Raw genomic sequence first — 72,089 nt, 5'->3', positions numbered from 1 at the left:
AATTCGAAGTACTTGTGTCTTTGTGATCCTACTCATTGCCCTACCCACCCCTCCCTCTTGCCCTTCATTCATCTCTAGGGCTGCGCCCTTGCTGTCCACACTGCCTGCAACACTCCCCCTACATACGCCCGCCTGTATCACTCCCTCCCTCGCTGCCTCCAGATCTCTGTTCAAAAGTTACCTACCTGTGAGGCCTTCTCTGGTCCCAGCCCCCCACGTAAAATAGCACCCACCCTATGATTCTCCAGGCCTTGGCCCTCTTTCTCTTCCGTAGCATTTACCATATCCTGACATATTATCACACCGGCTGACTGTCTATCTCCCCTACTAGAGTAAGCCCCACAAGAGCAAGGACTCAACCCTCACTGACCGTGCTCTGAGGTCTAAACAGCGCCTGGCATGGAGCAATCATTCCTCGTTGAACGAGTGAATCAAACCTTCCCACCATGCTTTCCCTACTGTTCTTCCCCTAAGAAAGGAGAAATCCTTTAATATCAAAAAGATCTCTCTCAGAGATGTACCCACCCTGCCACAAAACAGTATTTTTCCTTAAAAATTAATAATAAGAAGAATAGAATATTTTGCTTCTCTGTTTCATCATTCACACCCCATGCTGAGTATTACCCACAAGAACATTCAGTGGATATTTGTCCTACATTTCTGTGACTAAAGAACCTCCAAACAAATAACCATTTTTCCAGGGTGACTTCTGTCTTTAACATCAGTGACTGGTAGGAACTTAAATCTGCTAGCAACTTTTAAAAACTGCAAAATCCCTACAATATTTTTGTTCTGCTTCGCTGATCGCCCTTCTACGTGTATATTTATTTATTTACATAATCAGGATTACACAGCATGATGACATATATAGTCTGGTATCCTGCTTTTCTCATTTAACATTACAGAGTAAGTATTTTTCCATGTCATTAATAATTCTTGGAAAATATAATTATTAATGGCTATGGAATATAATATCATATGGATGTACCATAGTTTATTTAGCCAGGCTCTTCCTATGGACTATTCAGGTTGTTTCCTTTTTTTAATTTCAATTATAAATAATGAATGTCATTGCGTATGAGTGCCTGAATTTCTGAGTATTTCCTAGAGGCAGAGTCCTAGCCCCAAAGGATGTGAAGGAGTTTTTTAAAGGTTTTTAATACCTAGTCCCTACTTGTTTTCTAGAAAAGAGATAGCAATTTAAATTACCAATAATAGAATATGAGAATTCTGTGTTGCTTCATCCTTGCTGCCACTGGGCTTTACCATTTCTTAACTCTTTGCTCATTTGGTAGATAAAAATGCTCTTTTGCCTTAATTTGTATTTCTTTAATAACTAGCAAAGTGGAACATCTCACTTCATTGACCATTTGTATTTCATCTTATGTAAACTGTTTATAGTATTTTCCCATTTCATAATTGGACTATTAGAGTTATCTTGAGGAATTGTCAGAGGCCTCAGTACATAATAGGGATATTAACTCTTTTAATAACTTTTCATGCTTGTTGGAAACCTTTGTTTTTCAGTTAACCTGCCTTTCATTGTATTTGTTGCTTCTTGGAGTATATAGATCTTTAACTTCCTTACTGTGGTTGATGTTGTTGCTTTTCTTGTTAAGTAGCCCTAAGTTGATGATCATTGTAGTTGGAAATTTCTCTACTTTTGTAGAGATCATGTGAGCTGGTTGACACCTCAGGGGGCGAAAGGGCAATCATTTCTGGACCCATTTCCTGTGACATGCATGGCCCTAGGAGACTTGTGTCATCCCACTGAGCCTTACAAGCACCTTTAGAAGGAAATATAGTCCCATATTACAGATGAGGACATTGAGATTCAAGTGGATTATCCAAGGTCGCATAACTGGGAAGTACACTAGAGGATCTGACACCAGGTCATCCTGACCCAAGTGCCATGTTCCTTCCACTGGGCCATCGATGCCTTTGGAGGCAGGAAATTAAATAGAAGATAAGATGGGCTTCTTTGTAGAGCTTGGCTAACCCTCAGGCTCCTCCCAGGCACAGTCCTAGGGAAAAGGCTCAGATTAGATTAGGCCTGGGTGACTCAGTTGGACGCTTGATTTTGGCTCAGGTCATGATCTCAAGATCATGAGATTAAGCCTGGTATCGGGCTCTGTGCTCAGCAGGGAGTCTGCTTATTCCTCTCCCTCCCCCACTCTCACACACACACACAAGTAAGCAAATAAAATCTTTTTTAAAAAATTAATCTGTTTAAAATAAGAAATGTATACAGCATGGTAACTGTAGTTAATCATACTGTTTTGCATATTTGAAAGTTGCTAAGAGAATAGATCTTAAAAGTCCTCAACACTAGAAAACAAATTATAACCATGTGTGATGATGGAAGTTAGCTAGACTACTATGATGATCATTTTGCAATATATGCTAAATCATTACGTTGCACTTCTGAAACTTAATATAATGTTATATATCAATTAGACTTCAATAAAAACACAAAAGGAAGAATGGAACACTTCTGGTACAGCTGACTTTATGTACAAGGTTCAGGCCTGGTACTCATTCACTTCCTCTGTCATTATTTTGGCAGTCAGTGTTAAGCACAAACAGTCACCAGACCCTGCACTAGGACTGGCACTTACTGAAAAATAAAAGGATGGACAAGTTAAAAGAGTCCAACACCACCAATACCATCAGGATCACCACACCCAACATTGTGTCCTGGACCTCGCATCACAGGGGCTTAGCCAAGAGCCTTATTACGAACACAGCACTTTGATTCATGTGCCCAGAGTATCAGTCAACTATTGCTATGATAATGCTGCATAACAAGCAGCCCACACATTTTAGTGGCTTATAACAGGAACCATTTCTTCCTCCCCCGTGTCTGCAGATCAATTTCTCTAGCTATTACCCCACCTCCTATGCCAAAGGTTCTCAACTTTTCATCTTCTCAAATATATTAAAAAATTCACCTGTATACTAAAGTCTCACAGGCACAATCCAAATTTTGATGAGACCAAAAAAATGTTTTCAAGACACTGAAGCATTATGCGAGTTTAGCCTTGTTATCCGTACTTCAGTGGCTGTTATTTCTGAAAAGCTAAGGTAGATATGAGGCTGGAGACACGATTCCCATTTTCCTTGTTGCTATTCCTCTGTCTCTTTCACTCATAAGCCATGTTGAAATTTGATAAGGTAAGAGGACTACCATGATGGTGAGGACCCTGAATCTCCTCTGATTTATTTTTTAAAAAAATTATTTATTTATTTATTTATTTATTTATTTATTTATTTATTTATTTATTCATGACAGACACACAGAGAGAGAGGCAGAGACAAAGGCAGAGGGAGACGGAGAAGCAGGCTCCATGCAGGGAGCCTGACATGGGACTCGATCCTGGGTCCCCAGGATCATACCCTGGGCTAAAGACGGCACCAAACCGCTGGGCCACCGGGGCTGCCCTCTTTTTGTTGTTGTTGTTTAATAAATGACTCCCAGCCATGGTACTTTACTTTCACCACAAGTCACTCATGATACGTTTTACCACAGAGAAGTGCTGGATTACACAGCGGTGGGGAAGCATGGTCAGTCATTTAGCTATCAAGACATATATTAGTTGAGCATCTACTACGCACTGCCAGACACCAAGAAGATCCTGCTCCCATAGAGCCACATTCTAGGTGGCAGAGGAGGGAGGGTAAGAAAGGCGATAAATAAATATATTTGTTAAAGATCATTTCAATAGATAATAAATGCAGTACATTTGAGGGAAATAAAGCATGATAGGGGGATGGAGTGGGAGGGGGAACAGCAGAGTAGACTTCTTGGAGGAGATTGATTGGATTTGAAGCTTGAATGGTGAGGAGTCAGCTATGTATGTCTGAGGAAGAACATTCCAGGCAGAGGGACCTGCATGGGCAAAATCCGAAACAAGAGCAGAAAGAACCCTCACTGGTTAGAGCAGAGTAAACAAGGGGAGGTGGTCAGTGAGGAGGAGAGATAGAAAGGGACAGCTCCCGCAATTCCCTGAAGGCCTGGAAAAGATATTGGGAGCTGCCTCTAAGGACACTGGAAGGCCCTGGAGCGCTCCTTGGGGTCTGGCACGATCTGATGTCTCTCTGATGGCCGCAGGGACTGCCCGGTGGAGTTGGCTCATCTGGCTGGCTGGATGTGGGCCTCTCCTTCCCATTTTCCGTGGCCCCTCTCCCAAATCACACCTCCTCCAAAGAAGAGGAGGAGAGCCTGTGGTGCAGAAGAACCAGCAGCCATGCCTCCCTGCCTGAATTTCTGGGCTTCCATGCACGACCAAAGCCACCAAACTTTTCCTTCCAAGCAGCACTGGCCTTCAGCACACATGAGCTAAATCCACATGAGTGACTCAAAGGGTGAGAGCCCCAGGCACTGGGGCACTAGCCTGTGTGTGTCGGCCACCTCTAGGCCATGACCAGGCCCTGCTGAGTCTCCTGGACACTGTGGTTCTCCAGCAAGTGAATTCACCTGGTGCATCGCTACCACTTTCCAGTTCCTGAAGAGCTGCACCCCACCTGAGTTCCGGGAGGCAGTCAGGGCAAGGCTGCCAATCCCCATTCACTGAGGCACAGAGAAATGAAGTTTGAGGCCAGAGGCACAGAGGCCCAAATGACAGAAACAGACGCCTAGGGACGCTAAATGATTTGCTCAAGGTCACACAGAGCTAGAAAGTCGCAGGCCCAAGATTTGAACCAGGCACCCTTTACCACCATGCTGTGCTGCCTGTGGTGCTCGTTTGTGGGAGCAAGGAAGGCAGAGGTGTATGAACACGGTGCGCCATGTGCATATTTGCGTACACGGCTGTGTGTAGATGCGTACGTGTGGTGCACCAGTGTGTGTATACACACGTGGGTGTGTGTGTAGATCTGCTTTTGCATGTGGCTCTTGCTGAGTGCCAATGCACCTGCTTTTTGTGTATGTCTGCATTCATGAGCATCCAGCTGTGGGTGTGGGTATGTCTCTCACACACACAGGCACCGGTTTTGTATACTAACATGTGCCTGTGCAGCCAGGTAGGTTTGTCAATGTGGCCGTGCCTGCCCACACATGTGTGTCGGGGATTCGGGGATGTTTTCTCAGTGTGTGTGTGTGACAATGCAGGTGTGTGTGACCTTGAGCATTTGCTCTTGCAGATGATGTGGTTTGGAAAGCCACAACACCAGTGCACTTACACACTGGTGTCTGCAGCTGTGATGGTATGCCCCAGAGTGTGCTTCCCCCTGGGGTCTGTCCTGCGCAGCCCAGCACCGGGCAGGGTCTCACATGGGAGACACAGGCAGCCCTCGAGTTAGCCCAGCTTCCTTGCAGAGTCAAAATTCAGCACCAGCATCACCAGAAACTCAGTAGAAAAGCAGTTTTGAAAGTGGAAAAATCAATATGTGTTTGTTCCCTAAACCCTGAGTTACTCCTCCCTTTGCTTTCGTGCTTTGGGAAATTGCCTGCAGCACCTTGGGGGATGCTGTGCACAACCCCTGCAGCCTGCATGTGATCCAGTGCCAAAGGACAGGGGAAGGTCACTTCCTGGGGAGCTCTGCAGAGCATGCCCTCACCAGAAGGCTCAAGAAGTATTGGCTGCCTCCCTCCCTGCCTCTGCCTTGCCCCTGCCTGGCCTGCACCCACCTCTGCCAGCAGTTTCCAGGGCAAGGGGAGGGGACCACAGAGTGGGAGCCTGGGGAGAGGCAAGGGAGGGCTCAGCCAGTACTGCACAGCCAGGGCTGAGCCTGACACAGGGCACTGAACCCTACCCCTCCGCTTCAGTGGCTCCGGTTCATCATTCCACCCTCAAATTGAGTGTGGAATGCTCCACACACGAAAACCAGGATCGCACTCTCCTCTGAATAGGCAGCTGGTTAAACCCTGTCCCAGTGGTTGTCCTGCCTCAGCTTGCATAATAAACCCAGGGATGGGGAACTCACTGCCTCCTGAAACTACCAGTTCCCCGAACAGCTTTAGGACGTGAGGGTATTCAGCATTCCCTGACCTACTGTGTGCTCAGCACACTCCAGGTCCTGGGGCACAGAGGGGAGTCAGGTAAGACAGCAACATCCTCTTCCTCTCTCAATTCAAGGGTGGAAATGATAGACCTTTTACAGATCCTCAAAAGTTGGGCCTGTCTAGAGCTCTGTCTCCCTTCCCTCACCACATCCCAGGCCTGCCCCCACCTGCCATTTCCTCTCTATCCCTTGCTTCCCAAGAGAGAGCCCTGAAGAGGAAGCCTTCACCCCCGGGCTTGGCAAAGCTATGAGATCCAGACAGTTCTCAGGCTCCAGAGGCAAGGTGCTGACATGAGAGGAAGAAGAGGAATCTCTAGATGGCTTCTCTGCATTAGGTCATAGTCCGTGGGCAGGCTGGGCTTCTCCCACTCAGGAAATCCCTGATGACCTGCCAAAGACCAGATGTGAGGTTCTCTGACAACACCAAAGGCCACAATTTATAACAATTACAGCACTAAGTGTCTGGCTAAAAGGGTGATGGCGGGGGATCAGAGAAAAGACAGAAGATTCATAGGAAGAGAGAGGCACCAACAGAAGTAAAACTGGAGAAAATATGCCCAAAACAGAGAGAGGTGGAGAGAGAGATACAGAAGCAGAAAGATAGAAACAGAGCCTCACAGAGACAAAGATGAGAGATGCAGACAGGAACATAAGAAGACAGTCCTAGAGACAGAGATGGAGTGGCCAGACACAGAGCAGGAAGACAGGAAGACCAGGATGACCATGGAACACCATGCCTCTCCTGCTTAATTCAAAAGAAAGAAAGAAAAGAAAAGAAAAGAAAAGGAAAGGAAAGGGAAAGGAAAGGAAAGGAAAAGAAAAGAAAAGGAAAAGAGAAAGAAAGGAAGGAAGGAAGGAAGGAAGGAAGGAAGGAAGGAAGGAAGGAAGGAAGGAAAAGAAAGAAGAAGAAAGAAAGAAAGAAAGAAAGAAAGAAAGAAAGAAAGAAAGAAAGAAAGAGATTTGAGGTAACTTGCAATAAAGATCCGTGTGTAATAAGGCATACACATAGAAGTAAAAATTCAAAGCCAAACTATTATGGAAGAAGGAACAAATAATGATGCCAAAGACCGGGAGTCGTAGACTGTGACTTGAGTGGTCTGCGATGAACCACTGAGTTTTCATGCTCTTGGGTACCCACCTCCTCCCGATTCCGGGCTGGCCCGGGCGTGTTGCAACCAGTAGAATGCCACAGAAGCAATGCCATTCTAATCCCAAGCCTAGTCCTTAAGAAGTCCTGGCGGGCGGCGGCTTCCATCCTTCTATGCTCTGCAGGGAAAGCCAGCCACTATGTAGCCAGCCTGACTCTCCTGAGGCCATCTTGCTGCTGTGAGGATGCCCGAGTTAAGTACCTGGAAAATCCACTTGGAGAACAGAGGAACTCAGATGACGAGAACCAAGACCCCAGACGTTGGGACCCGAATCAAGCTGGGCCAGCCAGCCCTCTGCTGCAGCCACATGGAGCCCTGCCAAGCCCTGCCCAAACTACAAAGTCAAAAGCAACGAATAAAATGGTTGCATCATAAGTCATCAAGGTGTGGGGTCGTGGGCTTCGCAGCAACGGGTAACTGAAAGACTGGATTGATAGAGTAAGTAAATCCAACGGAAGCCATCATTTCCTTCGGCTGATGGACAACACGGGGCACAGAGTATCTCTTTTCAGTTAAGAATCACCAACGACACTCAGCAACTTCGTGGGAAAATCGGCCAAGGTCCAGCAACAGCACCCTTGGAAGAGTTAGTCACCTGCACGCTTGCCTGGTGAAGGATGGTAAGGGTGATGCCACTGCTGAGTGTGTCACAGAGATGGTAAAGGTGGGGGGGTTGTTGGGGCACTTACCATAGGCCAGTCCATCCCCTTAGAGAGGTTGAGAGGCTGACACTCAGGGAGGTGAATGGCTGCCTGAGCCCTCATAGTCAGGACTCGTCAGAGCCAGGATTGGAGCCCAGACCCCATATGCAACTAAAATAAGGGTGCAACTAAAATAAGCAGCATAGGACAGCCCGGGTGGCTCAGTAGTAGTGCCGCCTTCAGCCCAGGGCGTGATCCTGGAGACCAGGGATCGAGTCCCACGTCGGGCTCCCTGCATGGAGCCTGCTCCTCCCTCTGCCTGTCTCTCTCTCTCTCCCTCTCTCTCTCTCTGTGTCTCTGCCTTTCTCTCTCTGTCTCTCATGAATAAATAAATAAAATCCTTAAAAAAATAAAATAAAATAAAATAAGCAGCATAAACAAACACCTGTCCAGGAACCCTGAATTCAGAGCCACCTCTGTGTCTCAGAGACAGGAGCCTCCGTGCTCCCTCAAGCCTTCACATCCAGGGAAAGGGGGAAGGACAGGTGGTGCTCCCACCCTCTCAGGGTGAGCTGACTCCCCTTTATCCAGACCAGGCCCCCCCAGGGGATGAAGTCCTGACAAGGCTCCATATCAGGGTCCGCCCAGCCCTGGCCCTGGCCCCAGCCCTGGCTGGACCAGGCTAGAGCATTTGTCAGGCAGCCAGGGCCCTACACCTGCTGGCTTCATTGCCAGGCCCGCAGGAATCGCTTGACTCTGAAATTGGTTCCAGGAACACTTTTGCTCCCATTATTACACTGCCTTCCCTGACACTCCCTCCCCCAGCACTTTTTTTTTTATACTAAACTTTCTCTGAATTCACCTGATTTTTCCCATCTCCTTTACATTCTTTATGGCAATGGAGAAATAATCACCGCTTCTCCGGCAGGGTGATGGGAGTGTGCAATATTAACTGTAAATCAGGCAGAAATTGGTGGAAGGGGAAGGGTTTGATGAGGTGCAGAGACATTATATCATTTTAAAGCACTTTTCTGGTCTCCAGTAATCCCCATGTAAATGAAAAGGAGTTGACGACGTGCCTCTCTCTCTGTGCCTCTCTCTCCGAGGTTGCCTTTAGGAATGCAGAGAAAATGCTCCTGGAAGGAGGACGCAGGGCGGAGGAAGGTTGACTGGGGCCTGACAGGGGAGGCAGAAATGTCCAGGGCTGCGCCCTCAACCCCTGCAAATCAAGGCTGGGCACACACCCCAAACTGGAATCATCCTGGCAGTGCTGTGGCTTCTTGGAAGATGAGGAGCCAGCTAGGGTGGGGACGGGTGGGGGCAGCGCTGCATCAAACTGTTCGTTGCCCTACAGCCCAATGGACTCGTCAGGAATGGTGCTGCTCCCAAGGGGACGTCTGCAACATATGGGGACTCTGGAGGTTTTATCTGCTGCCATCACGACTGGGGGGCAGGACAGAACATGGTAGAAAGGAAGGACCCAAAACATCCTGCAATGCATAGAGCGCTCCCACGTAACTGTCCCTCCGCTAATGCCACTGGCTTCCCCTCTGCGTGCTCTCCATTCGAGGAAGTGATTGTCCTGAAAATGACCATCCAGCAAGACCCACCACTGACAGGGGCCATCTCACCAGGGGGACGGTTCGTGACCTCCTGGTTGCCTTTAAATATAAGTTCATTAGCCTAGGCTAACAGACCACTAGTTTAACTGAACTCAGCTACCTGCATTTCGCCCCACCTGGGATGCCACTGATCGTAAAGGGAACCATCGTTTATTTACTATGAGGGAAGGAAATGACGCTGTGACCCAGAGCTTACGCATCACTGAGATTTTTACTTTGTAATCACTGAAAATGTTCTTTAATATTTATTTAATTGTTGTTATAGATCATGTAATATTATAAGGGCAAAGAATTTTTTTTAAGATTTTATTTATTCATGAGGGGGAGAGTGCGTGTGGGCGAGAGAGCATGCGAGCAGGGCAGGGGCAGAGGGAGAGGGGGAGAGAATCTCAAGCAGACTCCCTGCTGAGCGTGGAACCCAACAACGTGGGGCTCTATCTCACAAGACTGAAATCGTGACTGGGGTCCAAACCAAGAGTCCAATGCTTGGCTGACGTGACCGACCAAGTTGACCTTGGGTGACCTGAGCCACCCAGGTGCCCCACAAAGAATATTTTAAATGTGATGAATTGCTTAGGGTATTCCTAACCTATTCAGGGTTCACACCTGCAGGTGCCAGGGTCCACCTCTTCTGGATCACGTTTCAACTCAGAGTCACCCACGTCCATGTTTCCTGCACAGCGTCATCCTCTGAGAAACCAAGTGTAAGTGACATCACTGCCTTTCTTCCAAGAGCACTCCACCAGCATCCCTGGATTTACTTCCAAATGACTTCTACTCATTTTGCATTTGTGACACTGGTTCTTCCTTGATCTTTCCAGAGGTGTCAATGGAAAGTTTTTGGATAATGAACGAGGCTTATTCCCTTCTTCAATTGGTCTTAGAGCATTCTGTGGTCTGACCCATCGAGGCATTGGCTGTTGGGGCCTGGTCAGGCCTCCCAGCATCACCACCAAGATTACACATGTTCAGTGAGTGGTGGCTACACCCCCATCACTGCCAGAGGAGCAACAATTTTAAGATCCCAAGATGGGTCCTGATTATAGAGATGCTAAAATAGGAAGAAGTGGATCTCTTGAATCTATGAAATATAACATTAGAAAATTAGTTGGGAGACGCCGGGTGGCTCAGCAGTTAAGTGTCTGCCTTTAACTCAGGGCAGGATCCTGGAGTCCCTGGATCGAGTCCCATATCAAGCTCCCTGCATGGAGCCTGCTTCTCCCTCTGTCTGTGTCTCTGCCTCTCTCTCATGAATGAATAAATAAAATCTTTAAAAAAAAAAAAAGAAAATTAGTTGGTCCACGTGGGTACACGCCCAGAGCTGGTGTGGACAGATACAGCCTAGGAAGCTGTCTCAGAGCCCCTGCCTACTGATGTGCCTGGGACCCCTGCCTCAGGAGGGTGCGTATAGTTGTCCCAGTGCTATAGAACTGGCAGATTTAGCAAATAAAAATACAGGACACCTAGTTAAATCTGAATTTCAGATTAAAATTAAAATTATAATAATAATTTTTAGTTTAAAGAAGTCCCAAATATTTCACGAAACATTCTTATACTAAGAAAAAAAATGGCTAATCTGAGATCTGAATTCCACTGAGCATTCTGTATTTTATCTGGCAATCTCATTGTGGTGCTTAACATAAAGCTAACACATGCAGACATGGCCAGGATACCAGGCCCAGGCTTGGGTTCCTGTAGGACTCCGGCTGTCCTGCTGGCCCTCCCCTCATGAGTAGGAGCTCAGGGTGTGGCGGATGCAGGAACGAGGTGGCCCAGTCTAAGCCTCCTGGTGCATTTGTAACCAGCTGACACTCAGCCTTAGTTTGGCTCGTTTACCACTCATCCTGCACTAGTGACTGATGAGGTTGGGATAATGGGGAGGAGGCTAGGCCTGGGGCCCTGGGGTCGCAGCTCACTTTGAAGACAGACCTTGACCAGGCAGGGTCAGGCTCTAACACAGAGACACCCAACAGTGAAGCAGTGACTGCCTGACGAGCTCAGGAAGCTTTTTCAGACTGGGAGGGAGGTATTTTGGATAAGCAGAGAAGTGGAAAAAGGTTGCCAGGGAGGGGGGAATGATTTGCCCAATGCAACACGAATATAAAGGTGCCAGAGGGGTCTGAGGAAGACGTGCTAGAAGTCCCACGTGCCCAGGTCATGAGTGCACTGGGAACTGGGTTGGACTTCCCACGGGTAACTTCCTACCTGTGTGATCTTGGGCAGCTAACTCAGTTCCTGAACATCAAACAGACAAGGACACAGCCTTAGAAGCCCCGGGCACTAAGCAATGCTGTTTGAAACCCACTTCCGAGGGCTTCTGGAAAGGACTTCAGGCCAGAGATGCACACGACCAGATGTTTCAACAATCATCACAACCACAGCAGTCCACCGCTGATGGAGGATTTGCTACACGCTAAGCACTTCACCCTTATTAATAGTGATAATAGGAACGCCCGGGCGGCTCAGTGGTTGAATGCCTGCCTTCGGCTCAGGGTGTGACCCTGGGGTCCTAGGATCGAGTCCTGTGTCGGGCTCCCCGCATGGAGCCTGCTTCTCCCTCTGCCTGTGTCTCTGCCTCTCTGTATCTCTCATGAATAAATAAAATCTTTAAAAGAGAGAGAGAGAAGAGTGATAATAGAAGCTACTGGGCTGGTCCCACGTACCACAACCATGGCATTAGGTGCCAGACAGGGTGATAAGCGTTTACTGGCATTATCTCATTTGGTCTTCACAACACCCCCTCTGAGGCTGGTTTTTATTCTCCCCAAATTGTGAAGGATGAAAGTGACACTCAACACAATGACCAGACTTGCCCAAAGTCGCACAGAGGTGATAGCAGAGCCAGGACCAGAGCCCGGATTGCTGACAGTGAGGCCGAGTGGCCAACTCGCCCAGCATAAGTGAAACTCCTGGAAAGCCACACAGGTGCACTCAAGTGGCACGTTCTGCAGCCTTCCCTGGGAAAAGGCAAACGCCAGGTCTCTCCAAGCACAAAGAAAGTCTAGAATCAGAATTCCATGAGCATCCTAATTTCTGTGCACATTTGAAAGGACAGATCAGGCTGCAATTAGAAAGCCCCTAACCAAAATTCCAGCCACACGCTAACAGGCTGCGGTCAACATCCGCAGGGGGTCGGAAGCCGAGTCTCAGCAGGAGGGTCTCTGAACCTGGGGTCCCCAAGGGTATGCTGCCTAAGGGACTGGAGGCAGGCACCTGATTTCTCTGCCAAGTGCCTGCAATTATAGCAATTCTCTCAGTGCCGCAGACTCCCGGGAAAGAGTCATCTGGCGTTCAGTTAAACTGATTAGGAATCACTTTCTGTTTCAGCATCATCCCTGAATCTCAAAAATGAGTAGGGTTGCTGCCCAGGCTTTCCAATCGGCATGGATCCTAACTGCTCCAGGGTTGTCCCAGACGCCCTTGGCAGTTCTGCGGATCTTGTTTCTGCCTCTTCCCCTCGCCAGGTTTGTTCGTGGCTTACTACTTGGGTAACAGTAGCCCCCACTCCTTTCTGTCCTCTCGGTGGGGGAGGTTCCAAAAATAAAGTTCAGGATCTTTTCCTCAATCCCATTCAGAAGCCCAGGGTCTCTCTGGAGCTTGGTTTAGTCTGGGCAGTGCCAGAAAGTGGCCCAGGGGTGCCCAGTCTTGGCCTATGGTGACACGGGTATCCTGCTCCCTGGCCTTAATGGTATCATAGCACCATTCTCTATGGCACCCAGTTCCAGACACCTGCAAGGTGCTGTTCCCCAGGCCTTCTTGGGCAGTTTCTCACCTTTGTGGGTATATTAGTTATTTGTCACAAAACAACTTAAAAATCCCAATGGTTTACCACAACACACATTTGTTTTCAAGTTCATAGGTCTACAGGTCTGATCTAAGTTTGGCTGCTCGAGACTGAGTTCGTGTGGCCCAGTGGCTCTGAGATGGGTTCAGGCCTCCTGGGCATGTCATAATCTGGGGCCTAGGCTTAAGGGGTGGTGGCAGCCTGGAGCGTGCTCTTTCCATAGCAGATCACAAGGGCACAAGGGTCTGTGGAGAAATGGGGATGGATCTGAGGGTCTCGGCTCCAAATTAGCACACGGTCACTACTCTTCACATCCCAATGGCCAAAGCAAGTCATCTGACCCAGTTCACGACCATCATACATACCACCCACTTGGTTGCACAGAATGCAAAGTCACGTGCTAAAGGGCATGGATGTGTAACTCTAACACATGGATAGAGTGGAAAATCAGAGCAACGGGGACATTATCATTTGAATTCTCATGGGCGACTCTGTTCCTAATATCTGTGGCATCAGGACCTGGCACATTGTAATTGAGCCCTGAGGCTGGACACCAAGCTGTGCACGTGTGCACACATCTGCAGCTGCCACAGGAATGGGTGTGGGGCCATGGCTCCCTCCAGAGAGTACATGTGACCATGCTGTAACCCTGCGACCTCCCTGGAATCACTGAAACAACAGAACAACTTGAGCATCTGGGTTCCCAGGACCGGGATCTGTTCCCCAAGCACCTTGACTTGTGCTGGGGAGCCCAGCCTTCTAGGAGGCAGGCTCGTCCCTCATCATCCAGTGCCAGAGCTTGATTTGGCTCAAAAAGGCCTCACACGGCTCAGGGTCCCAAGATGCTCACACCCCGCCCTCACCACAGGGATCTCTCAGACACCCCAGGGTCTTGGTACAGAGACTCTCCACACTGGGACAGGAAGGGTACATGCAGGGCATCTCACTGGACCACCCCCCCACCTGCACCCCGTGTGCAGATAGGGAAACAGAGGCCCAAGAACAAAGAGATACCAGAAACAGACAGTGGCAAGGCTCCCTGTCTCCCACCTTATCCACCTGGCCCCTAGGCCCTCATATCATCCCCCACTGACCTTGCCTCTGTCCTGTCCTGGGCTCCTCAAGAATCCTGGCACAAGCTGCAGGCCAGCTCATCTGTTTCTACTTGAAAGGCATGGCATTTTCCCAAGGAGGATGAGGTGCTAGAACCAGGGACAGGAGCTGGGTCCGGAAAGCCAGGGCCTGGACCAGGCCGGGCTGGGCTGATAGAGAGGCGATGGGCCTTCAGCAACCAATTAGCACCCTCTGTTCTTGGAGCTGCTGGCTGAGAGGGCTGCTGAGCAGCTGGAAGGGAGCAGGCTGGCCGGTCAGCTGGTGAATGAGCAGTAATTGGGTGTCAAGCACGCCAGGGCCCACCAGCTCCCCTCACTTCCCCACTAAAGTCCCAGAGACCACCGCAGAGAGCTGAGGGGCGGAAGGCAGCTAATTGGTCCGGCCTGCCCGGCAATCCCTCTCTCCACATTCTGATGCCCTGTCACTCAGCCTCCTTTGTCTTCCATTTCAAGGGCTTGGGGAAAATTGCCCACATCTGCTGAGAAGTTTCCTGTAAACCTCAGGGTGGGAGGGGAGCTTATTTTAAAAGAGGCTCTAAGCAGGGACATTTTGGCACATTTCCCACAAGTGGCCCCAGTTGTCCTAACTGTAGAGAACTGTGGGGACAGCCCTCCTACACACTCCTTCACACTCCTGCTTGTCCGTATTTTTAGAGGAGAGTTTCCAAGTCACCCGAAAGCTAATGAAATGCTTTTTTGTTGCCTTTTGCCTGGCAGCATCACTGTTCATTTGGGGGTGGGGGGGGAACTATTAATACTACTTCATGTTTTCCACACTTGAACTAGAAGAAACCCTACCTACCTTAGAGGGGGCAGGTGTGGATGTGAACCAGTGTGCAGGCACCACACACAGGTGTCTGGTGACCCTTGGTGTAAGTACACCGGACACGCAAAATGCTGAACTTCGAGGAGTAGTGAGAGAAGGCTGGAATTGCTGTGACAGGTGTGGCTGAGATGATATTTTGAGATATGAATCTCTCCAATCTGTGCTTTTTGCTCCCCTGTGTTTTGCCTGTTCACTCCCACCGCCAAGCCTTGGGAGAGAGGCAACAGGGCAAAAACCAGAAATAGCCTGCAAATCTCTCTGGCTTTGGGGTTCCACGGGGCAGGGGGGACCTTCTTGGGCCTGGGAAGTATCCAGAAGCAGGGGGAGAGCTGGGGTTCACTTTCCATCCCCTCCTCAGGTAGAAGTTCCACCCCCGCTCCCGCCCCAGCCCACCCACCACCATCCATCTCCACCACCCCCACCCCCACCCCCACCATCCCCGGGACGGGGAGGAGAGAGACCTAAAGATGACCAGGAGAGAACCCATTCTCATCGCCCCCTGGGATGGTCACTCAGGTAGACAGACCGTGTGCATCTAAGTGAGCAGATACATGCAGGAGCATTGTATCATTCCCCCACCTCAAGCAGGACATAGCAGCAACAGAAGGTCACCAGGCCCTGTAGGGCACTGTGGGGACCAACGACTCGGGGCAAGAGGTCTATTCCCTGACTCTCCCTCCCAGTGCTTTGGCTCTGCCTAAGAGCCCAGAACTCCAACTCTGCCCGGGAGTGGGGATCCCTGAGGAAGACTGAGGATGATTCCTACCCCTCAAGCTCTATGACATGAGGGTTCAAAGTCCAAAAATCGATTTAGCAATAGAAAAAAAACCATTTAAGGTAAAATGCCTTACACACATGAATGGGTAGACACACAGTCTGTGGCCTCAAGATATTTTTGTGTCACCTTCCTTCACTTTATCTGAAACAGCCTGCCTGCTCTCCATAGCATTCGCCACGGCCTGACGTTGCAGTCAGCATCTAAGTGGTGGTTTAGCTATTGTCCTTACTCTGAGGGCAGGGGTGTTGTTTGGATGCCTGGCTGAGGGCCTAGCACAGAGCAGCCTCAAGGAACAGATGTAGGACGACTAGGCAGCATGTGTGCTCAGTGGTGACACCTATGGGCAGAAGGGATATTGCAACCCAACTCTACTAAACATCCACACTGCTGAGCCGAAAGGAGGGAGGACCTTTCCAGGTACTGCAAGTGATAGGACTGGGGAACTCCAGGGAAAGGAGAAATCGGTCTGGACCTAAGATAAAGACTTAAAAGAGGGAGCCGGAAGGGGTGAGAGTGAAGCAAGAAAAGGGAAGATAAGCCGTCTGACGCACACAGGGTAGCCACCCACCAAGCCTCACGTTCTGCAGAGCTGTCACCTTCTTTCAGTTTAGTCCTATTCTCCCACTTTTATCTCAAGTCACTTCTCTCAAATTTTTATTGAATTTAAGCATCAGGTGAGGAGAGGACACAGTTGCTAGAGAGCTTAAAACCAAGCTAAGGAGATAGCACAGAGTGAGTTTGTCTTGACCTCGAACATCTACAGAGTACTTTGAGGCCTGCCGAGCACTTTCCCATGCATTTCCTTATTGGATCTTCCTATGACCTATCCTGGTGGGCAGGAGAGTCACACATTCTGTTTTAGGGATAAGGACACTTGAATTCGATGAAGAAAGTAATTTGTCCAAAGCCCCCCCCCCCCAAAGAATCTTGGCAGGGCCAAGTCATCTCTGATTTTATACTTCCTAATGTTTTTGTTTTGGGATCTCAGCCAATAGGTAGTAAAATGGGAGATGGGGGCTGCAGCCAGGAAACAAACAGTAGACCCCAGCAGAGCACTGAATTTGCAGGACTCGGGGAGTCCAGGGGTAGAAGAGCCAACCTCACCCTCTGTAAGAGTTTTTTCTACAGTTACCCTCCCAGGAACAATAGCACATTAGGGCTGGGGCTTGAATAAAGTGGGAACCTTGAGGTTCTCCAGCAGCAGTCAGAAAGCCAGGTCCTCCCCATTGGGGCGTCCACATTCTGGTCTTTGTAAGAGGAGACCACTGACTGCACCCCTGGGAATATTTGCCCTAATTCATTATCAAACTGCTTGCAATTATCAAACTGTGCTCCCTCAAGTTGACCTTTAGCTGGGGAACAGCTATATTTAGAGAAAACCAGCCCTTTGTAATTACCCCCACTCAGATTACTTAAAGGTCGGCTGCAGATGTGACAGTTTGATCCGTGGGAAGGGCTGTTTCCAGGATCCCTAGATAATTATTCAAACCAGACGATAATTAGCAAATGTTTTCTACAAATGAATCTGTCCCTGTTGTTCGGCCCCAGAAGGGAGCCCAGAGGCTTACCAGGCCAAAGTTGCCCCCCCGTAGATACAGTAACAACAATCCCTTCACGCACCTCCATCCCTTCACAGTTTACAAAGAGCTGCAAATCTCCCCTGGCTTACTCCTCACATGGGCCTTACATACAGGAGACACATGTTGGTGCTTTACAGGTCCAGAGAGAGCGAGTGGACTTGCTCACCCCCCATGGTTGAACCAAGACTTAACTCCAGGTCTTCCGACTCCAAATCTCTTGCTCTTCCCTAGGAAAATATCTTCGTCAGCAAATATTTATGGAGTGCCACTTGGAGCCTGGCCTTTCAGCGGGCTGCAGAAAAGATAGAGGACCCCAGCATTGGCTCCTGTGTGCAAAAACTCAGGGTGGGGTTGGGAGATGTGACACATTGAAACACCAGAGGTAAAAGCATCTCTAGGGAGTGTCCATAAATTCCCTACAAGAACAACTTTGGGTATCAGAAGTGAAGAGTCCATCTACCTAAGGAGATTAAGGAAGGGTGTTGGTGCAAATCAACCAAAGACAATGGATTAAGGTTCCAGATTGGAAGGAAGGCAAAGCATTAAAATGGAGTCAACTGATATCCTCACTTAACACACTTATAGTAACTAAGTAATGGAATAGCACATGTCACCTGACCCCAGCCTGAAGAGGGATTGAGGATGTAGAGGACATAACCACAAGCATAACTGTCTTGGTTGTAAGGATAATCCTGGAGTCCAAGGCTTCCAAGAAACCCATGGAAGGACAGCTGGGGCAGGGAGGGTCTTTACGCCCACTTTCCCTTCACCTAGAAAACCTCCATTTATATACATTTTACATTTTGAGCTTCCAGTAAATAAGGAGTCCATGATTTTTAAAAATACAGAAACTATTGGTTTATAGAATTAATTATAGGTATGGTGGTTAAGGACAAAGTGCCAGGAGTATTGACTTCACAATTTCTTATTTAAGGTAAAAAAAAAAAATAGTCATCAATAGTTTCTGTAAATAAACAATATCCCCTGATGGGCCATCATCAGATCCTAGCAAGATGAGATAATGATTAAAAATAATAATGCTGATATTGATAATTAACATCTGTTTACAGCTTACTACACGTTAGGGACTCTTCTGAGTATTTTATGTGCATTAAATCATTTGCGTGTCCCTACAACCCTGTGATGTGGGTACCATGGGTCCCGGTGTCACCCCGATTTTATGGGTGAAGTAACTGAGGCACAGAGGGTTCGCAAGAGGTAATGCACATGAGGTCGTGCACTTAGGTTCAGCAACACCAGCTGTGCAACTGCAGCCAATGTGAAAGAGGTGGAGGACATTCCTTTTCGGTGGGCACAGGGACAGGGCTGCCAAATCAGCAGGAATTTGCACACTTCCTACTCTGTGACCTACTGGTGAGACGAGCTTAGCATGGTGGGCTTCTAGGAATCGGCGGAGTAGCTACTGAGTGCCTAATTCAGAGATTCTGTAGTTTCCATGCTGTGCATTTGGAGATGGACGGTCTTTTGAACAACCCAACCTTTGAGACAGCAAGCTCACAAGGGCACACAAAGGTGAGGACAGCCCTCTGTCCCCACAGTAGCTTAAATTATCTCACCAACTGAGCCTCCACTGGGGAGAAATTAATACCTCGTGCAAATAGGAGTTTGAGGTTTGCTCCTGCTAGACTGAGGGAGAGAGAGAGAAGGGGAAAAAAATGGCCAAGTCTTAATAAACCCTTAGGATAAACCCACCATAAAGATATCGTGTACCTCTTTAGGTAAGGCACTTATCCAACACTTCAGAAGCACTAATTTATCTACAAACATGATTTATTTTCCCATTTATTATATCAAATTTCCATTATTCTCTTCATTACTACAAATCCCCCAAAGGCCTGCCTGCCCTGCCTGCAGATTCTCCAGTCTGCTGACACTTACTGGGCACCCTCCCAGAGTCAGGCCAAGGCTAGGCTCTGGAGACACAGTGTGGAGAGAAAAGCCTGGACCACAGGGCCTGGAACTGCACCGTCCAATCCAGCAGCCGCTAGCCACACATGTGGCAATTTAAATTTAAATTAATTAAGTCCTGAAAATGAAAAATTCAGCTCCTCAGGCACAGTGGCCACACGTCAAGTGTTTAACATGTGGGCCGCCTCGTGTCGTGCTAAAGACGGTTCAGACATAGAATAATTTTGTCGTCACGGAATATTGTGCTGGAAGCACCGGTAGGTGGAACGGTGCTTGCAGCCCGGGTGGGAGGTGAGCCCGCGTTACTTACTAGCTGCCCAGTACAGCAATGGTTGCCTATCTTCCTAAGGACCCGATCATTCTGGTTTTTAACCAATTCACATGGCTCAGCTCAGCTTGGGCTGAGGGAGCGAGGTGGAGTAGTTCTCAGATACATTTGGACACCGTGAGCTCGCGAACAAGAGATTTTTCCAGGGGACATAATGTATGGACACAACCAGACAGACGGCAATTTGCAGTGCACCTGCTCATCTGAGCCCGCAGGGCTGCGCGTGTACACGAGGACTCACATATACTCAGACACACATGCTCCTGAATGTATCTGCTCACTTAGATGCACACAACCGCCCAGATAACAGGCACACGCACTCAGACATGCACGCCCTTACACACACGTGATTTTATATGCAATCACCTCCAACTCTTGCAGACACACTCACACGCACACACTGTGTTTTACACAAAGGCGTCCTGCGTTACTGCCAGGTTGTCACACATGATTGAGTTGGCTACAGTTAAGTTCTGTGGCTTTTTGCTATCCTGATATAATACAGAAACAGATGGCCCAATTTTTCTTGCATTTTCCAGATTCAAGATAAATGCTTGGGAGCTCCACGGTAACCCTGTCCTTGGGATCCATCCATTCATTCACCGTTCAGCAAACATTGATTGAGGGCCTAGAAATCGACAGAATCACAGAGAAGGCTGGTAACTAAACCACAAAAATTCCACGGTATCAGGCTAAGGGGGGGGGTAGGTTTTACCCTGTAGCACACAGGGCGTGCAGGCCGTCCCATCGGACCCAAACTGCACCTGTGACCCTACCAACGGCACCCTCTGGGTCCCTGCCAAGGACACCCGGCTGGAACTGAATGGGGGCAAGGAGAGGAGGTGTTAATCTCCAGGTAAGAGCAGATGGTGTGGATTAGAGGGGCTCAGAAGAAGAAAACCTGCCAGCCTCAGCCAACATCCTCCTTCCTCTTGCCTGCACCTTCAAGCTCCCCCTCATGCCCAGCCCTTGCTGTCAGCACCCACGTAGCTCAAGTTTTCCAATTAAAAAAAAAACAAAAACCTCACTTTACCCCACAGCCCCCTTCCTAAACTCCGATTAGTGTCTGAATTCCCTCAGTCACAGGAGACTCCCCCAGAATATTGTCTCAACCCTCATCCCAGTTCAACTTGTGACTGGCCCCTCCACTCGACAAAGCCACTATCCCCGAGTCACCAGGGGCCACCACCCTGCCAGGTCTGATGATCACCGCTCACCCCATCCTGCCAGACCGCCGTGCTGCACCTTACACGGCGGGTCAGTTCCTCCAGAATCCCTTCCTGTTCTCAGACTTTGCTGTGTGCCAAGCACCGTAGGGGACAGTGGTTAAGCGTGAGTCAGGTCACATCAGTCCCTGCTGTCCCGGGACTCGGGTCGCTGTGGTGAGACCTTGCTATGATGCTTTATGATGCCATAAACACCCTTGGTTTGGGGAGAGACAATGGCCCCTCCATCGATGGCAAGGAGGGGTCCAGCATGCTGCCCTCCCTGCAGCTGAACCCCAGAGCTTAGCTTCATTGTCCTGGCACAATGAATCCAAGGCAGTAGAAGAATTGGAGGGTGGGCTCAGGGAGGGTAGATGGCACATAGGGTCTTCTAAGTCTATTCTGGGTTAAATCGTGGCCCCAAAAAGATACATTAAAGTCCTAGAACACCGATACCTCAGAGTGTAGCCTTATCTGCGAAGAAGGTGGTGGCAGATGTAATCAGTTGAGGTCTTTGTGGAGGACAGGTCCTTAATCCAACATGACTGGTGTCCCCATAGGCAGGCATCCAACATCTGTCCAAGGATGGAAATGATGCATCTATTGGCCAAGGAGCACCTGGCACTACCTACCTGAAGCAGAAGAGCGTGGACCAAATTCTCCTCCAAGCGCTAACCATCCTGCACCTTGACTTTGGCCCTCTAGCTCCAGAACTGAGACGATAAATTTCTGTTGTTTCGAGATACCCTGCTTGTGGTGCTCTGTGATGGCAGGCCTGGCAAGCTAAGAGGGTCCTGCTCTCTCCATTCTTTGAACTGGAGCCAAATGCAATGAGGACCTCCCAGAGGCAGTTCGCCTGAGGCCCCCCTTGCCCCCGGCAGCAATGAGGGGAAAGACTTGAGCTTCCGAATCAGCCGGGCCTGTGTTCGGGGGTGACCTGAACACCCGAGCTACTTGGCCCTCAGAACTCTGTCTTCCCATCTATTAAGTGGGGTTACTGTGGGAAATTTAAAGAACACATATGTGTAATCTCACCAGCCTTTGACCAGAAAATAAGGTCACACTGACTTCTCATGACCAAATTATGGTGGCTCCAGGCCACTTGACTGATGGAAATTAGCCTCCCCAAAGCACCACCCGGTTTCTGTAGGAGTTGCCAAAGGCACTTTCACACATCTTCACAAAACCGGACAGCTGTCCTCATTTGTTCCTCCTCTCCCCCTTGTTTCTGGCCCACACACCCCTCTACCCTCCACCATGAAGCTACTTGGAGAAGCCCAGCTATAGGGAGGAATCTATAGCCACCACAGTTCCCAGCTCCTTCAAGATCTGCCTCAGAAGCTCCACCCTTGGCTGTCCTTTCTGGACAGCCTGTCACCGGTGATGGTGAGGTAGGGGTGTGAGTCTGTGCACTCCTGCCAAGTGCAGACACTCTGAGGGACAAACTCATTTCAGAGCTCCTCATCCGGCTGGCCGAGACCTTGTTGGGCTTGCGTGGTAGCTGAGCTTCTTCCTCCACCCAATCCTGCACGCGCCCCCTCACCTTTGTAGGCGCTGGTCCCCAGAACGTCTTACCATCAGCATCTGCCTCTGGAGAACACAACCTGTTGCAGGAAGCTTCACCCCTGCCTCACCCTTCACAAGGTGGCCATCAACAGCTGGCTGTTTCCAAAGCCACCGGCCTTTGGGGTCCTGGCAGAACTGGGTAAGGGCTGCCCTCCAAAGCAGCTTTGCTTTGCCTAAAGCCTCACAAAGTCTCCCCGGATTTCTGTCCAGGATTTCTTGTCCAGAATCTTACCAGGTGTCTCATGAAAAAAAAAAAAAAAAAAAAAAGCATTCTGTCCGTTCCTGGCCTTCTGCTGACCAAACTGCTCAAACCAGACCACATGAGAGGCCAGATGGGAAACAATGCATCTCATCCACTCCAACCTCGTCCTCAGAACACCCTCTCCTCCCCTGCTCTAAAATAAAAGCTGCCATGCAAATCAACGGTTATGAAGCAGACCCGGAGTGGGGGGTGGGGGGGGCGGGGGGTGGAGAGAATTGGGGGAGGAACAGGAGCAGGCTCTGTTCCGCATGTAAAACACCTAGCCCGGAGCCAGGTCCACAGCGAGTGTCCAATAAATGATAGCTATTATCATCATTATTATTATTATGAACCACGAAGCTATCACCAGTAGTTGGTCTGCTGGCAGCAGGAGGCAATGCGGGCTGGGCTGCTCCCTGCTCCAGATCACTAACCCAGGCTAAGTGGTGGTAATTATGACTTTGAGGAATACTAGTAACTGTGCCAAGTTCCAGAACAGCTACAGCAATGAGTCAAGAGGCCTCTGGCTCAGCTCCGGGCTGCAAGGCTGAGCTGAGATTTGCACAGTTGGCCATGTGGGTACAGTCCAAGGACATTGTGGGAAGACTGGCCTTTGTGGCACCCGACGGTGGGAGCCCCTCATGGACGCACAGTGGGGAAGGGGCCCACGGGGTTCCACGTCTGTTGTAGTGACCTTGTCCCAGCGGCCTGGGCCCCTGGGGAAGCCCTTCTGTGACTCATTAAGGATCTCTGCATGGGCCCTGCTTCATCGGGAGCCACAGACCTCAATGCGGCCTGGTTGGGCCCCAGCCTGGGCTGCAATGAGCTGCCAATTATTTCATCATGAAAGCTCCGGGGCTGGGCAAGGCCCCATGGGGCCCACTCAGGGCTGCCAGAAGCCCGGTTGTGCATCCAGCTTGAGGCACAAGGAGTTACCGTCTTCCTTTTTAGAGAGGTGATTTCTTCCCTCGCCCCCTGGAAAATCTGCCCCTACCTTACCCAGAATAATCAATGGGCAAGCAGACAGGCCCAGTGAAGTCTCAGCAGCTAAAATGTCGCTCAAACTACTACTTCCCTCTGCCTCCCTTCCTCCCTGCAGCCGACAGTCCCCAGGGCAGCAGGACAGGTCAAGGTGAACAAGGGCTCAGGCGTGAGCTCCAGGTAGCCCACTACCCAGCCCCTATTTCCTGTCTGCTCACAGCTCATCTGCTCCCTCCAACTGGGAATTGAAGGTGGGGGGCTCTCCCCCAAATTCCTCCTGGCCAGGAGACTGAACCTCCACAGAGGCATTTGCTCAGAGTATGGAACGAGCGTCCAAAATCAGTTACTTCCCACCAAGTCCACCTCCCTGAGACCCAGGCGCATGGACCCACCATGCTCTCCCTGTCTCCAAGCTTCTGGCACATGCTGCTCCTTTTCCCTGGAAGGCCCACATCCAACCGTGAACTGTCATTGGCCAGTGCCCATCCCAGGCATCCATTCCTCTTTGTAACTCTCCCTACCACCTCCCAGGATCCACTAATTTAATAACCACCCCCTCCTCAGCACTCCCACCGCACCTTGAGCTTCCTTCTAACCTCAGAGCATTAGTCTATCTCCCCTGCAAGCAGATCCACCTTTGGGGGACCCTTTTTCATCTCTGTACCTCTGGCACCTGGCTGTTGGGAGGCACTGCTTCATATTCATTGCGATGATAGAAAATGAACACAGGCAGAAGGAAAGGACAGATCACTGCGGAGAGAAAAAGTAAGGACTCACAAGACATTGGGGAAAAAAAGAGAAAAGGGAACAGAGAAGGAGGGAAGAGGGAAGGGGGAGGGAGGGAATGAGATGGAGAATGAGCTAGAGTTGGGAAATGGGGATAGGAGTGATCGTGCATGGACCGGGCCCCTAGGTACCTTCTGTGGGAAGCCCTTGTGGCTCCTGCTGGGAATATGGCACTGGGAGACACCCAGATGGCAGTAAGGGGCATGGGTAGGAGCTCCATAAAGGATGTGCCTGAAGAAGGTGTGTTGGTGCCAAGTGGCCTCTATGCCAAATCCAAGGACAGCCACACGCCAGGTTCTAGCAAAATCCCTGGGTGGAATTCCACTTACTCCTCATGTTTTATTGTCCATCTTCCAGTCTGCCCCCCATTTGGTCCTGACCCTGACCCTTGGCCAAGCATTCCCCTGTCCTTCAAGAGGTGTCTTGCCTTCCTTTCATCCTCGTACCTATGTTAAAACCGTACCCATCACTCTCTTGGTTCCAGTCTCTCCCTTCCTCCCCAATCATGTCTGGCTTAAGACATTAACATTGGGAATTTGGTTGGAATGTAAATGATTTCAGATCGATTCCTAAATAGCTATCCCCTATGCTACCTACCTGCACTAAAGTGGGAAGCATACCTTGCTTTCAGACCATGGCTTAGGGAAATGTGACCTGAGCCCAGATCTTCATTTATAAAATGGGAGCTGAGAGGAAAACTCAAGTGCATCTTCATTTACCCATAAGTCACTAGGGCCACCCTCCTTCTAGTGAATTGCCTGCTTGTGTGGGACAGCACACACACTTGCCCCTCAGTGCACAGTTCGAGTCCTCTAAATGGATGCTGGGAGCAGTCCCTACTCTTATAGACCCCAAAAACTTTGGAAATCTGCAGGCTTTTTCATAGTTAGTAACTGACGTCTTAGTTCTTATGGAGCAGGACCTCCCAGAAATGGATCCCGTCCTCCTCCTGCACATAGACCAGCAGGGACCTAGCAAATGCCTACTGAATCAATGAATGAATGAAAAAAATAAATGGAGGAGTGAATGAATAGAGGTGTGTACAAAAAAAAATCCATGAATGGTAGTGTGAAGGAGTAAATACGTGAATCAGGAAATCAAGAGACTCACTGAGCACTAGAGGCTACTCTGGACATCCAGGAGGTGTGATTACAAGATCAGCCCCTGGGAAGCTGCATCGCGGCCCTCATGAACACTTCCTTTTTCCATTATAAGCATGCCTGTCCTTTGGGAAAGCACATTGTTCCTCTCTCTTTATTGTTAACCAGCCAAGACTCTGCGATCATCTTCTAGCTCAGGACAACCTCAGATTTGAAGTCTGGGACTGTTTGGGGTCCAGGTGCTCAATGAAGATGCAGGGTACCGCAAGAGGTAGTGAGCTCCCCGTTGGTGGGGTTTATAAGCTGATACTGGATGTGGTGGAGATAATCCTCTCCTCTGACAGACACGGTTCCTCCCAAGTCTGAGTTTCTCTGTGTTCCATGTAAGTAGAAGATCGTCACCCCAGATCCTTCCTCTAGTTTTCCCCTTTGGATGATGCTCAGTATCTGGTAGAAAAAAAGCATTCAATAAGCAGTAACTACACGCCATTCATTTGTGAAGCGTCAGGCTGGATTCCCAGGCATGAAAACTCTACAGCACCCCCTACTGGCACTTATCATAGTTGCAGCTTAACAGGCATTGATTAAAGTCTGGTTCTCCTACTAGATTAATATTCCTCAACTTGTTTTAGGAAGTAGTGTAGTTTGGTAGTTAAGAGCATGAGCTGAGGTTGCGCTTGGGTGGCTCAGTCAGTTAAAGTGTCTGCCTTCAGCTTAGGTCATGATCTCAGGGTCCTGGGATGGAAACCTATGTCTGGCTCCCTGCTCAGTGAGGAGCCTGCTTCTCCCTCTGCTTCTGCCCCTCACCCTGCTTGTGCGTGCTCTTGCTCACTCTCTCTCAAATAAACAAATAAAAAATTTAAAAAACCATGAGCTGAGTTCATACTGTGTCCCTTCTGCCTTTACTGTGTGGCCTTGAGCAAGTTATTTACCTCTCTGTGCCTCAACTTCCTCATCTGTAAAAAGAATGGTAGTGCCCACCTTTTGAGGTTGCCATGAGAGCTAAATGAAATAATTCAACCAATATGCTTTGAACAGTGGCTGTCTCATAGTAAGTAACCAAGACTGTTATTATTTTAATAGTTTATGGGAGAAAGTACAGTCACAATTACTTATTCTCTGAACTTTATATTTTCCATCATATTTGAGCACAATTTGAAGATAAATCAGTCAACAATCTGAACCTCTTGTTGGTTTTTCTGATACTAGTGATACCTTTCCGATAATCTCTAAAGTTTTGAACTTCCTTCAGTGCTCCTCTCCAACCCTTTGTGGAGATTGCTATTTGAACATGTATTTGTTTTGTTTTGTTTTGTTTTGTTTTGTTTTGTTTTCAATTCAAGGACAGTCTCTTCTTCAATTACAGCTTCACTTCTATAGAGCTCTCTGCATCTGAAACCTCCTTTAAATGGACAGTGAATTTCCTGGATCTGGGTCTCCAGGCCTATTTTTACTTGTATTCCCCCATTCGTTCTGAAGTTCTTTTCCCTTTCATTTGGCACTTCTGTTCTATCTCTTCATTATCTTCATTTGAGCTTTGGGAGAGTTTCTCAAGCTAGTTTTTTAATTCATCAGGCTCTTCTTTGACGTTTCCATTTGGCGAGGCATAGCCTTGATAGCGTAGAAACCAATGGAAATCATGTCTTTCTTTCTAAGAACTCCTTATTGTTTTCAGATTGATCTTTTAAAAATCAACATAACAGCATCTCACACAATTAAGAGGGCTTTTTGAAATACCCTTTCCACCGAGTACACTGTTTATGCTCAATGTTCAGACTGGTCTTCTAGCCCCTCTCTTTGAATTGCTAAGTCTTTTCACAAAACCAGCATCTTCTCACCATTTCCTCATACTTGTTGATGACATTTATAGTTAGTTCACTTTGGATAATCTGCTGGTAATTAGTAGGTCACTATACCTTTCCTGAAAGTGACCAACGGCAATGAGGAATTAGGATTTATAAATTAAAATTAACTTCAGCTGCAAATGACAAAATAACAGTGCCTTAAATAAGATATAAGCTTATTTCTCTCTCAAGAAACAGAACTCCAGAAGCTGTCAGTCTAGCTTTGATTCAACGTTCCACAGTGTCAGGGGTCTTGGCTCATTCAGTCTTATTGCTCTATCTTCCTCAGCATAGGGTCTTACCTCATAGTCTAAAGAGGATGCTTCAACTCCAGCCCTCAAGTCCAGAATCCATCCAGCAGTAGGAAGGTGGGGAAAATTTATACACTCTCTCTTTAAGAACACTTCCTGGTGGGGCACCTGGGTGGCTCAGCCAGTTAAGCGTCTGACTCTTGATTTCAGCTCAGGTCATGATTTCTGGGTGGTGGGATCAAGCCTCATGTGAGCCCAGTGTTGGACTCCACCCTGGGCATACAGATTCCTCGGGATTTTCTCTCTCCCTCAGTCCTTCCCCACCCTGCCAACACGCACACCCACATCCACACACACCCATCCACCCCCCCACACACACACACACAGTATTTCCTGGAGATGACCATTACCATTTCTACTTACATTCCAGAGACTAAACCTCTATAATCATATAAACATACCTAACTGTAAGGGAGGCTAGGAAATGTAATTCTTAATCTGAGTGACCATCTGACTAGCTAAAAACGCTACTGCTATGAAAGAAGAAAACAATAGATATTACGGTACAACCAGGGGTGGTTTTTGTTTGTTTGGAATTTTTTTTGCAGTCTCAGGTGTGGGTATTAGAGGACTGAGCCTTACCCCTTCCTCTGCCATCGGGAGTTTCTAACATAGAATGCTAGATCCAAGAAGAACTAAGCAGTGGGGCAGAGTAAAACTGTTTCATTCATTCCACCAACCAAAGGATAGCAGAGCAAGCAGCCAGTACCTGCCTCTACTGTGCTCTCCGCTTCCAATTTTATTTTGCTAAAACTCTCAGAGGTTTCAAAGAAGTGGCTAGGACCTTTTTGTGGTTTTCAGAAATTATGTAGAATTTCCTTGTCCCCCTGCACCCCAATGTTTATAGCAGCAATGTCCACAATAGCCAAACTGTGGAAGGAGCCCCGGTGTCCATCGACAGATGAATGGATAAAGAAGATGTGGTCTATGTATACAATGGAACATTACTCAGCCATTAGAAATGACAAATACTCACTATTTGCTCAACGTGGATGGAACTGGAGGGTACGATGCTGAGTGAAGTAAGTCCATCAAAGAAGGACAAACATTATATGGTCTCATTTATTTGGGAAATATAAAAAATAGTGAAAGGGAATAAAGGGGAAAGGAGAGAAAATGAGTGGGAAATATCAGAGAGGGAGACAGAACATGGGAGACTCCTGACTCTGGGAAACGAATAAGGGGCGGTGGAAAGGGAGGTGGGTGAGGGGATGGGGTGACTGGGTGATGGGCGCTGAGTGGGGCACTTGACAGGATGAGCACTGGGTGTTATGCTATATGTTGGCAAATCGAACTCCAATAAAAAAATACAAATAAATAAATACATAAATAAATAAATAAATAAATTTTTTAAAGGAATTTCCCTGTCCCTTCGGTTGTAGCACTTCAGCGGGGATGATGAGAAGAAATCAGATTCAAGATCTTAGTTCCATCTTGGTTCGAGAACCTAAAACACAGATCGGATTCTCTGCGTCCACTGTTTAAAATCCTGACCCCATCACATACACAGATAGATGTCAATGTCCCTCGTCCCTAGGAAAACACAAATTACAACACCACTAGAGATGCCACTAGAAACCCGCCAGAATGGCTCCGATTTCAAAGATGCAGCCTGGAATGATCATACGTTACTGGTAGGAAGGCAAAATATATGAGAGAGGTTAAACAGAGGCTGCTTATTTGACCCAACTATCCCACCCCTAGATATTTACCCCAAATGTCTACATATTTCCTCTAAAAAATTTACAAAGTATTCCATGATCTGGCTCCTGCCTCCTTCTCCAGGCTTCAGATACCCACGTGATCACTATGACCTGCTTACTGCTCAAAACTCCAACCGGCTCTGTCTTCCATGAAGAGAGTACAAAGGGTGGGGCAAGCCATTATTGCTTAATAAATGCAGAATTCCTGGCAGATACTGCCTTTCAGGTCCCAAGATGTAGAAAAATCATAAAAGAAGACCTAAGTGGCCAGGGGGCTAGGAACTGTTGAAGAGATACTATCTCAGAACTTTGGCACCTGGGCAAGAGTCCATTCCTGCCCATCAGAGCTTACCAGCTGCAGCCATATGCTCCTACATAAGTACTTTTGCTAGTACAGCCCAATTATTTTCCTGCTTGAGAACAAATTTTAAATTTCGGAGAAAAAAAAAAAACACCCTCAGATACTTTTAGTCACTCATTGCACACCACCCATAATTTGTCACTCTGTCTTGAAACCTTCCCCTGTATGGCTTGGCTTTAATGGGTTCAGCATTTAGTGAGCTAGGCAGTGGATTATGTGCGAAATGCATTAACCTCTCACATGATTGTAAAAATTGCCTTAATAAAATAGAGCTAAATCCTACTTAATAGCAATAAAACAGAAGCCACTATGTTCCAGGGATGCTAATGACCTGTGAGTCATTCCTTTTGATTTTAGAAGGTTGAACATTTGGAATTTGTCCCCTTTTATGAAACTTTTAAGCTTGGATAACTGCTGGAAAATCACACAAGTTAAGATAAGTTTCCTGCTCACAGATAACCAGAGAGCCAAGAAATTTCCATCATCTTCTTAAAGCTCATCATCCTGAGACAGCCTAGGCCTTTGACGGCACAGATGCAGATGACAAGAAGGAAAGGACTGATCGATAATAAGGAATATTTGCCTAGTGTTTTCCAGCTTGCAGAACTCTTCTTTACCTGTCACAACTGAGTCAGCTCGCCTAACAGACTAGGGAAGTAGGTACTATTAGCTCCATTTTATAGGGAAAGAAATTGAGAATCAGGGAGATACAGTAAAATTTGTCCAAATTCTCACAGCTAATAGGATGAAGATCTAATACGTGGATCCAGGTCCTCTGAATTCAAGTGCCACGCTGTCCCTAAATGCTATATTCATATTTATCCCTTTTCTAAAGATTCATTTATTTGAGAGAAAGGGAGTGCTCTGTGCGCTAGTAGGGGGAGGGGCAGAGAGGGAGAGAATCTCAAGCAGAGTCCTCCCCCCTAAGCTCTGAGCTTCATGCAGGGCTCGATCCTACCCTTAAATCATGACCTGCCCGAGCCAAAATCAAGAGTCGGATGCTTAACCAACTGAGCCACTCAGGTGCCCTTCATATTTATCCTTATGAAATGGAAGAAAGATAAAAGGTTCTCAGTAACCTGAGAAACAGCCATGTTCTGGCCTCCTTCCTGTCCCCATGAAGTGAAATACATCCCGCCAGCATCTGTTATCTCTTATTAGGACCATGGTTTTTCTGCTACGTAGAAACTACAATAATAGGAACAATTATTATGTAATAACAATAACAAAAACAAGAGTAATTGCTGATCTTATTAGGCACAGCCACTGCTATCATTACTGAGCACCATGCCAGGCATTGCTAAGGATTTCACAAGTTCCATCTCATTTAATCCTCACCACAGTGTAATATTATTACTATTTCCCCATTTTCCAGGTGAGGAAACTAGAGAATCAAAGAATTAAGAAACTTGACTGTCATGGGGTCAAAGCATGGGGTACACTAACTATACAGTTGTCCCTAATTTTCTACCCCTTCCTGTATCAGGACTGTGACTTTGTAGATCCTCCCCTAAAGGAAGTGGGGACATGTCCATATCCCCTTGAATCTAGTGTCTGATTTGCTTTGGCCAAGAGGATGTAGCAAAAGTAATAACACACCAGTTCTGAGCTGGTACACTCCTACTCTCTCTCCCAGAACCTGCCGTGGCCACGACTACGTGCCTAGGATTACCCACTGGAGGATAAGAGACTACATGGAACAAAGCTGATTTGTCCCAGCTCGGGCCATCCCAGGCCAGCCAGTCCCCAACTCACCTAGTAGGTGACCACAGACATGAGCAAACCGAGCCAAGGTCAATCAAGTCAGGTCTAGATTAACAAACCGCCAACCTACAGACAAATGAGAAATTATAAATTATTGTTGTTTTAAGCCACTAGGTTATGGGGAGGTTGGTTATACAGCAATAGCTAACTGCTATAAAGTGGAAGCGGAACTTAGACCTACGTCTTAGAGACTCCATAGCTTGGACTCTTCTTTATACTCCGTATGGATAGGTAATGTCCTTCTAAACAACCCCAGCCAGCAGGGTTGGAGGAATGTCCATGTCATCCTATGGGAAAAGGATAGGCTATCTTTTATGCTGAGACTTTGGACCACTATCTATTTAGGGAAAGTGGAAAGACTTTTATGACTTGGGTTCTGAATCCAGCTCTGCCACAAGACTGATTTAAGACTTGAAACAAGCCGCACATCTCTCTAGGCTTCGGTGACCTTACCCATAACCCTGAAGAGGTCAGGATGTATTTGTTCAGGAATTAGTATTTGCCAACAGCAACTGTGTTAAGTAATGTGATACATGCCAACCATACAAAATGTATACAATTCTTACCCTCGAGAAGCTGACAATCTGATGGAGACACAGACATTGGAAACAAACAAACAAAGGCAACATATAAGTGTTGTGGTAGACAGAATAATGGTCCCCCAAAGAAGTCCATGTCTTAGTTCTGGGTCTGGGAATTTGTGATGATGTTACCTTACACAGCAGAGAGCACTTTACAGATGTGACTTTTAAGGATCTTGAGATAGACAATACTCAATTATCTGAGATAATCACAATTAATCACAAGGGTCCTTATAAGAGAGAGGCAGAAAGGTCAGAGTCAAAGAGAAAGACATGAAAATGCTATATAGCTGGCTTGGAAGATGAAGGAAGGGGCCCTAGCCAAAGAGTACAGACAGCCTCCAGGAGTTAGGAAAGGCAAGAGAACAGATTCTCCTGAAGAGCCTCCAAAAGGAATGCAGCCCTGCCGATACCTTGATTTTAAACAATAAGTCCATTTTGGACTTTTGGACTTCCAGAACATGAAGAGAATAAATTTGTGTCATTTTAAGCCACTAAATTTGTGGTCATTCCTTACAGCAGCAACAGGAAACCAATACGCTGCCTGGCTCTGAAGACATCCTCTGGCACACAGGAGATGCCTCCAAATGATTCCCTGGTGATGCTGCCAGTGTCAGCACAGGGGAGCTTCTCAAGAAGGTCAGTCCTCAGGCCCGTGGCTTTTTTCAGGTAGTCCTGGGGGAAGAATGTGATGAGATGTCTTTGGCAGGCCACCAGATTCCACCTCCTCTTGGCTTCTGTGGCTCCTATCCAGCCACATGTTTGTTCTGGGCTGAGGCCGAGAGACAGAGAGAGGACCAACCGCAACCTCAGGCCCCTGGCTGCCAGGCACAGGTGTACAGTTTCCACAAAGGCACTTGGCCAAGAGAGCAGAGGGATAAGAGAAACCAGCTTCTCATCGCTTGCCAAGCCGGGCACTCTCAAGGCTGTTTCCTTCCAGAAGGGACTCCTTTTTCTAGTTCTTGCTCAGATGCTATATGGACTTGCCCTGTGTAAGAAACACCGTCCGTTAATGCCTCCTACGATGCCTGCTAATCTCATTTCTCCACTGCATTGTGCAGAGGACACGTTCTAAGGTGTGTCCCGGCACAGGCATCAGAGGTTGTCAGGGATGTGTCAAACCAAGGCTCACAGCTTCAAGCACAGAGATCAATCCCGCCCCTCCCCTTTAATTAATTCTCTCATCCCCTTTGTGTTTAACATAGACTGAGCCTATTCCTCAAATTGCTTCATTTGTCTCTGCAAGAGAGGATTCTCAGAAATACGTATTTTAAACAAGTCTTCACTTTTGTCAGGGTAACATATTGTGATTATAGCTTTCCACTTGAGCTCTGTTATAGTACCAAGGGGTCCGTGTCCCTCAAAACCAGTCTCAAGAATTACAAATGACCCCCCAACTGAGTTCTAAGAAGCAGAATGACCCTGCACACTGTGAGACCATCTTACCCCTCCTGCCCTTAAGAGCAGGTCACTTACTTACTGTCCTAATATAATAGCAAGACCAGCTCCACTGACTCAAAGCCCAGAGCTCTTGCTTTTTAAATGCAATGTCTTAGCTCTGCCGCAAAAAAAAAAAAAAAAAAAAAAAAAAAAAAAAAGTCATTCTTACAAAAGATATATATACATTATCACAACCAGGGAAGACCTCAGACAAACTATGGGTATTTAGTGGGGACCCAAAGGTGGCACCAAAATGAGTGTATATTTCTCCAGATCAATGAATGACACTCCAGATCAATGAATGACACAGGAATCCCCAAAATCATCAAATTAGGCACTCTGTACCCCAGGCAATGTGCAGCACTTCCCCAGTCAGAGCCAGAGGGCCCCACAGCCTACCCTGGGAGCTCCAAGGCCAGTGACCACCATGCAGAGGCCCTGCTAACCCTGCCACTGGCTCAGAGCCCTGGCTGCCCTTCCTATATCCATCTGGCTCTAGAGAGGTCTGAGAGGTGGTGCATTGAAAATCAGTCCACTCAGGAAGTGTTGGGCACCCAAGGAAAGAAATGTGTTTTAGAAATCATGATGTACTGGGCTGCCTGGGTGACTCAGTTGCTTGAGCATCTGATTCTTGGTTCCAGCTCAGGCCTTAATCTTAGGCTCATGGGATTGAGCCCTGTGTCAGGCTCTGTGCTCAGCATGGAGTCTGCTTGAAATTTTCTTTTGGGGAAAAAAAAAGAAATCATGATCCAGATAAACAGTGGATAAATATAAGATCCTATTGTGAGCATTACCCTTGTCACACATCCTGCCCTGCTACCCACCCCCACCCACCTCCCCACATCCTCCTCATCTAGTTCTTGCTCTGGGGTTGGGTGCAGCTTGGTTTCCATCTCAACTTCCCCCACTTACCAATTGTGGGACTTTAGTCACACTGTTCAACTTCCCTTTGCCTCAGTTTCCTAATTTGTAAACTGGAAGTAAAACGAGTTCTTACCTTGTGGGATTAGGAAGAGTTCATGAAGGTGAAGTGCTCCACACCATGCCTGACACAGAGTGGTAAATGCACAACCCAGCTTCACACTTCCTCCCCTTTACTCATACTGTTCCCTCTGCCCAAAGTTCCCTTAGCCCAGAGAATTCCTACTATCTTTTCAAGGTTCACCCTCAATGTTAGCTCTTCTAGGAAATGTTCCCCATCCCCTCCAGACTGAGTCCTTCACTGCCTCCTCGGTGCTCCTGCACAATGGTGCCCCTCCTCCGTGACAGCACTGGCCACACCAGAATACTATTTTCTTTGCACACTTCTCTCTCCCCAGTTACGAAGTCCTGAGGGCAGGAATTGTGTCATTCATCTTTGGCCCTCCAAATTATGGTATCATGCCTGGTATAAAGCAGACACTCAATAAAGGTTGGCTGACTTAATGGAAGTAATGAATTCGTTACGCTTGTTAATGAGGGAGAAGCAAAGAAAACACACAGAAGAGTGTGACAGCCATGTGAGATATAGTGGGATCAAGCATCCCTTTGAGCAATGTAAGTAATAAACTCTACAGCTGTGATCCTCTACCCTACTGACTTAATTGATCTGGGGTGGAACCTGGGAATTCAATTTTTTTTTAAAGCTTCCCAGGTGATTCTAATATGCAGCCAGATTTGAGAACTACTATACCCTCCTGCTCTAACATCTTGCATATGCGTTCAAAAGAGGGGCAATTCTTTGGGCTTCCCATATTCCACAATGTCCAGCTACATTGCCCCAGGAGTGATGCCTCCCTACAGCGACAGCCCCTTGGGCTCTTATCTAGCAGCTGAGTACCATGTGAAAGGTAGGGCAACGAACAAATGGGGGGATGGCCAGACAGGTGGGGTGCACAGGACAGGAGAGACAGGGTGTGAGTTCAGGAATTGGTCCCAGATCAAACCAAACCCATCACCCTTCTAGACCCAAGCAGATGGTCAATTCTCCTGGGAAGACTTTGCTCAGGCACCTCTATGCCCACAGCTCTCCGTAGCTCCCCATCAGCCTCTGCTCACCTCTCTGCAAGGCAGTGCTCTCCTGTGAGCACCCTCCCTGAATCTTGGGGATCCTCCGATGGTTGGTAACAACAAGGTAAAAAGAAAAGCCCAACTCACACAGTAGATTTAAAGAGAAGTCTTCAAATGTAAAAAATTCCCCCACCAAAAGCTAACAGAGTAGACCCAGCTCTGCGCTGAGAAAGAGGAGTCATTTGCAATTAGCACACTGTTGATATGTAAACAGCAGCCTCAAAGTAGTTGAAAATAGTTTGTTTGCTTGTGTGAATTAACATTCCCTTGCAATATTATGATAACAATGGCCTACCTTAGCTTCCCTGCACTCGCCCCCTAATCTTGTTTACACTCTTATTAATAGTGAAAAGGAAGCCTAGTTTTACGGGCTTCAAATCATCCCAGACTGCAAACCACTGAAGTCAGAATTAATGAGCTTGAACTGTCTGCATTTGCATCCTGAACCTGTCTCAGCTCCCCTGCAAGGGTTTTCCTTCAAGGACCAGCTCTCAGATGGCAGAGCTTCCATCCTCTTAGAAAATTCTATTGCTGAGCCTGTTTACAGATGGGAGAGTGGAGGCTCAGAAAGCTGATGCAAATGGCCTGAGCTGCACAGCATCGCAGCCCCGGGAATCTGCCCCAGTACCTGGGTTCTCAATCATAAAAATCCCAGTCCTGGAGAGAAAATTCAAATCCCAGCCTGGACATCAACTATGTTCTCTTCAGCCCAGACAGCATGCCTGACCTACCCGGGTGCTTCCTCTTCTGGCCCTGCTTCCCTCTTGGGAATTGTGAGTAACAAACTGTCTTTTCAGTGGTAACTGTTTCCTGATCTATTGGCCTCACCACGCCTGAACCTATTTCCTCATCTGTCAAATGAGAACAAAACCCCTGACGTCTCAGGTCTGTCGTGGAGATGATGCGTACAGAGCACTTAATTGAGCATCTACTACATAGTAACACCCTCAAAAAGTCAGTATTGTCACTGGCCTCGTTCCTGATGTTATATTCTTTTTGCTCCTAACCTCCACGCTTTACCGGTGAGGAATCCAAGACCTAGAGATGTGTGGCATGTGGCATCTGCCCAGTGTCACACGGCAAGCTGATGATGGGGCAGGGACTGGAACTCGGGTCTCCTTCCTCCAACAGCCCTCTCCTGCAGCTAAATCCTCAATATTGGGGTCCTATTCCATCTGCAGATGCTGTGAATCATCAGGACCAGTCTTAACACACAGGTCCACACACACGTGTACACCCCACTTCTGTTTTCTCTCACTAAGGAGGACTTGCTTCTGAGATCTGCATGCAGGTGAAATCATTGAGGGTTTCCTTTTGCTTTGCTCCCCAGTTTACCCAACAAGGTTTTCAACATGTGACACAAATAACAGAAGATGGTGTGAGTACACGTTATTGCCCCTTTAAATTCCACCATCAAAACCATTCAGGGGAACAGAGAGTGGGCTCCAGCTAAGCCAGCTTTTCTTTAGCTCTTTAGTTCTCTTCTGATTCTTTGAGGGTGGTAGGGGTGGGGATAACCTCCACTTCTCCCACCCCCCCCCCAAAATATCCTCAGCAGCAGCTGCCAGAGACCCTCCTCCAGCACAGAGCACAGATGGAGTGGAGGCCTCCATAACCAATAGCCCCATCCCTCCTCCTGCACCAAACTCTGTCTCCTCACTGATGAGCTCTTTCTGGGGGCAGGACCAGCCGGTACCCAAGCTCTTCTGAAATCAGAACCCTTTGGATATGATCTGAGCAACAAATAAAATAGTATTGGATTATAACCCAAAATATAAAATAAATACGAATCCATACAGAGATAAATAAATGAGTGAACCATAAATAAGTGGGGGAGAAGAGACAAATCTTTGGTGCGAAAGAATCCCAAATAATTTATGTATATCCTCTGTCCTCAAGGAAGTGGAGTAAAATTCCCCACCCTCAGGTCATAGTGGTGTCCTTTCAAAGAGTACAGAGTAAGGAAAGTGGGGATGGAGAGTGACTTTTCAGTGGAGAAACCAACCAACATGCCTCAGCCAACTGATAGAGCAGTGATAAGTCACACAGATGGGATAGACTCTTGATAATGATGTGATGAGAATGGCATTCACCCCTGGGCTCTCCCTCCAAAAACCCATAACCCCAGACTAATCATGAGAAAAATATCAGGCAAATCCCAGCTGAGGGACAGTCTACAAAATACCTGACCAGTACTCTGCAAACTGTCAAGATCATCCAAAAAAGGGAAAGCTCAGAAACGATCCCAGCCACGAGGAGCCAGAGAAGCCACGATGAGTAGATGGAATGTGATGTCCGAGGTGGTGTCCAGGGACAGGGGAAAGACATTAAGGGAAAACTAAGGAAGTCTTCGTGAAGTATGGACTTCAGTTAGTAACAGTGGGTCAATACCAGCTCGTGCGTTGTGACAGACACTCCATGCTGACGTGAGTGGTTAATAACAGGGAAAATTCAGTGTGGGTTCTATGGCAACTCTCTGTACTCTCCTCTCACCTCTTCCCTCAATCTAAAAACTATTTGAAGATAAACATATATTTAACAAAAAAACAAAAAAACAAAGAAATCTTGGGCAGTCCAGGACCACAGGATCATGAATAATGCTGGAGGGCCCTTGTGTTCCCACCCTCAGCACTCCTGAGGTGGGGGGGGGGTCGGAAAGGGAGGGCAGGGACTGAGCCTGTGGGCAGAGCCAGCCTCCCCCATCCCAGTCCTGGCAGCTCCCTTGTATCTGCTTTTACCCTCACTTGTACTGTTTTTTGTTTTGTTTTGTTTTTACAATTGATTTAGTTATTTTAGAGAGAGAGAGCAGGAAGGAGAGGGAGAAAGGGAAACCCAAGCAGACTCCAGGCTTGAGCATGGAGCCCAAGGTGGGGCTCCATTCCACGAACCCGAGCTCACAACCTGAGCCAAAAACCAAGAATCGGAGCTTACCCAACTGCGCCACCAAGGCAGCCTCATTTTCCACATAGGATTTTTACTAGAACAAAGAGTTCCTCTGCTCCGAAGAGGGGACACTACTGACCTAGTCCAAACCCATCATGGAAGTTCCTAGAGAGAGGAAGGGGCATCCTCAGGGGACTCGCAAGGAAGGGACAGAGCTGGAGCTGGACGGCAGCACATGGTGGGTACCTGAGACCATGACCCCAGGGCTGCCCAGGGACTCACCTGTGAGCCTGGAGCTCCTCAGGGCGGGGATGGTGCCTGGTGCATCTGTGTCACAGGACCCAGGAGAGAATCTGAGACAGGAAGGAGGCCAGAGAGTCGTGTGGAAAGGAGGAAGGAGTTCCCATCACATGACTGTTCCAAAATGCCAGTGCTATCCAAATCTAGAAAATTCTGCTGACATTTCAGATAACTGCAAAGTAGAGAGGTCTCCCTGGTCTGTGCTTGATTTTATTAAAACAGACTCTTTTCTATCTTTTTAGTGAGCCTGTGTATCAGAGACTGGCTTTGGAGAGATGTGCATGTATCCATTCATTCATTTTCAAAGCTTTACTGAGTGGCTCCTACACGTTATTAACAATAGGAACAATAACATTCACACAATAAGCATTCGCCAAGCACCTGCTCTGCCTCAGGCTCAGTCCCAGGAGTGAAAGATGCAGCCCTGAAAGAGACTGATGCATTCATGCCCTCGGAGAGCTTATACTCCAGCGCCCTAACAAGGTCCCTCTTTGTCACCTGGTGCTTCCTGAGAGCCAGGCATCATGCTCAGAACCTCTCATTCAATCTTCACCACAGGGGCACCTAGGTGGCTCAGTTGGTGAAGCATCTGCCTTTGGCTCAGATCATAATCTCGGGGTCCTGGGATAAATTCCCGTGTTGGGCTCCCTGCTCAGTGGGGGGTCTGCTTCTCCCTCTCCCTCTGTCCCTTCCCCCTGCTTCTGTGCTCTCTCTAATAAATAAAATTTTTAAAAATAAAATAAAAGTAATCTTCACAAAAGCCTTAAGAGGTGAACATTATTGATGTCCCTGTTTTTTAGGTGAGGAAATGCAAGCCTCGTCACTTGTTCACATTCAGTCAAGCATGTACTGAGCCAGGATTTGAACCCACGCTCTCGGAATTGAGAATTATTTCAGTGACCACGTGAGGGAGTCCGTGGGGGCCATCGAGGACTGCCTGGTAAAGCACATGCACCAGGCACCATCATCATATAGGAAACAAAGCAGCCCTTTATTCCTGGCAACTGGCCACGGGTCCAACGTCTTTTCCTCACTCCCTCATATGCAGGACTGAGACAGGGAGCAAAGCTTTGCCAGGAGGCCTGAATCTCCAAAGGTGAGGTTGGTGAGACCCTCAGAGCAGGCCCCATGTGACCTACCTCTGGGGCTGAGGCACAGAACCTGCATCAGAGAGGAGGGCGGAGGAACTGTGGGCCTTGGCTGGATTAACAGTTGGGAGAGGGGCAGAGCCTCTGTCTCTGCCTTTAAGACACAGACATGCCATCCATGAGAGCAATTTGTTCCAGAGAATATCCTCACTCTGACCAATCGGATATCAACGTCTCCTCTGGTGGCAGGGCACAGTTAGGAAGGGGTTGGAGCAGCGGCACTTCAGGCACAAGGGGAGGCAGAAGTGCTTTCCTGTCCAGGAGCAGAGAGAAAGCATGGGGAGAGGAGAAGAGCATTCCCTCATCAGGCTGTGGGCCAGATCTCATGCTGGTCACAGGTGGCACAGGAGAATAAGACAGGCTTCCTGTCCTAAAGCAACTCACAAGAGAGTGACACTGACTACAAACTTACCCGTGAGTAATACAACCCAGCAGGATTGGACCAGCTGGCTGGGGGTGGAAGAGGCTTCTCGGAGGAGGGAAGGCCTTGGTTCCTTCATCCAAGCTGGGTTATGAAGGGTGTGCTGAAGTTCTCCATGCAGAAGGGAACAAACCCAGCAGGAAGCACCAAGACTCAGAGTGTGGAAGCCACGGGTGGGTCAGGAGATTCTGAAGTGTGGGGTAGGCCTGGGGCATGCAGGGTCTGGCAGGGAGTGAGGAAATGGGGCTGAGAAGAGGACCTGGGAGTCAGACCATGGGGGACCTCTGTCTGTTCATGCTCCCAGTGAGCCCTCAGCTAAGCTTGAGTTACTTGGTTTTGTCAGGGAAGGAGAGAGTTGTGGGTTGGGGGCTTACAGGGTCAGATTTGTGATTTAGAAATTTGTGACAACCAGACTGAAGAACTCATTTTCATTCAAATAATTATTTGGCACCTACCGTGTCCCTGACGCTCTGCAAGGGGCTGGAGATATAATGGCCAACTGAGTAAACCTGATCCTAAACATCGCTGGGCTTACGGATCAGCAGAGAAGTTAGACACGAGATCAGTATTTAATTCCTATTGTGACAAGTCCATAGACGAAAAGGCCAGGGGATGCCAAGTACATTTATCTAGGGATTATATAACCTACTCAGGGCATCAGAGAAGACTTCCCTAAACAAGTAGCATTTAAGATAAAATCTGAAAACTAAGAAATATCTGCTCTGGGGCGAGAGGAAAAAGCTCCAAGTGAGAGAACAGCATGGGCAAAGGCCATGAAGGGGGGAAGGTGACACGCCAAGATGGCCAGTGTGCTTGGAGTATAGTGAGCCCGGGGCCCGATGGCATGAGATGAGATCGAAAAGGGGGTCAGGAGCCAGATAGGACAGGGTCTCAAAAGCCATGATAAGGATTTGAGACTTTATCTTAACATCAGGGTCAGACCATGAAGGGGTTTTAAGAAAAATCACAAGATCCCATTAGCATTTTAGAAATGGAAAATAAGGCTCAGTGAGTGAGAGGAGGGGGAATAATTGGGAGATTCGGTGACTGTCTTTTTCAAGGTGAGGCAGCAAGGGAGAATGTGATTCTGGGGACTCGAGCTGAGAGGGAGGGCAGAGGGCAACCTAGGACTGAGAGGGATCACAAAGAGCATTGTTGGCAGGGATCAGGAATATCTGCTCAAGAATTCCTGCAACCCTCACTACTCAAGAATAAGGAGCAAAAGTGAACTTCTGAAGAGGCGGGAGGAAGGACCACAAGAGGCAATACGTAGGAGGCACCTGGGCCCACTGCTTGTGTTCCTCCCGGAGTAGCTGGCTGGGAGGGGCCAGGAGTCTTCTGAGCTGCTGTCCTGACCCCAGGGGCACACAAACTTACTTCCAGCTGGCTCAGGGAAGCAGAACCCAAGGCACAAAAGTTCCTCACTGGCTGACATTTTGGGGAGCTCACAGAAGGGTGAGTTTCTCATATCCAATCCCAGCACCAATGAGGAGCTGAAACATATTGTACCCATTAGAGAAGAAATGCAAATCAGAAAGTCAGGCATTTGTGTCCATGACAACAGGGGGAACGCATTTTGGCAAATCTGAGTTCATTTATATTCAAATAAATATTTCAGTCTATGACTCTGGCACTTTTTTGCATGAGATATTTCAGAACCATATTGAATGTTGCTCTCACGCTAAGAACTTGAGAATTAAAATGAGGGCCAATTTCAAAGTCTATCAGGCTCCAAGATTTAGGGTTGGTTTTACCTCAAGGAATGATGAACTGGAGGGTGATTCAGCACATTTGTGTACAGACTTTTTGAACTGGAAAGGCCAGCTCGGTATCATCCCACGCAGCCCCTGTTGGGTACAAATGGGAAAACAGGCCCCAGGGAGGCTCAAGTTTCCCCAGCAACTCAAGCCTGAAGTCAGGGCTCCTGATTCTCAGGCCAATGGTATCTCCAGCTCATCAAACCAAATGCTAGAATCAGAAGAGCATCAGGGATAAGAAGGCTCTGATACATCATCAATTCTTTCAAGGGAGTCTTTTCCCTAATTATAAAAGCCATCTATACCCTTTGTAGCAAATCTGTATATTACCAAAACCTCCAAGATACTGTCTCTAATAAGCCCTATAATTCCCTATAAAATCACCACAAACATATTAACATACTCCTTCTCTGGTTTTCTTGCTGTGCAAATGTCTTTACTGAGCAGCAGTCTTCGTTGACATACAATTTTGCATGATAAGCTTTTCTCAAATCATGAAAAACTTTTCATATACAAAAAAGGTTAATGGATGAGTAATATTCTATGCTATAAATATCTGATAAATTTACTAGGTCTTTTATTTAATTCGCTGTTGGATATTTAGATAGTCTCCAAATTTTTTATTACTTTTTTTTATTATTACTTTTTTAAAAAAAGATTTATTTATTTGAGAGTGCTCAAGTGGAGGGAGAGAGAGAGAAAGAATCCCAAGCAGACTCCCCGCTGAGTGCAAAGCCCCACATTGGGCTCCATCTCATGACTCTGAGACCATGCTCTGAGCCAAAATCAAGAGTTGGACACTTACCTAAATGAGCCATTCAGATGCCCCAAATTTCTTATTATTTAAATAACAGTGAATTGGATATCTTTGTGCCTAAATCTTTATTTACACATTGGACTGTTTCTTTGGAACAGATTACTACACATGGAAATACTGGACTAAAGATCACAGGCAGGGACACCTGGGTGGCTCAGCGGTTGGGCGCCTGCCTTTGGCTCAGGTCGTGATCCCCGGATCCGGGATCGAGTTCCGCATCGGGCTCCCTGTGGGGAGCCTGCTTCTCCCTCTGCCTATGTCTCTGCCTCTCCTCTCAATCTGTGTCTCTCATGAATAAATAAATAAATCTTAAAAAAAATAATAAAGAGCATAGGCATTTGAAAGCCCCCTGGCAGGTTATACATTTGCTAGTGGAATGTGCAATCCTAATCTCACCAAGATCTCACCAACACATTCCAGGCATGGAGCAGCACACAGCCTGAAAGGCGAGATGGGAAAGGTTCAGATAAACAATCTGCTAGTGGAATTTAGAGGTGTGCCTACCCTCATGATGGAGAAATGTAAGGACATTTAAGGAACCAGGTGCTGGCTCTGCTCTCTGGGAGAATCTTCCACATTCATGATTTCCTGTGGCTCCTATCTGGAGGCTCTTTCTCATCCATCATATTTTGTGACCACATCTGAAGTGGGTATAGGAGACTAATCCTTCTTTTGAGGCTGTGTACCTTTTGCAGCTGCTTTCTACTACAAGTTCAGGGAAATGGGAGCTATTTTAAGGCTACTCAGCCACATCTCTCTTGAGCTCATCTCTTTCTTGTAATCTATTGCCAGAAGCAGACAGTAAAATCTAGCCTGTTATCAGACTCTTTCCAACTGAGTCCCTTAGAGCCACAGGCCCAGTAGGCACATAGCCTGCCTTCTCATTTATCCCAGGTGACAACTGTACCAAAAGCTTTGCACCTGTACATCATGGGTGTCCATATTTCCAGCCTCCAAGATCAGTTTCTTCACTGCATGCCACCTGACCACCAAGGCAATGTCCTATATTTTAGGTTTTTGTAACAGCAATATCCCACTTCTGGTACCAAATTATTTATCAGTTAAGGTAATGCTAGCTGCTGGAAAAAATAAAATCTCCCAGATCTCAGTGGATTAACAGAATATAAGTTTTTTTTTTAATTCTCTTAAGGTCCAGAAAGGATGCCTTGATCTGACCGGTGGGCTCTCCTTCACTACTGACTTCATTTCCTAGGTTATTTTGTCTGGTGACTCTGTCATGTTCAACCCTTGGCTTCTGAGGTCCCCATGCTCATGGGTATCAAGCTGGAAGAGCATGAAGAATCGAATGCTGGAGTTCTCCATGGCCAGGCCTGGAGTGACTCACATTAATTCTACTGATTTTCCACAAGAATTTAGTCACATGGCTGTACCTAACTGCAAAGGAGAATGAAACACACAGTCATCTATAAGCCAAGGAGAAAGACAGATGGCTTCTGGTGAACTGAGAGGAGTGTCCTCTATCCTTGGACCTTCCATTCAAGGTCAACCCCACACTTGCCCTTTCGTCCCATGCAACTCACCCTAATCCTGACCCCATCAACAGAGCCCATCTTTAAGTAAAATGCTAAAATGTTATCACAGACTTTTTAAATTAATAATGACCTTTTAAAATACTGTATTGAAATGTTACTTATCTCAATGGCGAGTTTTTCAGTACCCCCTTAATTTTGCATCTAGGTGCATGTCTTCATCTTACCCAAGTCCTAGCCCTGCTCATGTTGCAGAACTCAGAAGAGGAACCCCGCTTGATGTTTACTGAGAAGGCCAGCCTGGTGTAGGTTGTACATGAAATATAAAAATTTCTGTCCTTGTGGATTTTCCACCTTAATCAGGACTCAAATGGAATCATGTGTACAAAGAGCCTTGAGAGCAAATCCAACCAACTTTCTGTGCATCTACAACCACAGACAGGCTGGTTGTAGCTGCAGTATCCCCATGTTTGCATTTTTAAATAGGTCGCCTGGTGGAACAAGGGAAGGAAGAGGAGCAGGGGAGCCGGGGGTGGGGTACATGGTGACATAGGTTTATCTCGGGTGGTGTTTCTCCTAGCAACACCCATCAACTTGAAACTCTTCCATGCCTCTTACAAAATACCTGCCAGGAGCTCTTTTCCAAAAGGGCCCACAGTCCTTACCACCAAACATTTTTAGCACATTTAAGCCTGAATTTTGGGCATAGATTTAAAGTGGTCGTGTGACATCATGCACAGAATATATAGAAAGCTTCCATGAGCATAATATTTCATTTAGCCTTGTTGTCAACTGCACATCTGTCTGGAGCAGCTGCAGGGAGGGGCCAGGCACTATTCTGAGCTCTGGGGGCAGAAGCAGAGAGAAAGAAATGGTCTCTGCCCCTGAGAGGTTCATAGTCAAGGCGGGAAGGCAGGGTAGAAACATAGAACAAAATAACACCTTCGTTACTCAGAACTCTTTGGGCTACAAGTGACAGATACTCTACTCAAACTAGCTTATGCAAGAAGGGTATTGGTTATGATGGGGTGTCTCTCAGAACCTATGGAATAACCAGAACCAAGAACTTCAATGCTGCCAGACCTCTCTCCGTCCTTCCTCTTTCCCTTTCAGGTGTGGCAGCTCCTTGTGGCCGGGCTCTCTCCTTCCGTCCAATGGAACACATGGCTGGGCTGCCAGTAGCCTCCGAGCTTGAGATGTGATGACCTTAGTTGCCTCCCAAAACCAATCTGACATTCTTGAGTCTAAAATTCCTAGGGAAGGTATCAATGGCTCATTTCAGATGCCACAGAACAACCAACTGTACCCAGGAGATAGGATTGCAGAGCACCAACATGGCTCCCACGAAAACCACAAGGATGGAGAAGGAGGAGTTCCTATAAAGAGGACGTGGAAGAGATCCCCTGTAAACCATACAGGGTCCAGTGCAATCAGAACCAAGAAAGGGACACCAACAGCAGGTCAGAAGAAGCAAAAGATCTCAACCCTAAGACTTTGGTAGTAAGGGCTTCTTGGAGAAGTAGGGCCCTCATGAAGCTGTATTAAAGGGCGGTGCATCAAGGGGCCCTAAATGAAAAAGGAATGATTCACTCAGGGGCAAGGATGAAGGAGAAAGGAGATAAAGCCCTTAGCAGCAAGCCCAACTCTGTGCCAGGTACTATGGTAAGACTTTACATGCATTACCTTGATCTCTCCCACCAAATAAAAGCCTGTGACGGAAAAATGAGTATCCCATTCTACAGATGAGGATACAGAGAGTAGTAAAAATTAAGTAACTTGCCCCAGGTCCCCCACCCCAAAGTGGAAGAGCCAAACTTTGAACCAGATGCATGTGTAATGCCATGCCATGTGGCCACATAGCCCGGCCTGGTTGCCGCCCCCACTGCTGCACCTACCCTGACAGCACTGATGGTTTCTGAATAAAAATATGCTTCAAGAAACATCTATTCATTTCTTCTGGAATACTCTTGGGAAGGTATGCTAGTCTGGATCCTCTGAGATTAGATGTGCAAAAACTCACTAGGGGGAGAAGCTACAGAAGAAAGTGGGAAGTCACCCATCAGAAGGGCCCCGCATCTCCTCAGACCAAGTCTGTTTTAGTAGCCCCACCTCGCTCTGTTACCGGCCGGGGATAAGCATAAGAAGTGTGGCCTTCAGGCAAGCACATGAAGGACTTCAGAGCTCAGCAGTGGATGGCCAGTTATACTCCAAGTCTTTGGAAATCAGAGGTGCCTCATCACCTCCACCACTGAAGGGCTGCGTCACACTAATACCCACTGTTAATCATTCCATTGCAGAGAATCAATAAATGATCTCAAAAAGCAAATGATAATTCTTTGGTGCCTTTTTTCCCCCATGATTGATGAGCATCATCCTGTTTCCCCATCTATCCTTGGGGATCGTTTCTTGCCACTGCCCTCCTAATTATGTTCCTACTCAGTAATGCTATATCCTTCTATTTCTCTTGAGAGCTTCTCCAATATGTGTTTCCCTTCTACATCTGTATATGCTTGCAGATTTGATCCCCAAATGATGGAAATTCAAACTGGTAAGGCTTTAGACACTGTCTCTGTCATGGGCATCCGAAGCACCTGGGACTTCCTCTATCGTAACAATCCTCACACACTGTAGTGACAATTTCTTGCAAAAATCCTAGTTAAGAAACTGCAAACTGCATGAGGGCAAGGGCTGTGACTACTCTATTGTTGTATGCCCAGCTCCTTAGCATGGTGCTTGGCTCAGCAAATAATTCTTGAATTAATAAATCACCCAATCTAGTCTCTTACATTTTCCATCAAACACATCTGATGACTGATTGGCTTATTTTTCTCAACCTAATGATGTATCAACATTTCCAATTGATCAATTTCATTTAACAATGGGCTTGATTTTCCCCACTGCAAGCGAACTAAACTATATCTGTACCTTGTGGTCAAGGGCCCCAGGAGCACCTGAGACAAATGTGTTCTCTGCCACATGACCACCACGATCCCCACCATGACCACCACGATGACGCCTGTGGACTGAGTAGAGGGAGTATTATCTTCTACCCTCATGGAAAGCCTTGACAGGTTTGCACATGACGGGTTTGTGAGAATAGGTGTGACATGATCGAGCTGAAATTCAATAGGCTACCTCCACATCAGTGGGCAGGAAGGGGGCAAAAGGGAGTCTAGCGGCAGGAGATTAGTTATGAGACATCAAACAGGTGAGAAGCATAAACTGTCTTTTAAGTCACAGGATAATTTAAGTAATTTAAACATCCTGCCTCATATAATAATCAAACTCCTAGATCTGATTTAAAATCGAGGCTTTTCCACTCTGCCCACTCCAGACTACTTACAGGTGGAGCGTCTGCAGTCAGAGGAGAGAGACATGGTGGATGTCTTCTTGTTCCTCACCTACGCTTCTACTCCTCCTCTCCCATTTGCCATCCACCTTTCTGATATCTCCAGGGATGGAAGGCAAAGAGGAGGAAGAGGGAAGGGGAGCCTGAAAGTTCTGTTTTGACTGGTACATGGAGATCTAGCATTGCTGTTCTCTGAACTTCGCAGACGCCCACAACTGACTTCTTTTCTCTCGTGGGTCCTTTGGAGACTGCTGTCTCACAGCTGCAGTCTTCTTAATCAGGGCAACTGTATCTCTGCCTAGGCCCATGGCTTGCCCTGCCTTAGTCCTGAGGCCTTGGATGACACCTGTAGCTTCTCTCTGCTGAGGTCTGATGGCCAAGGTCCTGCATAGGATCTCACACTGGCTTTCTGTCTGACTCATTCTGGGCTACACTCTTGCATTCTTGACCCCAAACAGATGGGAGTACAGCAACTTCTAGGCTGCCTCAGTCAGTATCCTTGACCTGTAGGTTTCTTAGGTATAAACCATACACCAGCTGTGTCCCTCAAATTGGAGGGGATGTATAATGAGCTCTCCAAGTGACCCATTCAAGACCTTTCTCAAGACTTGAGACAAGAGACAGGTATCCCACAGCCCTTTCCCTGGGACCCACAGCACAGCACCATTTCCTTTCCAAAGCTTGAGCCCCCACATCCTGCTCTCCTCCTCATGGTCTCTCTCAGCTGGTTTAGGATTAAGAAGTAGCAGATCCCACCCCCCTCCCCACGGAAGGGAAGGAGGCTAGAATTCACAGCACAGATTTCCCTGAAGAAATCCTCCCCAAAGACCAGCTCCAAATCTCTGATTCCTCTTCTTTTTGTACCCCCAGTGTAGGGGAGGACTTCAAGAGTTGTCAACCATCACCTTTCAAAAACTTGTCACATGGTCTGGCTTGACACCCTCCAATGCAGTAGCCACTAACATGTGGCTGTTGAGCACTTGAAACGTGGATAGTCAGGTGGAGATGGCTTGTAAGTACGAAGCACACAATGGATTTTGAAGACTAAGTACCCCAAAAATGTGAAACATCTTAATTTTTCAAATGATTACATGCTGAAATTACAGCATTTTGGAAATATTGAGACATATATCATATATTATTAGAATTTATCTTGCCTCATTCCTTTGACTTTTCTTTAGATGGTTGCTAGAAAATTTAAAACATTTAGAGCTCTTAGAAATGATACCAAAGCATAATTCGTAAAAGAAAAAATTGATAAATTGGAACTTCATAAAAATTGTAAACTTTTACTCTACCAAAGACACAAACAGGAGAATTAAAAGGCGAGCTACGGACTGGGAAGAAATACTTTCCAACCACGTAACAGACATGAGATTTGTATCCAGAACATAAGAATTCTCAAAATGCGGGGCACCTGGGTGGCTCAATGGTTGAGTGCGTCTACCTTCGGCTCAGGTCATGATCCCGGCTCCTGGGATCGAGTCCCACATCAGGCTCCCTGCATGGAGCCTGCTTCTGCCTATGTCTCTGCCTCTCTCTCTGTCTTTCATGAATAAATAAATTAAATCTTTAAAAAAAAAAAAAGAATTCTCAAAACTCAGTAAGAAACATCCAAAGGACTTGAGCAAACACTTTACCAAAGAGGATATAAGGAGGTCAAATAAGCACATGAAAAGATGTTCAATCCCTAGGCATTAAGGAAATGCAAATTAAAATAGATATCCCTTAGCATCCATTAGAATAGATACAATTAAAAATATTGACAACACCAAGTGCTGGTGAGGATGAGGAATTAGTGAAATTCTCATTGCGACTGGGAATGCAAAATGGAAGGCACTCTGGGAAAGGTTTGGCAGTTTCTTTCAAAGTTAATTATACACTTCCCATAATACCCTAGAGATCCTACCCCGGGGTGTTTACCCTAGAGAAATTAAAATGTACGTTTATACAAAAGTCTATATAAGTGTTCATAGCAGCTTTTATGGACTGAATTTTTGTTCCCTACCCCATGAATATTTTATATTGAAATCTTATTCCCAGTGTGATGGTATTAAGAGGTGGGACCTCTGAGAGGTGAGTCACTCATGCTAGTTGAGCCCTCATGAATTGGATTAGTGCCCTTACAAAAGGGATCCCAGAGAGCTCTCCCTCTCTGCCACTGTGAGAAATAACCTTCTATTGTTTATAAACCACTTGGTCTATGGTACTTTGTCATGGCAGCTGGAAAAGACTGACAGCAGCTCTGTCTGTGATAGCCAAGGGCTGGAGGCAACTCAAATCTCCTCCAGGAGGTGAATGGATAAAGAAAGTGTACTATATCCATATCATGGAAAACTACTTACAGCAAAAAAGGAAGGAAATATTAATAAACAACTCAGATGAATCTTAAAGATTCATTGAGTGAAAGAAGCCAATCACAAAAGCTCACATACTATATGATTCCATTTTATTGAGCATTCCTATAAAGACCAACTATAAGAGCATCCTGGGTGGCTCAGCGGTTTAGCGCCACCTTTAGCCCAGGGCGTGATCCTGGAGACCTTGGATCGAGTCCCACATCAGGCTCCCCGCATGGAGCCTGCTTCTCCCTCTGCCTGTTCTCTGCCTTACTGTCTGTGTCTCTCGTGAATAAATAAATAAAATTTATTTTTTAAAAAAAGGTCAACTATAGTGGTGGAAAACAGATGAGTGGTTGCTAGAGATTATAGGTGGGAAAAGATGTGATGACAAAGGAATGCCCAGAGGAGTTTTTTTGGGAGACAAGATTGTTCTATATTCTGTGGTGGTGGGTACCTAAGTATATACCATGTGTTAAAATTCTTAGAACTGAACACTGCAGGAGGAAAAGAAAAAAGAAGTCAATTTTACCATATAATTTTTTAAGTAAAAAATTTTAAATTACATTGGTGACTCAAATTATATTTCTCTTGGACAGTGCTGGTTGAGCCCCTCCTTTAGCACATTGTGTCTGTTTGCCTTGAATCTGAGCAGAAACTGTCATCCAGACACCCTGCTCCCCCAGTGTCTCTGTGCTTCCCACAATGGCAATATAATTTCTCATACCATTGCTTATCTCCATCAATGGATCAAAAGCATTGTGTTTGCAGGAATGTAATCTTTATGCCCAGTTCCTGGAACAGAGTAGATGCTCAGTAATTTTAGTCAAATGAATGAGTGAAGGAATCAACAGAACACATGCTGGAGCTTTTGGAGAATTATTAAAATGAAATATAAAATGTTTTTCAAAATCTTCCCTTCCTCTGATTATCACAGTCTCCCAGCCTCAGCCCAGGACACTTCTAGGAGCTGAGACTGGGAGTGAGAGTGGGCTTGATCAGCCCTCAGCTTTGGGACACAGAATGAAGGGGAATCAAGGCCCGACTAGGCCAAGGCAGCCAGAAAACACACCAAGGAGGTAGAGGAAGTGAAAAGGGGATCTGGATCCCAAAGTGAGCCAGAAAGAAGAGATGGAACAGGTGTGCAGGTCTAGAAAGCAGGGACGGAGTGTTGTCAGTCCACATCACCAGCTCACATTCCCAACTCCATGGCTTGTTATTCTTCTGAGGGTTGATATTCCAAAGCAAATGGGAAGAAACATGATGCATGCTATCATAGATAAAAAGTGGCCATGTTTTCAGCCTGGCGCATTTTCCAAGGCAAATGAAAATTGTTATGAAAACAATTTATACCCAGCAGACATGGATGATTGCCTGTGATGACCTTTTGCCAGAGAAAATGGGTCTGATAAAGAAAAAATGTGGGCTCATTAGGACAAATTAGAAAAAGCAAATGATTGTTCTTAAATTATGGAAACTCCAAGACGGGTGAATCTCTCTGTCCTTTTAGGACATAAAAACAATAAAACACAAAAAGAAATTGTTTATCCAGAGAAAAAGCGTTGCAATTTGTGTGAATAGATGTAGTTTTGTTTCTTGGGCGGTTTTAGAATGGGGAATTTTTTTTTGTAAACCAAATGAAATTTAATTGACTTATTAACTCTGCTCTATGAATTCTCCTTCCATAAATCTAGCAACAACTGAAAGAAGAGGGAAAAAAAGCATTGAGAGTGAGCAAAATTAACCTTAACTTTCTATAAATGCTCTCCAAGGAGTATTTCGAGCAGTGCAACATGAAAGAACTGGGGTTCAACATGGGTGCTTCCACTTAAAGAATGTGGGTGCCCAGAATGGCAGGCGAAAAGAGAACAATCACAGTGAAGCATCGCTCAGCCAAGTGTCAACATCCTCCTACCTCCCGATCATCACCCACAGGCATATTGAGCTTTACAGTTTATTTTTTTTGAGCTTTACAGTTTATAAAGTGCTTTCATATACATTACCTCATCAAACGCTCACAGCAATTCTCCTTATTCGTACAAGCCCATTTCACAAGTGAAGGAACTGAGATTCGACAAAATTAAGTGCTTTATCAGATAACAGACTCTACAGGTGGGATGGGAATCCAGGACTATCCCTGCTCTCTCCTCAAGCAATCCCTTGCACGCGTGCGGACCCGTGCGCTCTCTCTCGCTCTCTCTCCCCCCCCCCCATGTACCTTTTATGCATCAGAACCACAAGTTATTCGATTCATATATCTCTCTATAGGGAAAAGCAAGGAGAGTGCCAGACAAGGAAAGAGGTATGAGAAAGCACTCTTTTCCATACAAATCCAAGCAGGGCTCCAAAAAAACAGAACTCAGAGAAGAAATAGCAGAAAAGACAACCAAATTCCCACATTGGACAAACCCATCCAAATCCTAGTGTTTAGACACAGAGAGGTTTATTTCCTATTCAAGTCATAGTTTAATGCAGGCCAGTAGACAGAACTCTGCTCCATACAGTCATTCAGAGACTCAACCTCCTTCCATATATTTGCTCCATCATCTCAGAGTCCTCCACTGGATCACCACAAAAGCCAGAAAACAGACAAGAAAGAAAGTGGAAGATCTCATGAAGGGCCAAGACTGGAAAGGGTATAATTGCTTCTGCTCATGCTCCATCGGCCAAAACGAGTCCCTGAAGCCCTTCCTCCTCCACGTGCCATGAAAAGAGGGGAAAAGACTGATGTTGGTCACGCATTAGCAGTCTCTGCCACCATGTTTTTAAGTATTTCTTTCAGTATGAAGTATTTTCCCTGGTGCTTATGGAAGACCTTTTCTATGAGCCCCCAGCCAGAGCCTCACACTTCTGGGTGATTCTCCAAGTGCAAACACCTGACTACACAGGGCCAGGCATAGGACTCTTATTTTTTCAGGTTGGAGGAAGTGGACTTTTCAGGCTTATACAGCAAAATCTCTCTATATATTTTCTTCCAACATAGCTGAGTGAAAGGGCAAACAGAAATTTGAAAGCAATGATTGCTTCCTTTGTGGGGGAGAAGGATACCCACTGAGTTGGGAACATATATGAATTCTGATTTGCAATCATTTCCACTATTTATGAGGTCACTGGACTTACTCCTGCTGAGTCCAATTTACAAAGAGCTTTGGTTGGATCAGGGAAAGGAATATTAGAATCCCGTTGACTTGGTGATGGCCAGAGGACGATGGATACCAAATGCAAGGAATGTATCAATGAACTGCAAGGAAGCAGAATCCTCCACATCAGCCCCAACATGCTATATCCAAATGGGTGGGAAGATGCATCTCTCCAGGGAAACTATCAATGCTGGGTGCACTGACATTGCAATTTGACTGCATACCCCCCAAGACAGACAGGAAATTTTCCAAGTAAAAACCTTGTAAGAAAAGATCCAGGATGCCTGAGATAAGCAAAAGAGTTTTCCTTACCCCATCCTCACATCCCATTCCCAGGGCAGCTGTAGGATGCTGAGCACTGGTCTCTCTTGTTCTGCCCCTCTCTGGTGTTCTCCTGCCAATGCCCACCATTCCCCTACATGTCCCACAGACATATCTATTTTGGCATATTCAAATCTGAACTTGTTTCTCCAATCCCAGTCCAGCCCCCATACCTGCTCCACCACTTCCAATGCCATCTTGCTAAATGGTGCCAGTGCCACCAACATAGTCACCCAAACCAACGACCTAGGAAGGAAGGATGCCCCCCTCTCCTTCACCCACTGCTCCACTCTGTCAAGAAGCTCAGCCTATTTTACCTCCCTAACAGCTCTCAAATCTGTTGATTTTTTTCCCCTCCATCTGTACTGCCACTGTTCTCTTGGATTAGAGCAACTGCCTCCCAACTGGATTTTCTGACAGCGAAAATTGCCACTACACCCCACTCACTCCACTGCCACCACAGGAAAGCAGCCTGGCTGCAACACTCCCCCGCTTCAACCCTTCCATGGAATTCCTTCACCTGTTATTAAGGAAGGCTTTCATTAATAAGGCTGTACGGAGGCTCAGTCTGTCCCCTGATGGCCTCTCTAGCCTGATCCCTGTCACTCTGTCCATATCACTCTCACCTGTGCCTTCCCAACACCAGGTGAGTTGCAGTTCTCCTAACTTTCCTCCTGACTTTGATACTTGCTATTGTCTCTGCTTCACATGCTCCCCACCTCTCCACCCATTCTCTATGTAGCTAACACTCACCTGTCCTTCAACATCACAGCCAACCAATCGGGAAGCTTTGATAAAACCCCAGTCTGACGTACACACTGCTCTTGTCATCGCTGTACTTACCTCTGTGATAGCACTTGTGATGCTGTGGGGTCCTCAGTAACCTTATTCCCTCCTACTTCTCTCTCCACACCCCACCCTGTGAGGTTCTTGAAGCAGGGGCGGGTCAGTGGAGCTCTCTGGCTGCAGCACAACGTCTAGTAAAGAACAGGTGCTCAGTAAATGCTCAGTTGCTGAATGAGCACCTGAGTTAGTAAATAAATCATATGGCAAGTGTAAAAGCCTGTTCAAATGGATTCAACCATCAAGGGGGATAGAGAAGGAGTGGTAAGAAGCCGCGTTTGGGGCATGGACTGTTCAGATGAAAAAACAATCCAGACAGTTCAGTTCAATCCACATGCCTAAGAGATGTGGATTCTCAGAGAAATAAAACATATTCATTCACTCAGTCCAAAAAACCAAATACTCATACTTCAAATGCATGCTTTGAAAAAAAAAAAAGAGTCTGTAAAAACAGAAAGCAGATGTTGTCACTGATACCGTAGTCAAACAGAATAAACCCAGAGGGGAAAACAAAATCCTCTGTGAAAACTTCTGTTCCGGTTGTAATTGCCTAGTGCCAAGGATCAGACACTCATGCAAACCATCATGAATAAGAGGGTGGTTCGGGGTCTTTTGTTTCTTTGGTGTTATTGTTTCTAGTGATCTCAAAGTAAGATGGTGTAGAGAAGCCCAGCTCTGGATAGAGGTCACATGGATCCCAATCCAGTTCAGCCACTTTCCAGTTGTGGGACTGAGGCAAGTCACTTTTCTGAACCCATGTTCTCACTCTAAAATGGGGTGAGACTAGAACTGGCCAAAGGGTTGTCATAAAGGTGACATGAGATCATGAGGTGCAAATGCTAATAAGCAAAGCACCTGGCAAATAAAGGTTATTTTTATTCAGGAGAATGTTCCAGAATCCTCCTGGAGGAAGGAGAGTGAGAACATCATAGTGGCTAGTATCCCTATCTTACCTTCTCAGCTGGTCTGCCCCATTTATATACCCATCCTCAAACTGTCTGCTCCCCTAAACATCAGCTTGTCCAAGGCTCCAGCCTGTCATGGCTCTGACCCTTTCAGACTTCCCAGTTCTGCAGCCCCAGGCACTACAGTCTCCCTCAACACCAATACTTCATTCCTGAGAGGAAGACAGTACTTGGAACAGCAGGAGATCAGATGCACATACCCGAACCAGGTTGCTGGCTCCAGCTGCAAGTGGGTACAGGAGGAAGGAGAAGAGAAAGGACAGGGTCACCTCTCACCACCATGAATTTAATTTTATTTTTTAAAATATTTCATTTAAGGGACGCCTGGGTGGCTCAGCAGTTTAGCGCTGTCTTCAGCTCAGGGCGTGATCCTGGAGTCCCAGGATCGAGTCCCACATCAGGCTCCCTGCGTGGAGCCTGCTTCTCCCTCTGCTTTTGTCTCTGCCTCTCCTCTGTGTAGCTCATGAATAAACAAATAAAATATTTTAAATAAATAAATAAAATATTTCATTTATTTATTTGAGAGAGAAAGAGAAAGAGCAGGAACAAGGGGGAGGGACAGAGAGAGGCAGAAGCAAACTCCCCACTGAGCAGGGAGCCCCATGCAGGACTTGATCCCAGGACCCTGAGACCATGACCTGAGCCAAAGGCAGAGGCTTAACCGTCTGAACCACCCAGGTGCCCCACCACCAGGAATTTTAGAAATCCCAGCTCTACCACTTACTGTTTGAGCATGGGCACATGACTTAATCTCCCTGAGTCTCTAATACCTTATTATTAAGTAAAAATTATCCTGTGTTTTTTTTTCACACTTTAGCATTCTGAAACTGGGCTATGCATTACAATTGATTTAGACATTTGATGTGATAGTATCGCTCACCTCCCCAAAAAAGTAAATAAATGGACAATGTGTCTTAGAATCAAAGAATTACAGAATCAAGACCTATCGCACAAGATGGTACAGGTTGTGTGGGCCAATGCACATAAGTGCCAAAGTGTATAGGGAAATTTCAGCAAAGGCGCACCATGTTCTTATAAACAGGGCACTTAAACGCCCTCCCTCTGAGCAGGAGCCTGAGTAAAGGAGGCTACTTTGGAAGAGTATATGTCTGGGAAAGTCATGATTGCCATGTCTAACAGTTTCAACCAGGTAGAAAGCTGGCAGTTTGAGAATTAGCTGAGAAATAACCATGAGTCAAAATGTAAAGTCTTACTGAACCAGGGCTGGCTAAGAACAGAGGAGCAAGGCAGTGCAGTGCATAGAAGCTGGTCTACAGAGTAAGAAAACTGAATTCTATGGATGAACCTTGAGGATATGATGCCAAGAGAAATAAGCTGGTCACAGAAACACAAATTTTGCATAATTTTATTTATACAAGTTCTCTAAAATAGCCAAACTCATAAAAGCAAAGACTGGGACAGTAGTTACCAGGCAGAGAAATGGGAGTTATTACAACACCCTGTGCTGAGGTCCAGAACTTATTGGGGGTGGGAGAGAGACTCTGCATGGATTCCATGCAGACACAGAAGAAATCCTCTTCCCAACTCCGTGTCACATCTTGGAAGCTAGATACTCAAAGTATTTAACAAGAATTTTCTTAAAATGCCATTCATGATTATCTCACCTTGAAAAATAAAAAGAGAAAAGCAAACACAGGGCATGCTCATGTTCTTCAAGAGCTGTAGTAAGAAAGCAAAAGTAACTTTATGTGCCCTGACAAGTGCTGATGCAAAAATGTGTTTGTTTCTGGCATTACTACATTTTGCTGTACAAAGATAGAAGCAACTGGACCAAAGAGCAGTAAGCCTTTACTTCTACTATGACAACACTGGGAGTGGGCCAGCCAATTGGAAGTCAGTCTCCCCTTAGCGTAGGGGGAGATGGACCAATGAGGAGCCAATGCCCGTGTCTGACGTCAGAACAGGAACACACTCTTAATGGAATGAGATCCCGACACAGGGCCAGGACTGCTGCATGAGTGTCCCAATGGTTTAGGTGGCATTTTGAGACCCCACTCAAATTGCCAGTATTAACAGGAAGGCTTCTCTCTTTGCCTCATATTTCCAACTCAGCTCATAAAGGAAGCAACATCTAGCAACACTCTAGCTCCTCTCAACATCCTTGCACTTGCTTCTCTTGATGGACAGGAGTGACAAATCTAATTGTCCAGGCCTAGACATTCATTGAACCACATTTTTTCAGTGGTCATAGTTTCCATGGTTGATGGCAAAAAGTAGGACATCCCCTTCTTCTTGCACACGGGCTTTCTTCTGCCTCGTGGGCAGGCCCACCTGCACTCTATACTACATGTCTATACTACACGTGACTAAAGGAATGAGGCAGAGAACCCATTCTCCCTGACAGTTGCAGCACTGGAAAGGAGGTTTGGCTTTATGTTCCACCATGTGAGTCTGTTTCTGATCCAGCCTCATCACTCTCTTTGGATTTCCTGAAACCCTAATAAGCCCCTATTTTTTGTGCTAGCTCCACCTGAGTTTATGGCACTTGCAAGCATTGGTCCTATTCACAGACAAAGTTAGAAACAGCAACTTTGGGAGAGGTGGACCAATGATAAGCAGACCCTGGTTCTGACTAAAAATCAAAGGGGAGAAGAACAAAAGATAGAGTTTCTGCCGCAACCTTAGTTGTGTGGATAACACTGAGACTGGCTGAATTCTTTGGCTTAACAGGCTCCTAAAGCCAGGTGCCAAGAAGTAATTTACCTGTGGTCCAAAAGCAGCCACCTGCGTCTCAGGAGAAGGAAGCCATATCCTAGAAGAAGCTCCCCTGAGCTCAGGAAGGGAAATTGGAAGGGCAGGATATCAGTCCTGTCTTCCCATTTCACCCCAAATAAATAGGTCTCTGCCCATGCCAGTGTTAGAATGCTAAATCCTATCAGCCTATTTGGGTAGGTTGGGATAGGCTGTTTCTCCAGCTGCCCTTATTTGTCTTGCTAACTCTGGAGCTGTCTGTGAACACGAGGTCTCCTGTGACAACAATGTGTCATTACCTCTCTCTAACCGTCTTGTCCTAGAGACTTGTACCCTCCTCTTGCACCATCCTGCTCTCCCTCTGCCCTATAACCACTTTCTTCAGTGTAAAAACGAAATCCCCAGGCTGGCTAATGCCCTCTCCACTTTTGTCTCAAATGTTACATCCTAGTGAAGCTCTCTCTGATGTTCCCAACACAGATAGGCTCTCCGACATATGCTATCATAGTTCCCTATACCTCTTGCCTCTACAGCCTTATCCTTATTTGCAATTTTATATTTGGATGAGTGCCTGCCTCCCACACTGGATTCGGTAAAGGCAGAAACCATGTCTGTTTTGCTTATTACTTATTTCATGGAATTGAATGTAGCAGGCATGTAATAAATAGTTAAATGTGTGGAAAGTGGTCAATGCTCTGAAGTCAGACTGGCTGGGTATGAACCCCAGATCCAGAGGAATAATGTGGATGGATGACAGTATCCTTAGGGGCTACAGGAAGGACTAAGTAAAAGTGCTTACAATGGTGCCTGACACACAGTAGGTGCTCAATAGATGTTTATTAATATTGGTATAGTTGCCATTAGTCTGCTATGAAGAAACTGGACTTGCAAACTGGCCCTTTTGCTGACCATGACCACGACCAAAATGACTGATACATCTGGTTTCAATGTTGTCACCTAATGACAGATTGAAGGAAAATACACAGTCCTGATTGGAAATATGGCCTTGTAACTCAGCATCTTGTCCAACGGGGAAGACCTACACATTGGAAGAAGACACCACAGGCCCAGGGGGTCATGAACACATATGTGCAAATGGAGGGAAAGAGCCACAGTCAAAAGAAGGTTAAGGAATTAATGGTTAAACCTTAATGCTTCAGGAAATGACACCAGCCTGAGGACTGTGATCTGTGTCTTTGCTTACTTCTTACTCTGGGCAAGTCACTTCCCCACCTCTGAGCTTGTTGCTTTGTTTTTCACTATGAAATACATCATACAAAAGAGGGTCTAAAAACACATATGTACTGTTAAAACAGAGATAATAAAATGGAAATCAGACAACCCTGGCATCTTAGAAGCCCCCTATATACTCCTCCCCTGCCTCATATCCTCTCCTACAGATTCCAACCCACCCTAGCATAACCACTATCTCAATGTTGTTTTAATCACTCCTTAGGTTTTCTCTATAATTTTATCATCATCAGCTTTTTACACATTTTCTACAAATGGTATCCTACTATAGATGTTCTTTATGACCTCCTTTTCTCACCCAACATTGAATTATAATTCACCCTAGTTAATGCAAATAGTAATAATATGTTCACTTTTATTTCAGAATAGCAGTCCATTATATAAGCTTAACAGAATTTCTTTATCCAATATACAATAGGACATTTTGATTAAGTCCATTATCTTTGCTAATACAGAAAATGATGGTATGAACATTTTTGTGCATGTCCTTTGGTAAATATATATGAAAGTTTCTTAAGGATATACTTTGCGAATGAATTTACTGGATCACAGTATATGTAGGAGTTCAAATTTGCTAAATGATTCCAAAATTTTGCCAAAATGGTTGCACAAATTTACACCCAGCAGTAGTAGACAAGAGTTTGTTACTCCACATCCCCAAAAAACTTTGTGCTGCCAGTCTTTTTAATTTTTAGCAATCTGATGGACATGTAATGAAATCTCATTATTGTTTTAATGTGCAATTTCCAATTATCAGTGAGACTAAGCATCTTTTCATATGTTTATTGCATATTCATATTTCCTCTTGTGGAAAATAATTGTTTATGTCTTTTGCCCATTAGTCTGATACAAATGTATTGTTCTTACACATTTGCAGTCATTCTTTATATATTCTGGATATTAATCCTTTTTGGTTATGTGTGTTAAAATATCTTCTCCTGGGTTTATGGCTTGTCTTTTCATTCTATGGGGTCTTGTGATGAATGAGCTCTTAACTCTAATATAGTCACATTTATTAATCTTTGTCTTTACAACATGTATGTTTCATGACCTCATGGTTATGAAGATATTCTCCTATACTGTTCTAAACATTTTCTAGTTTTTCTTCTCATTTCTAATAATTTAATCCACATAGAATTTATCTTTATGTAAATCATAAGGTAAGAACCAGAATCTTTTTTTTAGTAAGGATTACCAATTTTCCCAGCACCTGGAATTGAATATTCCATTCTTTCCCCTCTACTCTGTAACGCACATACCATCAAAAGCCAAGTTTCCATATGCATGGTTTCTGGGCTCTTCTGTTCCATCATCCTATTTATCTATCATTGTCTTGATTACTATAGCTTTATGGTAAGTCTTGCTCATCTAGTACAGTAATATCCCCAGCTTATTCTTCTTCAGAAGGATTTGGCCCTTTGCTATACTATATAAATGTAAGAATCAGTTTGTTAGGGGTGCCTGGGTGGCTCAGTCAGTTAAGCATCGCCTTCGACTCAGATCATGATCCCAGGGTCCTGGGATCGAGCCCTACATTGGACTCCCTGATCAGAAGAGAGTCTGCTTCTCCCTTTGTCCCTCCCCCTGCTCATGCTCTCTTTCTCAAATAAATAAAATCTTAAAAAAAAAAAGAATTAGTTTGTCAAGGTCCCATCTCATCGTAAATCTAATTGGAATTGCACTGAATTGAAAGAGCAGTTCGAGAAATTTACGTCTTTATAATGTTGGGCATCTTGTCCAAGAATATGATATACCTGTTTATATAGCCCTTCATTTAGCATATTTCAAAAAATTTTTGTAATTTTCTCCATAAAAAATTTCAGTTTTTGTTGTATTTCTCCTAGGTACTTCTATATTTTTGTTGCTAGTGTGAATGGCTTCTTTTATATTTTCCAAATGATTGCTATTCATATAAAAATTCAACTGACTTCTGTATATTGATTTTGTATCCGGCAACCCTACTTAAATTCTCATTTTGATTCTAATAATTTATCTATAGTTTCTTTTGTGTTTTCTATATAGTAATAGATCTGCAAATAACTATTTTGAAAAGATTTTATTTTTAAGCAATCTCTACACCCAACATGAGGCTTGAACCCACAATCCCAAGATCAAGGGTCACATGCTCCACTGACTAAGACAGCCAGGCACTCCTGCAAATAATAACTATTATTTCTTCTCTTCTAATCTTTACACTTTGTATTTAATTTTTTTTTACATATATACCTTGGCATGAAGCAGGCAAATGGGATAGCATTACCATTATTCCTATTTTTATAAATAAGGAAACTGAGCCTCAGAAAAATTAAATAACTTGCCTAAAGTCTCAAAGCTACGAATAGACAAAGTCAGGATTCAAACCCCAGTCTAGCCATTACAAAATCCATGTTTTAGATTTTATGTGTGAATTTCTTTTCCCCTTTATACATAAACATTTGAGATTTGTAAAATAACTGATCTGCCACTGAGAAAAGGGATTTTTGTTTCTTTTAAAGAAAAAGATTATTTTGAATTGGTCAATACATCTGTACCATCTCCAAGCCAGAAGGAAGGAAGGAAGGAAGGAAGGAAGGAAGGAAGGAAGGAAGGAAGGAAGGGAGCTAACATACTGTTTTGCATACGTTTGCTCATTCCATCCCAACAGTAACCACCAAGTTGAGTGTTAATGTCCCAGTCCTACAGCTGAGAAAACAGAATCTCAGAAAGATTAATTTTAAAAAGCAATGACAAAAAGAGGAGCTTTCCATGACAAGCAGAATAGCAAAATGTATATATTGCATCAAAAAAAATTTTTGGCATATTCTCCAATTATAATTAGCAACTTAGTTTTACAGCCCCAGGTAAATATAAAAGGGTAAGAATTTGGAAGAGAACAGACAAGATTCCTTGTGTGTTCCCTGCAGGTCCATAGAGACAACACCTCCATGGAACTCTTCATGGGGGCCAGGAAGGAAAAGAATTGGGAAGTCATTGGTTCTTTTTCACTCACTCGCTCCTTCATTTAACAAATACAGTATTAAGGGGCATCTATCTGAGTCCTGGGGCTACACTTGAGAATACCACTGGGAACAAGTCAGGCACCATTCCTGCCCTCATGAAGTTTTCAATCCAAGAGAGTCCAGCATTAAACCAGTAATCACTGGTCTGCATCCATAGTACCCAACTCCAGGAACCACCATCCCACAAACTGAAATCCCTTGTGAAGCTCAAGCAGACAATACTATGTTTCTGATTATCCTCAGGTCCCCATGTTGAACCTGCCACAGTCCTACCGCAGGCTGGCAAGCTCCCCACCCCACTCTCTCCTACTTGGTTTCCTGCAGCCCCGATGTTGCTGGAAGCCTGTCCATCAGAGTGCCAATCGCAGGGGAAATTGAATCCAGGGGCTCTTTCTAGTCGTGTTTGCTCACTTTTTTCTTAGCATGATCTTTGGTTTCATTATATTTAGGTATTTCTTTTATTTATCCATGCACTAGGAAAAAAAAAAAAAAGGAAGGTGCCTCTTTAAACCAAGCGTGAAATGTATTAGGAACCTAAAGTTGAGAATAATGGGCTTTTTTTTTTTCCCCTCCTGGAAAGCTAGCCTACAGGAGAAAAAAAATCCATTCAAATAATTTCGTTTAGTCCTAAGTATAAAATAACCGAAGTCAAGGTGTCTCTGCTGTTATTATTTTTTCTGATGTTTTTGACACCCGCGTGTGGAGTTCTCCGGCGCTCACAGCTTCCAGAGCTGTGAGCTCCCACTTGGTATATTCGTAATACTCCTTAATATTTTCATTTTGATGTAATTTGCGGCCCCAGCTTTTTAAATATCCGCTCTGTAATAATGTTTAATTTCAGGGGTCACTCCGCCAAGGAGTATATTAAAGCTTATAAAACTCATTTCCAAAGCTCAAATATCAAGCTGTGATCAGGTTAGGAGGGCAGCATCTGTGAATATTTCATCTTTTATCATGCTGATAATAAGGAGATGACAGAGGCACATTATTACAATGAGAGAATTGCTCATTTCAGGCCTGGTGCTGGAAGCTGGGGTCTGCAGTGTGTATTACTCAATAAGACCAATTCTGATATGAAAAGCAAGTTTACTGAGGCACCACTGTGTCTTATTTGATTGGAATGAATAATATATGGAGCTGCCGTTCGGGCGGCTGCTGGCCGGGGGAGGGGAGGCTTGCATGGAGAGGTGCACTTGGGGATAGACGGCGAAATAATTTATCAAAGGATATGTTTTATGGCCTGAAAATAAAGTTAAGATAACCACTGTTTATTAGAATCATTATTTCGGAAATCTGTATTCTGGAAATCTTAAACATGTGCCAGCTTACGCAGGAGAAGAATCTTGATCTCTTCAACTGATAGAGATGCCTCGTAATTATCTATTTGCACATAGGAGCTGAGTGAATTTGACACTCGGGCTGATTCCTGCCACATTCTCCGTTGGCGACTTTCATTATTGCTTTGCGTCAAGCCAACTTCATCAAGCGGGAACCTTAAAACTGTGGTTTTCCTGGTAGTGAGATGATGAAACACCATCACGAGGGAGGGCATCTTTTGCCTTCTGGAGAAAATCAAGCATGAACCACCTGTAATTATTGCTCCCTGCCCTACAGCTGCCTCTGCACCCACACCCATCCTCTCCCCTGCTCTATCAGAGTAGAAGAGGGTTGCCTCCTTGATCAAGGACTAATCCTCTCAGTGCCATGGCTCTTGTCCCTTCCCACCTGTTCTGACCCCCTGTGAAGTGCCCCTCTCTCCACCTCCAGTGTCCATGGCTCCCTAGCAGCTGGCCCCTTCCCTTCAGTCTCTGAATATGCTCACATCTCTCCTATCCTAAGAAAAAGTACATGAGATCTTAACCTATCTCCCTCCAGCTATCACCATCAGTCTGGTCTTACCTGCTCATCCAAGTGTCTCATACACTTGGACACACTTACTGAACTGAGTTGAATACACTTACTACCCTACCAACTCACATGGCATTCACCCCTCACTTCATTTTGACTTCTATACCCACCATTCCACTGAGACCACTCCCACCAAGGTCATAGATGTCCCACTAACAACTAGACCCACTGGGCACTTTGCATTCTGCACCCAGCTTGACCTCTCAGCTGCATTTATTATTATGTTTTTTTTATAATTGTCCCATTATTTCAGGACACTACTTGCTGCTTCTCCATCCTCACTCCCTTTTCTTCTTCTGATTCCTTTCCTGGAAACTCTTCCTGCCCTCCCTAAAGATATTGGAGTTCTGAAGAACTACCCCCTTGTCCTCCTCTCTCCTCACTCTGTTCTCTCCACTGGGCAGCCAGCATTTATGGCCATGATGAAAACTACCACACATTGACTGCTGACTCATAACTTAGGATCAACAGTAATTGGATTATAATCCAACCTCTTTCTTGGAGCTCCAGACCCATATATCCAAATGGGTGTCCCACTGGCACTCCAAACACAACAGGTGGAAAATTTAAACACCAACACAAATATACACATATAAAAATATACACCTGCTCCTCTTCCTTCTCCTCCTTCTAATAGTCTTATCTCCAATGAAAAGAGAACCTTAAAGGCAGTCACTCAACCCAAAACACAGGCCAGCATCCTCAACACCTCTACTTACAATTGATGAAGTCCTATCCAGTCTTTCATTCCTGAAAATAAATAGATTACAATTTCTGATTATGAAAATAACACCCATTTGTTGAAAAATTTTCATACTATACACAAATAAACAGAGAAGATAAAAATCACCTAACACCCTCCACCTTTAAATAGTCATCATTAACATCTGATATACATGGGCAGCCCAGGTGGCTCAGGGGTTTAGCACCGCCTTTGGCCCAGGGTGTGATCCTGGAGACCCAGGATCGAGTCCCATGTCGGGCTCCTTGCATGGAGCCTGCTTCTCCCTCTGCCTGTGTCTCTGTCTCTGTCTTGCTCTTCTCTGTGTATTCTCATGAATAAATAAATAAAATCTTTTTTAAAAATCTGATATACATATACCTAGCCTTGTGTTTTTAATCTGGACCTTAGTTGGTCAGCTGTTACTGAGTGCCTACTATGTGCCAATCATTGTATTGGGTGTGTGTATATACACACACACACACACACACACACACTTACTTTAACACAAAAAATAGGATCTTAATATAAACATGCCATCTTTAATTTAACAAGGGACATCTTCCCATTTCAATAAATATAAAGCCACATAATTCATATAAATAGTTAGATAGTATTCTATAATTTACTAGCTTAATCAGGTCTCTGCTGATGGATATTCAGGTTGTACCCAAAATTTTATATTAACAATGACTCGCAATAAACATCCTTATATATAAATCTCTTTTAAGTTTTTGATTATTGCTTTGGAATAAATTCCTGGATATGGAATTGCAGAATTCAAGGGTATGCACCTTTTTAAGATTTTTTTATAAATATTAGCACGTCTTCCAATGATATAACAATTTACTTTCCCACCACTAATACGAAAGTTTCCTTACACCCTCTTTGACACCGAAAATTATCAATCTGTTTAACTCTGCCAATCTGCCAAATAACATTTGCATAATATTGCATATGTTATGGCATAAATTTGCAATAACATTGCTTAATTTGGATTTATTTTATTACCGTTGAGATTGAGCATCCTTCCATACTTTTATTGGTATTTACATTCCTTTAATAAATTGCTTGTTTGTGCCCTTTGCCTATTTATTTATGAGATTGTTCTAATTTTTACCATTGATATATATAGACTCTTTACATATTAGAAACAACAATCATTTATCTATCATATATGTTGTGTACATTTTTAACCAGGTGGTAATTAGCCAATATGTGTTTATAATATCTGTAGAACAGCAATTTACAATTTCATGTAGCCTAATCTAATACCTCTTTTATGGTTTCTGTTTTTGGAGCCATACAGGACCTCTACACCAGTAAATTATAAAAGATATGAAGATATTTTCCCATATTTCCTTTTTTTACTTTTTAACATTTTTTGTTCTAAAATTTCTTCTGGTATAGTATTTATTAATTTTAACACAAAAAAATACTTAAATCAGTACAAAATGGGGGATTATACTGCAAAAATTTATGACCAAAAAAGAAACTCTTTGCAAACTAAAAATAGAAAGAAATTCCTCAACTTGATAAAGGGCATTTATGAAAAAAAAAAAACACTGAAAACTATAAAATATTACTGGGGGAAATTAAAAACCTCAATAAATCGAGAGATATAGCATAGTCACACATTAGAAGACTGCACACCATGAAGTTGTTCCCCAACATTCTCCCCAAATTGATCTATAAATTCAACACAATCCCAATCAAAATCCTGTGAGATTTTCTTGTACAAATTGACAAACTGATTCTAAAGCTAAGTGGAAATACAAAGGATCTGGAATAGCTCAAGCAAAATAGGAAAAAAAGAATAAAGTTAGAGGATTTACACTATTTGATTTTAAGATTTATACTATAATGCTATAGTCATCAAGAGAGAATGATATTGGTATATGGGTAAACCTATATAGATCAAGCGAACAGACTAGAGAATCCAGAAATTGGCCAATATATGGCCAATTGATTTTCAACAACATAGGCACCAACATAACTCAATGGGAAAAGGATAATGTTTTAAACAAATGATGTCAGAACAACTAGATAGTCATATAAAAGAAAAGGAAATTCAACTTCTACCTCATACCATACACTAACGTTATTTTGAAATGGATCAGAGACATAAACATAAAACCTAAAACTATAAAATTTCTAGAAGAAATCGTAGGAGAAAATATTTGCAGTTTGGGGTTAGACAATGATTTCTGAGACAGGAAAAACAAAACATTATTTGTAAAAGGGAAAAAAGATAAATTCTACTTCATCAAAATAAAACACTTGTGCTCTTTAAAAAAAAAAAAAAACCACTATCGAGAAAAGGCAAGCCACAGACTGGGAGAAAATATTTGTATCACACATATTTGTCAAGGAGCTTATATTCAGAATACTTAAAAAAAAACTTTCATGGATCAATAATAAGACAAACTACTTAATTTTTAAGGGGTACAATTTTAATAGATACTTCACAAAAAGACATAAGAAAGGCCCATAAATTTATGAAAAGATACTCAACATCATTAGTCATCAGAGAAGTGTAAGTTGAAACCACAATGAGAGATGACTTCACACTCAATGGAATGGCTAAAATTTGAAAGCCAGACAAGTCTAAGAGCAGATGATGAAGATGTAGAGGAACTGAGTTATTCATACATTGCTGAAGAGAATATATATAATGGTATAGCCACCTTGGAAAACAGTTTGGTAGTTTCCTACAAAGCCAAATGTATATGTATACAACCCAGCAATTCCACTCCTACATATTTACCCAAGAGAAATTATACATATGTAATACATATATAATTTAGTCATATAATTACATATGTATATATATAATTGTGTATATACATATATATATTTACACATAAATGTTCATAACATTTGTATTCATAATAGCCCCAAACTAGAAACAACTGAAATGTCCATCAACAGGTAAATGGATAAACAAATTATGCTGTGCTATGTAGAATATTATTCTGAAAAAAAAAATGAATGATATACCCAATAATGTGAATGAATCACAAAGTACTTACATTGAGTAAAAGAAGCCAGATAAAAAGAAGCCAGATATTGTAGAATTTATGGGCCTTTGATTATACCATATAGTAGAACAGGTAAAACTAATCAACAGTGCTAGGAATCAGAACAGTAGTTGCCCAGCAGCAGGAAACTTTCTGGGGAGATGGAAATGTTCTACATCTTAATCAGGTGGTAGTTAAATAGATATCTACCTTTATCAAAAGTTATCAGCCTGTATGCTTAAACATGTCCATTTTCTTATATGTTAATTACATCTCAATAAAGTTAACTTAAACACACACACACACACATATTAGGACAGGATTTGGACAGCCAGTATCTTTTCCTTATGCTGTTAGTTCTTTTCTGGCTTTCCCCCGCATATTGTTTAGTGAAGTTTTAGGCGATACATAGCAGACGACATTAATCAAGATTCTTTTGGTTTTAGGTAACAGAACTCCAATCCAAACTTCAGAACAAAAGCTGGGCTGACCAGAATGAGTATCTTGAGTGGAACTAGCAGTGCCACTGCTCTGCAGGACTCTAGTGCATTCCATCCCAAGAGCACTGAAGCCCTGGGCCTTCTGGCGCTTCTGTAAGGTCAGTGGTCATTGATGGGGAAGGGTGGTGTATAGCTGCAAGCAGGATGCTGGGTAACAAAGTTTGCCTGGGAGTACATCTATTCAATCTATTCCTTCCATTTATACTTTTCAGATGATGGTGTCCATGAAAAATGGAGAAGAACCAGAAGTGCTCCCCCTAATGACAAGGGTCCTAACATGGCTCCTTTCCGTAGGAGGAAAGCAGGGCAAAGGAACATGATTCTTCTTTGCCCATTAGAGTTGCCAGAGGAAGTATTGTTTTGTCACTTAAATTCATCTAGGTAGATATCGCAATGTGCAAGATAGTATGTCCTTCAAAGCCCAGGGGTTGTTGGTTCTACCAGGCTTTTGTTCTGAGTATGGGCACCCCAGGTGGGCCAACATGTCTGAATTCATGCAAGAAGGAATCAGGGTCCACTTCTTGGCATTCTTATGGATACCCAAATACTAAGGTACTATGTGTGCTCATACAGGCCAAGCCCTTGGTAGGACTAAGAGGAAAAACAGGAAGGAAGAAGAGAAGGTGGGAGGCACAGGGAGGAAACAAAGGAAGAAGGGAGGAAGGGTGGGAACAGCTAACACTTGATGTCACAGAGTTATTTTCCAGACAAACTGAACAACTCAATGGTACTCCTGTTTCACCTCTGTGCCACATTCTCTACACCTTAGAGAACCACTCCTGTTCCCTCCACCTCTCGCACTATCTCTACTTGTCCAAATATCACCCATCCTTCAAGCCACAGCCATAGGCACGGGCTGAGGCCATCCCCCATCGTACTCTCCAGGAGCTCCCACCCATGCACTTGGCCACTCCATTAAAAAAACAGTCTAGCCTTATTAGCAAGTCTATAGCCTCAGAAGCAGAAAAAGTGCTGCTCATCCCATTTATTGGGCATATTATTCTCGTCAGCGGCTTTTAGAGGATTTTGCTAATGGCTTAGGGACTGTATGCACCATCACAATTAAGACATTGCTAATAAATTAAGTTTTATGGACATAAATCAGCAGGTATGCTTATTCAGCTGTTACACCTCACTTAGGAGTGGGCTTCACACCTTAAGAGAAAGCATATTTCTATTCAGGAGTTGTAATGGCCTTGTTAATGGAATATTAATTACCTCACTTGTTGGACAGCAAGATGTCTGCTCCTGCTCTCTTGCCACAAGTGTTCTTGGGGAATCATACTTTTCCAACTTTGTGTCACTGTGGCTGATGATGTGACTGTCAGCTAAGCCCACTCCATCATCCTCGGCTGGAGAGAATGAGGTTCACCTTCCGGCGATGAGCCAGGTAAACAAAGGCTTCAGTGGTCACAGAGAGAGTGTTTAACCTATCTTCTCCCAGAAAGTGTACAACCTACCTGCCCTTCTGTGAGGGAGAAGGATAGCTGGGCTAAGAGGTGAGAGGACTGACTTGTTACCACCCACCTTACTCAGTTCAGGCTGTCATCATGGGCTGGCTTAAGCAAACATTTACCTCTCACAATTCTGGAATCTTCGAAGTCCAAAATAAGGTGCCAGCAGATTTGGGCTTGGTGTGAGCCAAGCGTGCACATGGGGTCTGCACCTTGCTGTGTGCTCATGGAGGGACTGAGAGCTCATGTACCTCCCTCTTCTTCTAAGGACACTAATTCTATCATAAAGGCAATAGTCTCATGACCTCTACTAAACCTGATCACCTCCCATCCTCCCGATACCATCACATTAGGGCTTAGGATTTCTCCACATGAATTCTGGGGGGACACGACCACTTAGCCCATAACACCTCCACTCCAACCATAACCAGCTGTATGACCTTAGGCAAGCCACTCACACCCTCGGGGCTTCAGCTTCCCATTTAACACATGGATATAACCAAGTGACCACGGATAAAACCAAGTGGAAAACCCAACCCTTAGAAAGATACTAATATTGAACCATTTTGTGATTATCTTGTCAAGACCATGAGCGAAACACCAAGGAGAAGAATGGATTTTTGCCTGAAAGAAGGTAAGCGTTCTCATTGTCAATCATCCTATCATGTAATTAATCTGGGAAAAAGAAACAGTCCAGTGTTGTGTGTGGAGACAGGGGGGCTCCTTTCTCTCTGCAAATGCACAAGGATGTCTTTGGCTCCAAACTCTGTAGAATGGAAGGACTGGAGAAGAGTGGGCTGCCCCAACCACATAAAGTGAGCCAGAGAGAGCAGTGCAGCAAGCCCCCACATTTTATTCACAGCGCCAAGGGCCACAGTGGCCCAAACACCAGCCCTGCAGGAAGGCAGCCCTGTTCAGTTAGCTTCACAGGCAACAGGCGCATAGCCCCACCACCAATAGTGCGAGCATGGGAGTGACCCTGGGGATCCAGGAGAGTGGGGCCAAACCATGAGAATACCTTGAAGAGGGATATTTTCCAGCAAGAAGATAAGTGAAAATTGAACCATGTGAGGGTGGTGACCCTACTTTGTTCTTGAACTAGTTTGGTTCTGAAAACACACTCCGCAAAGTAAGAGCTTAGCCAGGACCTAGCACAGCCTGCCCTGCCTCAAGTCACTATGAGATCTTAGACAAGTCCCCAACCTCTCTGGCCCTTCTTTCTTTCTCTCAACCCAATGCTGTCAGGTCAAACAACTTCTTCCTTTGAGAAATACCAGTGAAAATGACTTCAGAACACACATTACCTTTCTTTATCTAGGAAAAAAAATCCCAGACCCAGGCACCTGCTGGAAGAATTTCTTCCTTTGCATCCGTTTAGCATATCAATTCTCATATTTTCTGCTTGAACTTCAGAGCAAAGGACTTGGAAAGCCAAGCCTTTGCCTTTCTAATGCAGAGTTTTACATATTCTCCTAGACTCTTTAGGGTCCAGCTTGCCCTTCAGCTGGCCACCACAGAGCAGCCCTGTTCCCTCCAAAGCTCAGGCCCATTCCCTCCAAAGCTAATTGGGGGTAACTGACCTTCCCATACATCCATTCCTACTCCTGAAGAGAATAAAAGTCCAACCCAAAGTGGGATGCAGAGAAAGACTACAGAATGGGAAAAGGCAGTGAGGACCCCAGAAGGTGGGGTACAGGTACAAGGTGGTTGTGAACAGGGGAAGCCATAGTTTCCAAGACTGAGGAAATAAAACTGAAATCACTGATGTTCTGCACTGAGTCACTGAATTGCAGGAGGCCATGAAGCCATGTCTGGGCTGAAGGGCCCTCACACAAGCTGTTGCATAGATCGATGTCAGTAGCATCCAGGAGCCTCTAGGCACGTTCCCAGAGGCAGAAAAGGGAGGGAAGGCCAGTCTGTGACAAGGTGCCCTTACTATCCTGTGACACATTGTCCTTTACTCACTCCACAATGGAACTATAACCGCAGAGAGAGAAATCTAGTTCTCACCAGAAATCACCTTCAAAGGTGACCTGGTCAGCTATTGCTGCATAACAATCTCAGTTAC

The sequence above is a fragment of the Nyctereutes procyonoides genome, unplaced genomic scaffold, assembly GCF_905146905.1.
Source record: "Nyctereutes procyonoides isolate TBG_1078 unplaced genomic scaffold, NYPRO_anot_genome, whole genome shotgun sequence".
Taxonomy (NCBI): Eukaryota; Metazoa; Chordata; class Mammalia; order Carnivora; family Canidae; genus Nyctereutes; species Nyctereutes procyonoides.
This window is presented reverse-complemented; position numbering follows the sequence as displayed.